This window comes from Oncorhynchus nerka, linkage group LG7 (genome assembly GCF_034236695.1).
Source record: "Oncorhynchus nerka isolate Pitt River linkage group LG7, Oner_Uvic_2.0, whole genome shotgun sequence".
In the NCBI taxonomy this organism is placed as follows: Eukaryota; Metazoa; Chordata; class Actinopteri; order Salmoniformes; family Salmonidae; genus Oncorhynchus; species Oncorhynchus nerka.
In genome coordinates, this window is record NC_088402.1 from 32,533,584 (window position 1) to 32,596,273 (window position 62,690).

Genomic DNA, 62,690 nt, shown 5'->3' on the forward strand with positions numbered 1-62,690 from the left:
TTAGGATGGAACTGGACATGAAGCTAGGGTTAGAATGGAACTGGACATGAAGGTAGGGTTAGGATGAAACTGGACTGTGGACCTGATGCTAGGGTTAGAATGGAACTGGACATGAAGCTAGGGTTAGGATGGAACTGGACTGTGTACATGAAGCTAGGGTAAGAATGGAACTGGACTGTGGACATGAAGCTAGAGTTAGAATGGAACTGGACTGTGGACATGAAGCTAGGGTTAGGATGGAACTGGACTGTAGACATGAAGCTAGGTTTAGGATGGAACTGGACTGTGGACATGAAGCTAGGGTTAGAATGGAACTGGACTGTGGACATGAAGCTAGGGTTAGGATGGAACTGGACTGTGGACATGAAGCTAGGGTTAGGATGGAACTGGACTGTGGACATGAAGCTAGGGTTAGGATGGAACTGGACTGTGGACATGAAGCTAGGGTTAGGATGGAACTGGACTGTGGACATGAAGCTAGGGTTAGAATGGAACTGGACTGTGGACATGAAGCTAGGGTTAGAATGGAACTGGACTGTGGACATGATGCTAGGGTTAGAATGGAACTGGACTGTGTACATGAAGCTAGGGTTAGGATGGAACTGGACATGAAGCTAGGGTTAGGATGGAACTGGACATGAAGCTAGGGTTAGGATGGAACTGGACATGAAGCTAGGGTTAGGATGGAACTGGACTGTGTACATGAAGCTAGGGTAAGAATGGAACTGGACTGTGGACATGAAGCTAGAGTTAGAATGGAACTGGACTGTGGACATGAAGCTAGAGTTAGAATGGAACTGGACTGTGGACATGAAGCTAGGGTTAGAATGGAACTGGACTGTGGACATGAAGCTAGGGTTAGAATGGAACTGGACTGTGGACATGATGCTAGGGTTCGAATGGAACTGGACTGTGTACATGAAGCTAGGGTTAGGATGGAACTGGACATGAAGCTAGGGTTAGGATGGAACTGGACATGAAGCTAGGGTTAGGATGGAACTGGACATGAAGCTAGGGTTAGAATGGAACTGGACATGAAGCTAGGGTTAGGATGAAACTGGACTGTGGACATGATGCTAGGGTTAGGATGGAACTGGACATGAAGCTAGGGTTAGGATGGAACTGGACTGTGTACATGAAGCTAGGGTAAGAATGGAACTGGACTGTGGACATGAAGCTAGAGTTAGAATGGAACTGGACTGTGGACATGAAGCTAGGGTTAGGATGGAACTGGACTGTAGACATGAAGCTAGGTTTAGGATGGAACTGGACTGTGGACATGAAGCTAGGGTTAGAATGGAACTGGACTGTGGACATGATGCTAGGTTTAGAATGGAACTGGACTGTGTACATGAAGCTAGGGTTAGGATGGAACTGGACATGAAGCTAGGGTTAGGATGGAACTGGACATGAAGCTAGGGTTAGGATGGAAGTGGACATGAAGCTAGGGTTAGAATGGAACTGGACATGAAGCTAGGGTTAGGATGGAACTGGACATGAATCTAGGGTTAGAATGGAACTGGACATGAAGCTAAGGTTAGAATGGAATTGGACATGAAGCTAGGGTTAGGATGGAACTGGACATGAAGCTAGGGTTAGAATGGAACTGGACATGAAGCTAGGGTTAGAATGGAACTGGACATGAAGCTAGGGTTAGAATGGAACTGGACATGAAGCTAGGGTTAGGATGGAACTGGACTGTAGACATGATGCTAGGGTTAGAATGGAACTGGACTGTGGACATGAAGCTAGGGTTAGGATGGAACTGGACTGTAGACATGAAGCTAGGGTTAGGATGGAACTGGACTGTGTACATGAAGCTAGGGTTAGAATGGAACTGGACTGTGGACATGAAGCTAGGGTTAGGATGGAACTGGACTGTGTACATGAAGCTAGGGTAAGAATGGAACTGGACTGTGGACATGAAGCTAGGGTTAGAATGGAACTGGACTGTGGACATGAAGCTAGGGTTAGGATGGAACTGGACATGAAGCTAGGGTTAGGATGGAACTGGACTGTGTACATGAAGCTAGGGTTAGGATGGAACTGGACATGAAGCTAGGGTTAGGATGGAACTGGACATGAAGCTAGGGTTAGGATGGAACTGGACATGAAGCTAGGTTTAGAATGGAACTGGACATGAAGCTAGGGTTAGGATGGAACTGGACTGTAGACATGAAGCTAGGGTTAGGATGGAACTGGACATGAAGCTAGGGTTAGGATGGAACTGGACTGTGGACATGAAGCTAGGGTTAGGATGGAACTGGACTGTAGACATGAAGCTAGGGTTAGGATGGAACTGGACTGTAGACATGAAGCTAGGGTTAGGATGGAACTGGACATGAAGCTAGGGTTAGGATGGAACTGGACTGTGTACATGAAGCTAGGGTTAGGATGGAACTGGACATGAAGCTAGGGTTAGGATGGAACTGGACATTAAGCTAGGGTTAGGATGGAACTGGACATGAAGCTAGGGTTAGAATGGAACTGGACATGAAGCTAGGGTTAGGATGGAACTGGACATGAAGCTAGGGTTAGGATGGAACTGGACATGAAGCTAGGGTTAGGATGGAACTGGACATGAATCTAGGGTTAGAATGGAACTGGACATGAAGCTAAGGTTAGAATGGAATTGGACATGAAGCTAGGGTTAGGATGGAACTGGACATGAAGCTAGGGTTAGAATGGAACTGGACATGAAGCTAGGGTTAGGATGAAACTGGACTGTGGACCTGATGCTAGGGTTAGAATGGAACTGGACATGAAGCTAGGGTTAGGATGGAACTGGACTGTGTACATGAAGCTAGGGTAAGAATGGAACTGGACTGTGGACATGAAGCTAGAGTTAGAATGGAACTGGACTGTGGACATGAAGCTAGGGTTAGGATGGAACTGGACTGTAGACATGAAGCTAGGTTTAGGATGGAACTGGACTGTGGACATGAAGCTAGGGTTAGAATGGAACTGGACTGTGGACATGAAGCTAGGGTTAGGATGGAACTGGACTGTGGACATGAAGCTAGGGTTAGGATGGAACTGGACTGTGGACATGAAGCTAGGGTTAGAATGGAACTGGACTGTGGACATGAAGCTAGGGTTAGAATGGAACTGGACTGTGGACATGATGCTAGGGTTCGAATGGAACTGGACTGTGTACATGAAGCTAGGGTTAGGATGGAACTGGACATGAAGCTAGGGTTAGGATGGAACTGGACATGAAGCTAGGGTTAGAATGGAACTGGACATGAAGCTAGGGTTAGGATGAAACTGGACTGTGGACATGATGCTAGGGTTAGGATGGAACTGGACATGAAGCTAGGGTTAGGATGGAACTGGACTGTGTACATGAAGCTAGGGTAAGAATGGAACTGGACTGTGGACATGAAGCTAGAGTTAGAATGGAACTGGACTGTGGACATGAAGCTAGAGTTAGAATGGAACTGGACTGTGGACATGAAGCTAGGGTTAGAATGGAACTGGACTGTGGACATGAAGCTAGGGTTAGAATGGAACTGGACTGTGGACATGATGCTAGGGTTAGAATGGAACTGGACTGTGTACATGAAGCTAGGGTTAGGATGGAACTGGACATGAAGCTAGGGTTAGGATGGAACTGGACATGAAGCTAGGGTTAGGATGGAACTGGACATGAAGCTAGGGTTAGAATGGAACTGGACATGAAGCTAGGGTTAGGATGGAACTGGACTGTGTACATGAAGCTAGGGTAAGAATGGAACTGGACTGTGGACATGAAGCTAGAGTTAGAATGGAACTGGACTGTGGACATGAAGCTAGGGTTAGGATGGAACTGGACTGTAGACATGAAGCTAGGTTTAGGATGGAACTGGACTGTGGACATGAAGCTAGGGTTAGAATGGAACTGGACTGTGGACATGATGCTAGGGTTAGAATGGAACTGGACTGTGTACATGAAGCTAGGGTTAGGATGGAACTGGACATGAAGCTAGGGTTAGGATGGAACTGGACATGAAGCTAGGGTTAGGATGGAACTGGACATGAAGCTAGGGTTAGAATGGAACTGGACATGAAGCTTGGGTTAGGATGGAACTGGACATGAATCTAGGGTTAGAATGGAACTGGACATGAAGCTAAGGTTAGAATGGAATTGGACATGAAGCTAGGGTTAGGATGGAACTGGACATGAAGCTAGGGTTAGAATGGAACTGGACATGAAGCTAGGGTTAGAATGGAACTGGACATGAAGCTAGGTTTAGAATGGAACTGGACATGAAGCTAGGGTTAGGATGGAACTGGACATGAAGCTAGGGTTAGAATGGAACTGGACATGAAGCTAGGGTTAGGATGGAACTGGACATGAAGCTAGGGTTAGGATGGAACTGGACATGAAGCTAGGGTTAGAATGGAACTGGACATGAAGCTAAGGTTAGAATGGAATTGGACATGAAGCTAGGGTTAGGATGGAACTGGACATGAATCTAGGGTTAGGATGGAACTGGACATGAAGCTAGGGTTAGAATGGAACTGGACTGTGGACATGATGCTAGGGTTCGAATGGAACTGGACTGTGTACATGAAGCTAGGGTTAGGATGGAACTGGACATGAAGCTAGGGTTAGGATGGAACTGGACATGAAGCTAGGGTTAGGATGGAACTGGACATGAAGCTAGGGTTAGAATGGAACTGGACATGAAGCTAGGGTTAGGATGAAACTGGACTGTGGACATGATGCTAGGGTTAGGATGGAACTGGACATGAAGCTAGGGTTAGGATGGAACTGGACTGTGTACATGAAGCTAGGGTAAGAATGGAACTGGACTGTGGACATGAAGCTAGAGTTAGAATGGAACTGGACTGTGGACATGAAGCTAGAGTTAGAATGGAACTGGACTGTGGACATGAAGCTAGGGTTAGAATGGAACTGGACTGTGGACATGAAGCTAGGGTTAGAATGGAACTGGACTGTGGACATGATGCTAGGGTTCGAATGGAACTGGACTGTGTACATGAAGCTAGGGTTAGGATGGAACTGGACATGAAGCTAGGTTTAGGATGGAACTGGACATGAAGCTAGGGTTAGGATGGAACTGGACATGAAGCTAGGGTTAGAATGGAACTGGACATGAAGCTAGGGTTAGGATGAAACTGGACTGTGGACATGATGCTAGGGTTAGGATGGAACTGGACATGAAGCTAGGGTTAGGATGGAACTGGACTGTGTACATGAAGCTAGGGTAAGAATGGAACTGGACTGTGGACATGAAGCTAGAGTTAGAATGGAACTGGACTGTGGACATGAAGCTAGGGTTAGGATGGAACTGGACTGTAGACATGAAGCTAGGTTTAGGATGGAACTGGACTGTAGACATGAAGCTAGGGTTAGAATGGAACTGGACTGTGGACATGATGCTAGGGTTAGAATGGAACTGGACTGTGTACATGAAGCTAGGGTTAGGATGGAACTGGACATGAAGCTAGGGTTAGGATGGAACTGGACATGAAGCTAGGGTTAGGATGGAACTGGACATGAAGCTAGGGTTAGAATGGAACTGGACATGAAGCTAGGGTTAGGATGGAACTGGACATGAATCTAGGGTTAGAATGGAACTGGACATGAAGCTAAGGTTAGAATGGAATTGGACATGAAGCTAGGGTTAGGATGGAACTGGACATGAAGCTAGGGTTAGAATGGAACTGGAAATGAAGCTAGGGTTAGAATGGAACTGGACATGAAGCTAGGGTTAGAATGGAACTGGACATGAAGCTAGGGTTAGGATGGAACTGGACATGAAGCTAGGGTTAGAATGGAACTGGACATGAAGCTAGGGTTAGGATGGAACTGGACATGAAGCTAGGGTTAGGATGGAACTGGACATGAAGCTAGGGTTAGAATGGAACTGGACATGAAGCTAAGGTTAGAATGGAATTGGACATGAAGCTAGGGTTAGGATGGAACTGGACATGAATCTAGGGTTAGGATGGAACTGGACATGAAGCTAGGGTTAGAATGGAACTGGACATGAAGCTAGGGTTAGGATGGAACTGGACTGTGGACATGAAGCTAGGTTTAGAATGGAACTGGACTGTGGACATGAAGCTAGGGTTAGGATTGAACTGGACTGTGGACATGAAGCTAGGGTTAGGATGGGACTGGACTGTGGACATGAAGCTAGGGTTAGGATGGAACTGGACATGAAGCTAGGGTTAGGATTGAACTGGACTGTGGACATGAAGCTAGGGTTAGAATGGAACTGGACTGTGGACATGAAGCTAGGGTTAGGATTGAACTGGACTGTGGACATGAAGCTAGGGTAAGAATGGAACTGGACTGTGGACATGAAGCTAGGTTTAGGATGGAACTGGACTGTGGACATGAAGCTAGGGTTAGGATTGAACTGGACTGTGGATATGAAGCTAGGGTTAGGATTGAACCGGACTGTAGACATGAAGCTAGGGTTAGAATTGAACTGGACTGTGGACATGAAGCTAGGGTTAGGTTTGAACTGGACTGTGGACATGAAGCTAGGGTTATAATGGAACTGGACATTAAGCTAGGGTTCGAATGGAACTGGACTGTGGACATGAAGCTAGGGTAAGAATGGAACTGGACTGTGGACATGAAGCTAGGGTTAGGATGGAACTGGACTGTGGACATGAAGCTAGGGTTAGGATGGAACTGGACTGTGGACATGAAGCTAGGGTTAGGATTGAACTGGACTGTGGACATGAAGCTAGGGTTAGGCTTGAACTGGACTGTGGACATGAAGCTAGGGTTAGGCATGAACTGGACTGTGGACATGAAGCTAGGGTTAGGATGGAACTGGACTGTAGACATGAAGCTAGGGTTAGGGTGGAACTGGACTGTGGACATGAAGCTAGGGTTAGAATGGAACTGGGCTGTGGACATGAAGCTAGGGTTAGAATGGAACTGAACTGTGGACATGAAGCTATGGTTAGGCTTGAACTGGACTGTAGACATGAAGCTAGGGTTAGGATGGAACTGGACTGTGTACATGAAGCTAGGGTTAGGCTTGAACTGGACTGTGTACATGAAGCTAGCGTTAGGATTGAACTGGACTGTGGACATGAAGCTAGGGTTAGGCTTGAACTGGACTGTGGACATGAAGCTAGGGTTATGATTGAACTGGACTGTGGACATGAAGCTAGGGTTAGGCTTGAACTGGACTGTGGACATGAAGCTATGGTTAGGCTTGAACTGGACTGTAGACATGAAGCTAGGGTTAGGATGGAACTGGACTGTGTACATGAAGCTAGGGTTAGGCTTGAACTGGACTGTGTACATGAAGCTAGCGTTAGGATTGAACTGGACTGTGGACATGAAGCTAGGGTTAGGCTTGAACTGGACTGTGGACATGAAGCTAGGGTTAGGCTTGAACTGGACTGTGGACATGAAGCTAGGGTTATGATTGAACTGGACTGTGGACATGAAGCTAGGGTTAGGCTTGAACTGGACTGTGGACATGAAGCTAGGGTTAGGCTTGAACTGGACTGTGGACATGAAGCTAGGGTTAGAATGGAACTGGACTGTGGACATGAAGCTAGGGTTAGGATGGAACTGGACTGTGGACATGAAGCTAGGGTTATGATTGAACTGGACTGTGGACATGAAGCTAGGGTTAGGATGGAACTGGACATGAAGCTAGGGTTAGGATGGGACTGGACTGTGGACATGAAGCTAGGGTTAGAATGGAACTGGACTGTGGACATGAAGAAAGGGTTAGGATGGAACTGGACTGTGGACATGAAGCTAGGGTTAGGTTTTGGTTGAGGCTAGTGTTAGGGTTGAACCCATATTGACTCCAATGCTTCCCACAGTTGTGTCAAGTTGGCTGGATGTCCTTCGGTGGTGAACCATTCTTGATACACACAGGAATCTGTTGAGCATGAAAACCCCAGCAGGGTAGCAGTTCTTGATAGAAACCAGTGTGCCTGGTACCTTTTGTTGTCTCTATCTTCCTGCCCTTCGTGCTGTATGTGCCCAATAATGTTTCTACCATGTTTTGTGCTGCTGCCATGTTGTATTGCTTCCATGCTGTGTTTTCATGTGTTGCTGCCATGCTATTTTGTTGTCTTAGGTCACTATTTAGGTAGTGTTGTGGTGTCTCGCTGTGATGTGTGTTTTGTCCTATATTATTATTATTTTTTGAAATCCCAGCCCCCGTCCCCACAGGAGGCCTTTTGCCTTTTGGTAGGCTGTCATTGTAAATAAGAATTTGTTCTCAACTGATTTGCCTAGTTAAATAAAGTTTAAATAAAATATAAATAAAACTACCATACCCCGTTCAAAGGCACTTAAATCTTTTGTCTTGCCCATTCACCCGCTGAATGGCACACATACACAATTCATGTCTCAATTGTCTTCAGGCTTAAAAATCCTTCTTTAACCTGACTCCTCCCCTTCACCTACACTGATTGAAGTGGATTTCATACGTGACATCAATAAGGGATCATAGCTTTCACCTGGATTCCCTTGGTCAGTCTATGTCATAAAAAGAGCACGTGTTCTTAATGTTTTGTACACTCAGTGTATATAATGGTGTGTATAGTCAGTATGGGCAGTATGTGAATAGAAAATGTTTGTATTGCAGTATTTATATAGGATGAGCCATGACTAGAATAGTTTATATACATATAAAGTGAGTAAAACATGTAAACATTATTAAAGTGACCAGTGTTCAATGACTATGTACATAGGGCAGCGGTCTCTAAGGTGTAGGATAGAGTACCGGGTGGTAGCCTGCTAGTAACACCGACTTAGGTTCAGTGCAGGGTACTGGACTGAGGCCGGCTAGTGGTGACTGTTTAACAGTCTGATGGACTGGAGATAGAAGCTGTTTATCATTCTCTCGGTCCCAGCTTTGATGCGCCTGTACTTCTAGATGGTAGCAGGGTGAACAGGCCGTGGCTCGAGTGCCTAAGGTCCTTGATGATCTTCTCGGCCTTCCTGTGACACCGGGTGCTCTAGATGTCCTGGAGGGCGGGCATTGTGCCCCCTGTGATGCATTGGGCTGACCGCTACACTCTATGGAGAGCCCTGCGGTTCCCGAATGGTGCAATTGCTGTACCCGGTTGTGATACAGCCCGACAGGAGGCTCTCAATGGTGCATCTGTAGAAGTTTGTGAGGGCCAAGACCAATTTCTTCAGCCTCCTGAGGTTGAAGAGACGCTGATGCTCCTTCTTCACCACACTGTCTGCGTGAAAGGACCATTTCAGGTTGTCAGTGATGCGCAGGCTGAGGAACTTGATGCTTTTGACCCTCTCCCCTGCAGCCCTGAAAAGGTGGATGGGGGCGTGCTCTCTCTGCTGTCTCCTATAGTCCATGATCAGCTCCTTCTGTGCTACCCATCAGTAACTTACAATAGAAAGCACTCTGGGCTAATTACACTGTAAAGGGAACTTCACTTAATAAACTTGGAGATACTCATTGATCGTTTTCATGCCAGCAAGTCTCAAACGATGGTAGAAATAAACCAGGGGGTGGCCAGTCACTCTCTTCCTGGGGAGCTATGTGTTGGAGAAGGGCTAGATCAAACCCCTGCACACCCAGTATCTCTCCAGGAGGAGGGTTGGCCAACTGGTATAGACTAATAGCCAGTATGACCCTTCTCAGAGAGGACAAAAGGTTTTGTTTTCCGATTAGGCATGGTTAAAATGAGCTAATGTGAGCCTTCCTTAGGGATGCGTTTTCCCTATGAACCCTTTGGGTCACCATAGTTACCCTAGTTGGCATAGACCAATGGCCCAAAGGGTTTAAAGGTCAAACGGGGAAATGAGGATGGAGTGTCTTAAATACCAGCTGTGAAGAGGAGGCCTTTGGGGTTATGACATCGTATCTGTGGTGGGGGAAGTAGAAGGCAGAGAACTGACAGTTGAGCATATTCAAGTATGCTATTGTAAAGTTCAAGGGGATTTTAAGTTCACACTTCCCTCGAGAGTCAAAAGACTAAATTATAGAGTCAGAGTCTATTGAAGGATTGGCACGACATGCCCTTGATTAGAGTGAGCGGTTGGGTGTGTGCTGAGTTATGTCCTCCATACAAGTAAAACTGACATCAGACCAGAGTATAGCAACAACGACAAAAATATGCCAAAATATTGACCCTGAGAATATGTAAAAACTGTGATCCTGTGTAGACCCTGAAGATCATTAATATTGAAAAGATTTCCAAAGTTTTAAATCATATACAGGTTTAGTCATCTATTTTGTTGGATAAAGAGGAGTTTGTGAGAGGCATGGGTCGATGGGCAATTAATTCATGCAGAATTCTGCAATGTTACAATATTTGTGTTGTTCATTACACAATCGTGGCAATATAGACATTTATCATATTGAATTACATTAAAGAACTGGAGGAATTGACACCTGAGGAATAGTATCCTCAGATACGGTTCCTTTGAACACCCATCTCAATAGTCAGATGCATTCTCTTAAAAAAGAGAAGCCGTGCAAAGTTATTAAACAGAGGTGCCTAGTTATTCTTCTTTTGTTGATATCAGGTAACGTGCAACCTAACCCTGATTTTAAATCAAGATCTGGTTTTGGTATTTTTCAATTAAATGTATGCAGCCTGTTGTTAAAAATTGATGGCGTTAGGATTTGGGCTAAATCAACTGATGCTGATGTAATTGTGTTTTCTGAAACCTGGCTCAGCAAGTCTGTTTTTGATAAGGATATTTGTATAAGTGGTTACAATGTTTATCGCACTGATCGGGTTAAGAAAGGTTCGGGTGTGGCTATATATGTGTATATATATATATATATATATATATATATATATATGTGTGTGTGTAAAATCTAAATTCCATGTAAGTGTGGCAAAGTCTGAAACTATTTGTAAGCAGTTGGAATTTCTTGCTTTGAATATTACGGTTTCAAAGGGCCTCTCTATAACTGTGATTGGCTGTTATAGACCCCCCTCTGCTCTCTATAACTGTGATTGGCTGTTATAGACCCCCCTCTGCTCTCTATAACTGTGATTGGCTGTTATAGACCCCCCTCTGCTCTCTATGACTGTGATTGGCTGTTATAGACCCCCCTCTGCTCTCTATAACTGTGATTGGCTGTTATAGACCCCCCTCTGCTCTCTATAACTGTGATTGGCTGTTATAGACCCCCTCTGCTCTCTATGACTGTGATTGGCTGTTATAGACCCCCTCTGCTCTCTATAACTGTGATTGGCTGTTATAGACCCCCTCTGCTCTCTATAACTGTGATTGGCTGTTATAGACCCCCTCTGCTCTCTATAACTGTGATTGACTGTTATAGACCCCCTCTGCTCTCTATGACTGTGATTGGCTGTTATAGACCCCCTCTGCTCTCTATGACTGTGATTGGCTGTTATAGACCCCCCTCTGCTCTCTATAACTGTGATTGGCTGTTATAGACCCCCCTCTGCTCTCTATAACTGTGATTGGCTGTTATAGACCCCCTCTGCTCTCTATGACTGTGATTGGCTGTTATAGACCCCCCTCTGCTCTCTATGACTGTGATTGGCTGTTATAGACCCCCCTCTGCTCTCGGTGATGCATTTTCTTCTTTGACGCACCTCATGTCTAAACTTCTTTACAGTGAAATGATCTTGATTGGTGATCTCAACTGGTGTTGGTTAAAGCCGGTGTCTGATGATTTAAAAATGTTTTGGAATTCTATGAATCTTACCCAGTTGATTAACTCAACCACACCCAAATCTTAAATGCCCAGATAAATCTACCCTGATTGATTTGATATTGACAAATGTTCCACATAAATATTCTGCGGTTGGTGTTTTTTGTAATAATTTAAGTGACCATTGTGCTGCTGTTGCTGTTAGAAATACTAAGGTTCCAAAGACAAACCCACGTTTTGTTCGTAAGAGAAATTTGAAGTGTTTTAATGAGCAGGTTGGGATGTTTAAAGCTTGGGAAATCTTTTTGTATCCAAATCCGGCTTTAAACTTCTTCACAACAGTATCTCGGACCTGCCGGGTGTGTTCCTTGTTCTTCATGATGCTCTCTGCGCTTTTAACGGACCTCTGAGACTATCACAGTGCAGGTGCATTTATACGGAGACTTGATTACACACAGGTGGATTGTATTTATCATCATTAGTCATTTAGGTCAACATTGGATCATTCAGAGATCCTCACTGAACTTCTGGAGAGAGTTTGCTGCACTGAAAGTAAAGGGGCTGAATAATTTTGCACGCCCAATTTTTCAGTTTTTGATTTGTTAAAAAAGTTTGAAATATCCAATAAATGTCGTTCCACATCATGATTGTGTCCCACTTGTTGTTGATTCTTCACAAAAAAAGACAGTTGTATATCTTTATGTTTGAAGCCTGAAATGTGGCAAAAGGTCGCAAAGTTCAAGGGGGCCGAATACTTTCGCAAGGCACTGTATATGACAAAACTGAAATGCTGAATTGTTTCAATGAGCACTTTGTATCATCTGGTAGGCTGTTTGATTCAGTGTCCTCTGTCTCTGTACAACCCTGTGTGGATGAACCAGGGAGAGCTTTTTGCTCAAAGCTGTCACCCCTGGTGAAAATACTTGAAACCCTTGTAAGTGAACAGCTTAAAGAGTTTTTATTTACTAGCTCTATTTTATCAATGTACCAATCGGGCTTCAGGAAGAAGCATAGCACAATTACAGCAGCCATGAAGGTTTTAAATTATGTCACTGAAGCCATTGGCAAAAACAGCACGCTGTCTCACTTTCTATTGATCTCTTTCAGGCTTTTAATACAGTTGATCATGCTATACTAAGGCAGAGATTGTCGAGTGTAGGTCTTTCGGAGCATGCAGTTGCATGGTTTGCTAACTATCTGTCTGATAGAACTCAGCTCACTCAATTTGATGGGCTTATGTCTGTTAAATTGTCTATCTTGAATGGTGTGCCCCAAGGCTCTGTACTTGGTCCTCTCTTACTCACTATTTATATAAATGATTTAGACAAAAATGTCCAAAATGCACAACTTCATTTTTATGCTGATGATACTGTTATTTACTGTTGTGCCTCGTCTCTTACAAAAGCTTTCCAGAACATGCAAAATGCTTTTTATACTGTTCAACATACCTTGTGTCAATTGAAGCTTATCCTCAATACTGACAAAACTAAACTAATGGTGTTTTCTAATGCAAGAAATAGTCCTCTGAACCTTTCACCTATTACTACCTGGCAGGGCAAGGAGATTGAGGTTGTAACCCCTTTTAAATTGCATATTCAACAACTTACAAAAAAATGGAAGCCTGTTTTTCTTTTGAAGCCAGAAGGAGGCTAGTGTCAGCTACATTGATGCCTTTACGAGAGTATGGGGATATTTTATATATGAATGCTTCCGCTGAGTGTTTGAGATCAATTGACACTCTTTACCATGGCACTTTGAGGTATATTTTAAACTGCAAAACCCTTATGCACCACTGCACTTTGTATACCAGGGTTGGCTGGCCTTCTCTAGTCACTCGTAGGCTCAGTCACTGGTATACTTTTATTTACAAAGCCATTTTGGGTTTACTACCTTTTTATTTGTGCATTTTTATTGTTCAGAAATGTGGTAGGTACTCTCTTCGTTCGCTGGACTTTATCCTGCTAACTGTTCCAAATGTCCGAACTGAATTTGGTAAAAGGGCTGTTATGTACTCTGCGCCATCGTCTTAGAACACCTTACAAAATACTTTTAAACTGGAAGGATTTTGAGGCTGATTCCCTGACCTGTCAATGTTTTTAATTTGCTGTTTTATACTTTTGTGAATTCAATGGTTTTTACTAGATTACTTGTAGTTTTTCATGTTGTCTGTCTGTAATTATTTTGTGATGACTTGGTGCTGCCTATCTTGGCCAGGGCGCTCTTGAAAAAGAGATTTTAATCTCAATGAGCCCTTCCTGGTTAAATAAAGGTTAAATAAAGAATAAATAACATTCTTTTACTGCGTGCGACACAGTCCCACGACCCCAGTCCTTCCAGTGCACATGCATGCGAGCCTGTAAACTAGCACCATGGACAGCAGCTACTGGATACAGTGATTTAGCGTTTCATTGGTGTTGGGCTAGCCTGGCTAGCAGACTAATCATTCAGTGCATTCGGAAACTATTCAGACCCCTTGACTTTTTCCACATTTTGTTACGTTACAGCCTTATTCTAAAATGTATTAAATTACTTTTTCCCCTCATCAATCTACACCAATACCACATAATGACAACGCAAAAACAGTTCTGACATTAGTGCACATTTATTAAAAAGAAAAAACTGAAATATGTCATTTACATAAGTATTCAGACCCTTTACTCAATACTTTGTTGAAGCATCTTTGGCAGTGATTACAGCCTCTAGTCTTCTTGATTATGACGCTACAAGCTTGGCACACTTGTATTAGGGGAGTTTCTCTCATTCTTCTCTGCAGATCCTCTCAAGCTCTGTCCGGTTGGATGGCTATATGCTTAGGGTCATTGTCCTGTTGGAAGGTGAACTTTCGCCCAAGTCTGAGGTCCTGAGCCCTCCGGAGCAGATTTTCATCGAGGATCTCTCTGTACTTTGTTCCGTTAATCTTTCTCTCGATCCTGACTAGTCTCCCAGTCCCTGCCACTGAAAAACATCCCCACTGCATGATGCTGCCACCTCCATGCTTCACCGTAGGGGTGGTGCCAGGTTTCCTCCAGACGTGACGCTTGGCATTCAGGCCAAAGAGTTCAATCTTGGTTTCATCAGACCAGAGAATCTTGTTTCTCATGGTCTGCGAGTCCTTTAGGTGCCTATTGACAAAATCCAAGTGGGCTGTCACGTGCCTTTTACTGAGGAGTGGCTTCCGTCTGTCCACTCAACCCATAAAAATGCCTGATTGGTGGAGTGCTGCAGAGCTGGTTGTCTTTCTGGAAGGTTCTCCCATCTCACAGAGGAACTCTGGAGCTCTATCAGAGTGACCATTGGGTTCTTGGTCACCTCCCTGACCAAGGCCCTTCTTCTCCGTATGCTCAGTTTGGCCAGGTGGCCAGCTCTAGGATGAGTCTTTGTGGTTCCAAACTTCTTCCATTTAAGAATGATGGAGGCCATTGTGTTCTTGGGGACCTTCAATGCTGCATCAAAGTTTTGGTACCCTTCCCCAGATCTGTGCCTCGACACAATCCTGTCTCAGAGTTCTACGGACAATTCCTTCGACCTCATGGCTTGGTTTTTGCTTTGACATGTACTGTCAACTGTGGGACCTTATATAGACAGGTGTGCCTTTCCAAATCATGTCCAAATAATTGAATTTACCACAGGTGGACTCCAATCAAGTTGTAGAAACATCTCAAGGTTGATCAATGGAAACAGGATGCCACCTGAGCTCAATTTCGAGTCTCATAGCAATGGGTCTGAATACTTATGTAAATAAGCTGTTTTGTTTTTTATTGAAATAAATTTGATAACATTTCTAAAAACCTATTTTCGCTTTGTCATTATGTGGCATTGTGTGTAGATTGACGAGAGAAAAAAGTATAAGGCTGTAACGTAACAAAAGTCCAGGTGTCTTAATACTTTCCGAATGCACTGTATGTGAGTTGGTCATGTGTTTGGAAGTAATCTCGTGTTGATAATGAGTGGGAGTGGTCGCTGCAGGAGGGGTGTGAGGAGAAGGGGTATTAAGAGATGCCCCTCGGGAGGAAGTCGGCTTTAAGTAAACATGTTCAACAATTAGAATGTCTTAAAATAGAACGTCCTAAAATACAATAGATGGAGAATCAGATCTCAACGGTCTCTTAAATTAAATAGCCTGCCACACTTCTGACAGGAGATTCCACACACTCGGCATCCGTAGCCTGTGAGGACACGCAGTGTTCAGCTTCATCATCAAAGTGCTTCTCTTTCTCTAGCGTTAATTGATGGCCTCGAGTAACTTCTACTAACGAGGAAAACCCGAAACTTTTTCTAATTTAACTCCAGTTAATTGGAAGCCCGCGGAGAAATCAGCTCCGGCCTGGAGAGCTCTTGGTGGGCGCAGCTGAGCCGGTAGTCACCACGCGCCTAACAGGAGACATGCACCAGGCTATACCGGTATTTCGGGTTTGCCTGCTCCGGGTTTCTAGAGAAGGTTATACAGTGACAATGCACGTTTGTCCTGAGGCAGAACCCCACGGCACTATTCTAAGAAGGGAACATTTGAAATGAAACCGGTAGTTAATGTAGATTTATTGATGACGAGTGTCCCTTCCAGTCACCGTTTTGGGATAGTTTTATCTTTACCATAATTCATGGCAATATGATCCGATATGAGGAAAGGAATCGGTAGTGAATAATTCCGCAATGGACAGGAATTACGTTGTGCACAGTGTTAGATCTTTGTTGAGTTTTGCCTGGGTTTAGATCCCCAGAGCGCGAATCAAGTGAGTGAGTATACTTTTTTTCTCCCGGATCCTGCGCTGTGTGTTCCTCTCCTCGTGTATTTTATCGAGGACTCAGCACAACACATTGTGAATCAAATGGAAATGACTTCTGGCGATGTCTTATATTTCTGAGCTGTATTTCTCGATTCCACACAGTCAATTGATTATGTACAAATGGGGGGATGGTTCGTTGTTAAAAATAGCCTGACACTTAAGATGAGGTAGCGAGATGAACAGGTTGGTGCTTACTGAAACTTACTGGGAGCAAATGCGAAAATAGTCTATGCTTCACCCGCATCCAACCTCTGTTGGATCGGTTAATTTCTCTTTAAATCTTCCAGGAAGATTTGGACAGAAGAGCAAATACCGCATCAAGCATTTACAGATTCACAACAAAAATAATCGAACATTATTTTTGCCATATGTGTTAAATTGAATTCGTAAAAAAAAACGTTGACTTTTCGATAAGAAGACAACAGAGGAATCTAGCAGCTGCTTGTTGATGGCACTACGCGCTTGGAGGACTTGGTTTGGGCAGGTTTTGCGCAGAGTGTCTAGGCTGCAGGGCTCGTGGTCCCGGCGATCGAGCAGTCTCCTGTGTCTCTCTGCGAACCCGGAGCAGGATTTTGGGACCTGTTACAGGGATCACACACATAGCAGTCTCCACTACTGCTCTTCTGTCCACCGCACCCACAGTCACCAACACGCGCCAGTCTGTCCCTCCTCTTTCAGCCGCTGCCAACGCTTTCCCGATTGCTGCGCAGCCTTCCCGGGGGATCGGAGGGGACATGAGCCCCTCACTCGCCGGTTCCTGGTGGTCATGAAGCGGCAGAACGTGCGGACCTTGTCCCTGATCATCTGCACGTTCACGTACCTGCTGGTCGGGGCCGCAGTGTTCGATGCCCTGGAGTCAGACTTCGAGATGCGGGAGAAAGAACAGCTGGAGGCAGAGGAGAAGCGTCTCCAAGGGAAATACAACATTAGCGAGGACGACTACCGCAAACTGGAGACCATCATTATGGAGGCCGAGCCCCACAGGGCCGGAGTTCAGTGGAAATTTGCGGGATCTTTTTACTTTGCCATCACAGTCATCACCACCATAGGTGAGTCTGCAGTCTATAGTCCATGGAGATTTAATTGCGTACCAGCATTACGCACAGCCACTGTGTCAATATAATGTCATTCATGCGGAGATTTAAAGTGTAGACTACAGCCTAATCACAGTCATGGGCCGTGGATGTTAGGTGGTTAGTAGGCTACAATTTAAATAGTTACTATATCACTTACAACACTATATAGCACAACGAATTAAAGTCAACACAGCATTATGCAGAGATGTGTTTCACTAAACTTAGTCCAGCAACAGGTAGTCTATACCCACTACCCGGTATTAACCCTTAAAACCTGTCCCTTATGCAACATCAATTGTTTTAGAAAAGTAGGTAAAATGTGGTTTTCGCTAAATAACTCCGGTATGTTAACAGGCGAAACCAAATGATGACGCAATAACAGTAAAATGCCACCTGTGTACAATGTTTCTGCACATCAACTTTATAGATCAGGGGAAAAAAAGGCATCACTACAATCAGTAGCAACAACATAATGTGTCTGTCTATCTAGATAAACTGACAATTTCCATTATAGATTTCAGCAGCTCATCAATTTAATGAGAAAAGATCAATAGCCTACACGAAAAGCAGTCCTCTAGGCTACTATGTATGCAACCATTCCCTCGAGTACCACAATGCACCATCAAAGTAGGAGTGGCCTACCACGCCACTGAGATAGGCTTGACCACATTTTTGGAAACCAAATAATGATAAGCCTACATGTACAATGATGTCAACTGCACGACTGTTGCTGCATCTGCATTGGTTACCCCTGTAGACAACATGTTTTAATCCATGATTTAATGGCAGACCATGCAAGTGGTAGGTTACAAAAGGCTGTGATTGATAACATGTCAACACTATCTAAAAAACTGTGGAGGCATCAGTATGTTTACATTCACACTAAACACTCGACATTAAACTGATTATGGCAGAAGGCCGAATATTGCATTACACTGCTTATCTTAATCAGTGTAAGGTCATAATCGAAGTAAGCGTACACCGATTAAAACACCTGGTTTTCTGAGCAATCTTTCCAATTATTATGATATGTAAACAGGTTCATCGAGGTCCCAGCGGTCAATTTGATCTGCGCATGTGCAAGCACCATTAAGTGAGTTAAGTGAGTTCGGAAAAGTATTCATCTTATAAGTAGTTTTCACATACAAACATTATATGTCTGAACTCAGAATCAAATAGTCTTTGCAAAAATAACATGGACACTGTGGTAGAACGTTTGTATTGTTTGGCGATGTTCTGCAATTATCACATGTCTCATCAGTAGCCTGCTTTCAGATGTGTCCATGTAAACAGGATTAGTTGGGAAATCGTTATTTTTGCAAAGTATGTAAACGTTTTAAACAAACTATTATATTAACCGTTACAGGCAATAAAAATGGCATTATTGTGTGCATTGACTGGGAAGTAGCGGGGGTGAGGGTGTTGCAGCACTCCTTGAAAAAAAAAAAAAAAAAAAAAATGAATACAAATTATCTTACTTAAAAAATAATAAAACAGTTATTTCACAAAAGTAGTGCGCTGGGCCTATACTAGTCCACCCCCCCCCCCCCCCAAAAAACCCCATCTTCCTATGATTGTGTGCATGTAACCTTAACTGAAGTTCGTTCCATCAGCTGTTGCTGCAGCTTGAACATGAGCTGTGCTGCACTTGGTGCTGAAAGGACAGCTCGTTCTAGCTCCTGTGAGCTGCGCTGCACCTGGTGCTGAAAGGACAGCTCCTCTAGCTCCTGTGAGCTGCGCTGCACTTGGTGCTGAAAGGACAGCTCGTTCTAGCTCCTGTGAGCTGCGCTGCACCTGGTGCTGAAAGGACAGCTCCTCTAGCTCCTGTGAGCTGCACTGCACATGGTGCTGAAAGGACAGCTCCTCTAGCTCCTGTGAGCTGCGCTGCACCTGGTGCTGAAAGGACAGCTCCTCTAGCTCCTGTGAGCTGCGCTGCCAACAACCACATCATGAGGGATGATCTGCAGTTGGCCATACACCAGCTGGCCATACATATTATTCCAAGCAGGCCGAATAAAACGCCCATAACCCTTTCTCGGCCAAACGATCAGATCCTTGTCTTCCAACGAATTGTATCCTGAGGTATATCCACTTTGATAGAAGAAAACATACAAAAACAGATGTACAGTATATATGCTATAGGATATACGTGTAGAAAATACCAACGGAGTCAACAGGCGTACTGTAGGCTATAGGCCTACAACTTTAGCACATATTCAGAGTAGCCTGGTGCCTTTAATGTTGTCCTTTGCATGGCCTTTATTTAGCTTAGGTCCTCAATGAACATGCTAGTTTCTTGATTGAAGTGGTATTGCCAACATTACAGTGAAAGGTCTAGCTGGATTTGATCTCCGCCATAATATGGAAATATCTTTAAGCAAACAATCATTTTTAAGGTGAATCAGCATTTCTATAAAACAAGACAAAATCACAATGGTCTTTGTGAAGGACCAGAAAAATACAGGCAGTAGATTAGAGAGCATTGTTTCTACACAGAGAGGAGGCACACAGCATTGTTTCTACACAGAGAGGAGGCACGCAGCATTGTTTCTACACAGAGGAGGCACACAGCATTGTTTCTACACAGAGAGGAGGCACACAGCATTGTTTCTACACAGAGAGGAGGCACACAGCATTGTTTCTACACAGAGAGGAGGCACACAGCATTGTTTCTACACAAAGAGGAGGCACACAGCATTGTTTCTACACAGAGAGGAGGCATACAGCATTGTTTCTACACAGAGAGGAGGCACACAGCATTGTTTCTACACAGAGAGGAGGCACACAGCATTGTTTCTACACAGAGAGGAGGCACACAGCATTGTTTCTACACGTAGAGGAGGCACACAGCATTGTTTCTACACAGAGAGGAGGCACACAACATTGTTTCTACACAGAGAGGAGGCACACATCATTGTTTCTACACAGAGAGGAGGCACACAGCATTGTTTCTACACAGAGAGGAGGCACACAGCATTGTTTCTACACAGAGAGGAGGCACACAGCATTGTTTCTACACAGAGAGGAGGCACACAGCATTGTTTCTACACACAGAGTTTCTACACACAGAGGAGGCACACAGCATTGTTTCTACACAGAGAGGAGGCACACAGCATTGTTTCTACACATAGAGTAGGCACACAGCATTGTTTCTACACAGAGAGGAGGCAGACAGCATTGTTTCTACACAGAGAGGAGGCACACAGCATTGTTTCTACACATAGAGGAGGCACACAGCATTGTTTCTACACATAGAGTAGGCACACAGCATTGTTTCTACACAGATAGGAGGCACACAGCATTGTTTCTACACATAGAGGAGGCACACAGCATTGTTTCTACACAGAGAGGAGGCACACAGCGTTACACACAATGTTTCTGTACTAAAGGTTCACATTTAGTACACTGGTAGGCCTACATGACTTCATGGACGTACAGAGACATTTATGTTAGAATAGACATATTTAACCTGTCGATCAGACCTGGGTAACATAGGACCCGTAACAAGTTTAATAACACGAAGACATTAACCCTTTTTAGGCCTACATTACTCGAAAATTAAGAGTGAATGTTTTATTATTTGTTTTTGAAATATGTTGCTGTCTGATGTAAACCTCGCAAATACATTTTCTAAAAACATTTATTGAAAGGAGTAACTCCCCTCAATGTACTCGGAACATTTCATGACTCTACGACCAAGAACATCTTTTCAAAATAGCATCTGAAGTTTCAGAATTGTATTTTCGTTAATGGGGATATATATACATTGTTTTCCAATTCCTGAAACGTTTCTGGTTTGGAGACAACAACCAATATTCATTTCCCCCAAGCAACTTCTGATTAAACTGCATCAAAGACCAGAGTGGGTGGGCTTTAGACCTACATTAAGGAAAGGGGCATTTAACCCATCCCCTCTGAAGCAGAGAGGTGGGGGGGGGGACACCTTCTACATTATGGACACCATCTACACATGATATTATTCAACACGGGCACATAACGGTGCAAAGGAAACTAAGGCACTAGGCATGTCTTCAGATGTGCCTAGCAACACTTAAATGACTACTGGAGAGTGAACATGACCATAGTATGCTTCCATTGTATTGTGTATGTTACAGCAGCTAACAACACTAAAAGAGCATGCATTTGAATGTGCTTTTAGAGTTGTAGCTACATGTATGATGGACTGTTCAGGTCTATTGGTTTATTTGTCCATTTGAATGTGAAACGATCCCTTTAGAGTTTGGCCATATTTCCGTTGTTTGTTTGTCAGCTTATATCATTTAGGATACATGTTCAAAATCACAATTGAATTACAGCCTACAGTAGTGGATTTAATACCACTGTTTTCAGCAGTGACATATTGAGACTGTGCTTTCCCATGAGCTATAAGTGCTGTAGCCCTGAAAGAACAGCTCCTGGCATTATCACCTGGTTAACATGGTTTATGTTTGGCTGTAGATTGTCTCTGCTTGAGTTATAATGAGTTTACCTGCCCTGGCTCATATGTGCTTTCCTGGTTTCAACAGATGGTGAAGGGGTTTAGGTGCCTGTTATGTTTGAATAATGCAGACATGTTTAAACATACATTCTCCCATCAATCAGATATTATTCCAATCTTGCTATAGCCTACACTGTATAACCATCATATCAAATTGTATTTTTCATATAGATTGTAAACAACAGGTGTAGATTAACATTGGAATGTTTAATTACGGGCCCTTCCCAGCAATGGAGACGGAAAAAGAAATAGAAATAATAGAAAAATAGATAAATATGAACACAAGGAATAAATACACAATGAGTAACCATTGGCTATATTCACGGGGTACCAGTACCGAGTCCATGTGCAGGGGTGCAAGGTGATTGAGGTAGATATGTACATATAGGTAGGGATAAAGTGACAGGATAGATAATAAACAGTAACAGCAGCAGATGTGATGAGTCAAAAGAGTGCAAAAAGGGTCAGTGTAGATATTCCGGGTAGCTATTGGTTAACTATTTAACTACCTATTTAGCAGTCTTATGGCTTGGGGGTAGAAGCTGTTCAGGCTCCTGTTGTTTCCAGACTTGGTGCATCGGTACCGCTTGCTGTGTGGTAGCAGAGAGTTGGGTGGCTGGAGTTGTAGAACATGTGGGTCCTGGGTGTCAGGGAGCTCGGCCCAAGTGATGTACTGGGCCGTACGCACTACCCTCTGTAGCACCTTGGTGTCGGATGCCGAGCATTTGCCATACCATGTGTTGATGCAGTCAGTCGTGATGCTCTCAATGGTGCAGCTATATAACTTTTTTTTAATCATGTGTGGACCATGATAATTCCTTAATGATGTGGACACATGAAACATGTGACACATTTATAACCTAAACGTCAGTGTTTAAATTTAATTTGTTCTCATCTTAACACAGGAATTTACAATGCGAGATGAAATATGACAGTCAACCTTTTCCAGTCAACTTCCAACCAGGAGAACCCCTAAATCTCCTAAGTGTTCAGATTTTAAACACTAGTGTGTACTTTCCCATAGTCCTGTTTAGAGTGCATTTGGTCATTATAAATAGATGCCTTTTATTCAGATCAGTGTGTCACATTTCAGCACAACTGAACAGGACATTTGATTCAAGAAATCTTTCAATCGCATGGTATTGTTGTTACTCGACTGTGCTGACTTCAAAGATGTGGGAGGGGTCCATTATCATATTTCCCAGCATGCTTTGTTGCAGATTGATATTTAGAACAGTTTATTTTAATACTGCATCTGTGTCCTCATGCACATTGATTGATTCATTGATCGTATACTATACAAAGATAAATCACTTACATTTTTCTAAACTAATCAAATCTTTTTATTTATTTTTTATTTTACCCCGTTTCTCCCCAATTTCGTGGTATCCAATTTTGTGGTATCCAATTTTGTGGTATCCAATTGCTACTATCTTGTCTCATCGCTACAACTCTCGTGCGGGCTCGGGAGAGATGAAGGTTGAAAGTCATGCTTCCTCCGATACACAACCCAACCAAGCCGCACCGCTTCTTAACACAGCACGCATCCAACCCGGAAGCCAGCCGCACCAATGTGTCGGAGGAAACACTGTGCACCTGGCGACCTTGGTTAGCGTGCACTGCGCCCGGCCCGCCACAGGAGTCGCTGGTGCGCGATGAGATAAGGATATCCCTACCAGCCAACCCCTCCCTAACCCGGACGAGGTCTGATGTGGCCCATGAGCCAGTATTTGTAGACCATAATGTCGAGGATAACTAGGCCATAACTAAAGGCCTCATTAAATATATAATATGTGGTCATTAAAGGGTTTATTTTTAATTTAAATAAATTCAATTAGGCAGTCACTTGAAGAAGGCTTCAGAAATATAATTTATTGAATGCAACAATCATGTCTGTGTCACTAATAAACACAGTCATGGGTGGGTCTCGCACATCTCGCACATTCCACACAAAAGACATGCTGGGAAATATGTAAATACTGCTTTACACCCTGTTAAAACAACACAGTGTTAAGTGTTGTATAAAGGTGTGCATGTGTTTAAAAAGTGTTACAACGAATAAACATGTTCTGGTGTTTCCAATCTAAACGCTGCGACGCGTTTTCGTTGACATTCTAAATGTGCGTTTAAAAAGTGTTACAGAAAAGTGTTCAGATTCTTAACACTTGGTTTTACAGTGTATCTAGATAGGTAGGTATGGAAACTAATTATATACAATTGCTTTTAAATGGTACTTACACTGTAAGAGATGCGTTCCATAAAGAAAGAGTTTATATGGACAATGTAGCCGTTTTGACTTAACTATTTTTATTTTCTCCATCAAAACGTTCTAAGCATCTGTTCCATCACGTTAAAGGTCCAGTGGAACCTGTTCAACACAGCTTTACAGAGGCTACAGAAAGCAGCTCCACTTACCCATGCATTATAAAGTATGTCATAACCCCATGAGCCTTTCAGAAAGTACCGTATGTTCTCCTACAATCCAGAAGAAGTAGAAAATATTCCTGGGGATGCATTCCACCTTGTGGAGGCGTGGAGAATGAAGGTGACATAGCCTACAAACACTCACATGCGCACAAGCAAGGCATGCAATTACATAGGCCTAGGTCATGATAATGATAATGATTGTGCATAGATAACGGTTTTAGTCATTATAAAGCATGTTGAGTTTGTTTATTTTGTTTCTACTCTAACCACCCTCGGGCCTGATTGGAACCCCGCATGGGCTGGATCCGGCCCGCAGGCTGTTTGTTTGACACCCCTGCCTTAGGTGCAGACTGAGACATCCCAAGGAAAGTAAATGGTACGGGGAGGACTGTGCCTCATGAAAACAGAGGTCAACAGTATGAACACAACATCCTTTTCTTTTGTAAAACTTTTTTTTGAACTGTCTGTAATGTAGTAAAGGACCCGGGCCAGTACAGTGAGATTACATGTACAGTCTATACATTTATTATTGTACTAAGTGTTTCATCAGTGGATCAGCCCATGGCTATGTATGGCTGTAAAGTGTATTGATGACTTGAGTCATAATGAGTCCACCTGACCTGGCTCATACTCAGCCCATGGCTATGTATGGCTGTAGAGTGTATTGATGACTTGAGTCATAATGAGTCCACCTGACCTGGCTCATACTCAGCCCATGGCTATGTATGGCTGTAGAGTGTATTGATGACTTGAGTCATAATGAGTCCACCTGACCTGGCTCATACTCAGCCCATGGCTATGTATGGCTGTAGAGTGTATTGATGACTTGAGTCATAATGAGTCCACCTGACCTGGCTCATACTCAGCCCATGGCTATGTATGGCTGTAGAGTGTATTGATGACTTGAGTCATAATGAGTCCACCTGACCTGGCTCATACTCAGCCCATGGCTATGTATGGCTGTAGAGTGTATTGATGACTTGAGTCATAATGAGTCCACCTGACCTGGCTCATACTCAGCCCATGGCTATGTATGGCTGTAAAGTGTATTGATGACTTGAGTCATAATGAGTCCACCTGACCTGGCTCATACTCAGCCCATGGCTATGTATGGCTGTAAAGTGTATTGATGACTTGAGTCATAATGAGTCCACCCATGACCTGGCTCACCTGACTCAGCCCATGGCTATGTATGGTTGTAAAGTGTATTGATGACTTGAGTCATAATGAGTCCACCTGACCTGGCTCATACTCAGCCCATGGCTATGTATGGCTGTAAAGTGTATTGATGACTTGAGTCATAATGAGTCCACCTGACCTGGCTCATACTCAGCCCATGGCTATGTATGGCTGTAGAGTGTATTGATGACTTGAGTCATAATGAGTCCACCTGACCTGGCTCATACTCAGCCCATGGCTATGTATGGCTGTAGAGTGTATTGATGACTTGAGTCATAATGAGTCCACCTGACCTGGCTCATACTCAGCCCATGGCTATGTATGGCTGTAGAGTGTATTGATGACTTGAGTCATAATGAGTCCACCTGACCTGGCTCATACTCAGCCCATGGCTCATGCTTTTCTGGTTTCAACAGATGGGGAAGGGGTTAGTTGCCTGTTATGTTTGAATAACACTGACATGTTACAAATATTCTCCAATGAATACATCTTGCTATAGCCTATCTACATAATAGTTATGGAAATTCAATTATACAGAGGTTATTGCACTGTAAGAGACACGTTCCAAATTCAGATAAAGAAACAAACTATTTGTTTTTCCATCAACACATTCAGCAGTAGGATGAGTCACATGACTTGACACTAACGGCTTGCCATGTGAGGGGTTAAAAAAACAACCTAAACACAAATGGTGAATGTTATGTACACAAGGCTGATAATGTTGTCTGTAGGTGTTAGTGCCGGCTGGATAGACATCAGAAGGGCAGAATGAACCTCTCAGTGTGTGTGTGTGTGTGTGTGTGTGTGTGTGTGTGTGTGTGTGTGTGTGTGTGTGTGTGTGTGTGTGTGTGTGTGTGTGTGTGTGTGTGTGTGTGTGTGTGTGTGTGTGTGCGTGCACAACATAGGTGAACAAAGTAAGTTGATACCCACAACTCTGGATACAGAACTGTCATATTGTCAAATTGATGTTGAGAAGTCATTCGAGTGAGAACAACAAAGGCTTTACTGTAGGAATCTGGCTCTGCTCATTGTGTGTAATAAAAACAAATCAGAAACTGTAGAATTATTCTCTGAACTTGACAACTTTAACTACAGTTGATATTCAAACAAAGTCATCATCACCATCATCACCATCATCATCATCATCATCATCATCATCACCATGGCCACCAACACTGCTAACTGCTAGTAATCTATAAATAGCTTGTGATCGTCCAGATTTAGAAGCTGAGGTGAGATGAGCGCATATGAGAACAGCTGTAGCCGAGTTAGAACCCTGGTTGTTGCCGTGGAGACGCTGCGTGCCATGTCGTCGTGGTGATTCTGCTTCTGTTTGCAGGTCTAATTCACATTTCCACTCTGTCCACATTGGCTTGGGGGTTGATTCCACTAATTCCTCTGACTAATTGCTCGGAAAGTGAAGACTTTTCTTGGCTCTGTACATCAGCGTGTGAAGAAAGACTGCATAGGCAAAGGGTGCTTTTGTAATGGATGTGGTTCCGATGGTGAACCACACTCTTATGACTAGTTCACCAGAGACCTAAGGCCTTGCATTAGCTGCACAGAATACGTTTTAGTTTTACAGGCTAACACAGTCCTGTGGTGGGCAGAAAGTAGACCCAGACGTCTTGCAGAACTGGGGTCTGACTTGCTGAGTCTGTCATGTACAGTCCAGGGAATGCAGTACAGTGATGGAATTAAGCGCAGGTTACTAAAGAGGCTGTGATGTGTACGTTATTACAGGCTTCATCCCAAATGACAGCCTATTCTCTAGTTACTGCGCTACGTCCACCAGGGCCCGTATGTATCCTGGGGTGGGAAAACACTTCTAGAGCTTTTCTCTGTAGTGATTTCGGGCCTGCGATTAAATCATGCCTTTGAATTGGTAATGGGGTACACTGGTGAAACGTGACATGGACACAGAGCATTAGTCACAAAGCACTATCTTCAAAAGGCACTAAATGCATTAGTCTAATAGGCCTTTTACATTTCTTTCCCACTAATTCAGAGCAAGAAACATGGCACTGCTCAATCAAAATTGAAAAAGCTGTTGATGTCTTACTGGATTTACAGCTAAGTGTGAAAACGGTGTGTATAGATTGACATCATTCAAGGCAACAATATCTTTAAAGCTCTAATGACGCTGTGTGAGATGAAAAGCTCCCATTGCCTTGTGTGTGTGTGTGATGTGTGTGTGTGTGTGTGCGTCTGTGTGTGTGTGTGTGTGTGTCTGTGTGTGTCTGTGTGTGTGTGTGTGTGTGTGTGTGTCTGTGTGCGTCTGTGTGATGTGTGTGTGTGTGTGTGTGTGTGTGTGTGTGTGCGTGCGTGCGTGTGTGTGTGCGTGTGTGTGTGTGCGTGTGTCTGTGTCTGTGTGTGCGTGTGTGTGCGTCTGTGTGTGTGTGTGTGTGTGTCTGTGTGTGTGTGTGTACACCTGAGCGTAGGACAGGTGCACTGACATTCTTATTGCTCTCAGAACAATAGCTTTCATGGGAGCCAGGAATAAGCTCTTTGAAGCGCTGTGTTGCTGTTGTGTGTCACGACTAGTTAGATTCTCCAATACAAACACTGCCCACGTCTTTCTACCATAACAACAACTACTGGACCTAGAAAGGTCTGTTCTGGGTACAGTTGCTGCAATAGACATGGGTTAAGCACTGTCAACATTATCAGCACAGTCTGATTCACTGTCAATTAACTACACTCTTAGAAAAAAGGGTTCCAAAAGGGTGCTTTTGCTGTTCCCATAGGAGAAGGCTTTTTGGTTCCAGGTAGAATGCTTTTTGGTTCCAAGTAGAACATGGAACCCACATGGTTCTACCTGGAACTGAAAGGGTTCTACCTGCAAACCAAAGGGGCTCTATCTGGAACAAAAAAAGGGTTCTACCTGGAACCGAAAGGGGTTCACCTATGTGGACAGCTAAAGCACCCTTTTGGAACCCTTTTTTCTAATTAGTGTAGTTGAATGACAGTGACTCAGACTGTGTTGATTTTCTTTAAAGGGTTCTCTTCTGGGGACAGATGAAGAACCCTTTAAGGTTCTAGATAGCACCTTTGTTTCTAAGAGCTATGTGGAGTTGACCTCCGCATAGCTGCGGGAAGTAGGGGTGCTGAGGGTGCTCCAGGAAAAGTAGTGCACTGGGCCTTTACTAGTCCTGTATTAGCGGACAGATATAGCTGTCTGTAGCACAGGGAAAATATAAATCATTACTTGTTTACCTTGGCCATATCTCTATAGACCCTATGCTGCTAATTTGTGCAGGAGAGAGGTGATGTGCCATATGTATGACTGATGGAGCTACACAGCACCAGCTGATTCTCTGGCTGCATCTGAAATGGCACCCTATTCCCTACATTGTATTGTGTAATACACCCTATTCCCTACATTGCATTGTGTAATACACCCTATTCCCTACATTGTATTGTGTAATACACCCTATTCCCTATCGGCCCTGGTTTAAAGTAGTGCACAATATAGGGAGCCGGGTGCCATTTCGGCCTCTATGTCTCATCTGTCTGCCAGCGTGATGGTAGCATCTAGTGTGGAGAATGATGACAGTGGACACTCACTTCTCTGTCTGCTGCCAGCGGGATTGACAGCTCTCGGTAGCCAAAGGCACTCCACAGCTGGACTCTGTCCCTCCTTCCCTACTTAGCTGTCATTTCCTACAGCCACATCAGCCGGACCATAACGTTGACAGTGATTGTTTGGGATGTGTGTACTTTGTGTGTACGGTGTGTGTGTTTGTGTGTATATGGAAGGGTGTGTGTGCCTCAGGGGCTGTCATCTCCAACCACTGTTGACAAAGATCGTTTGGTGAAGAGTTCTGTCAATGGGGTAGTGTGGTCTTGACAGTGATTGTTGTTTGGTACTGTGTGTGTGTGTGTGTGTGTGTGTGTGTGTGTGTGTGTGTGTGTGTGTGTGTGTGTGTGTGTGTGTGTGTGTGTGTGTTGTGTGTGCGCGTGTGTGTGTGTGGTTCTGCAAATGGGGTTGTGGCAGCACATTTTTGGTGGGGTGAGGTGTGTGTTTGTGTGTGGTCTTGACAGCAAATGTTTGGAGATTTTGTTTAGACGATATTGGTTACTTTGAGGAGTAGAAAGATCCCAGAGACTCCTGGGCCCGTATCCACAAAGCACCTCAGAAAAGGTCTCAGGAATCCTGTTAAAACCTGAGTGTACAAAACATTAGGAACACCTGCTCTTTCCATGACTTAGACTGACCAGGTGAATCTAGGTGAAAGCTATGATCCCCTATTGTTGTCACTTGTTAAATCCACTTCAATCAGTGTAGATGAAGGGGAGGAGTCAGGTTAAAGAAGGATTTTTAAGTTTTGAGACAATTGAGTCATAGATTGTGTATGTGTGCCATTCAGAGGGTGAATGGGCAAGACAAAACATTGAAGTGCCTTTGAATGGGGTATGGTAGTAGGTGCCAGGCACACTGGTTTGTGTCAAGAACTGCAAAGCTGCTGGGTTTACATTCTCAACAGTTTCCCGTGTGTATCAAGAACGGTCCACCACCCAAAGGACATCCAGCCAACTTGAACACAACTGTGGGAAGCATTGGAGTCAACATGGGCCAGCATCCCTGTGGAACACTTTCGACACCTTGTAGAGTCGATGCCTCAATGAATTTAGGCTGTTCTGAGGGAAAAAAGGGTGCAACTCACATCTTTGAGATGGCATTTCTGACCAAAAACACATTTTGCTAATTTTTACGTTCAAACGGCTCTCCTGTGAAGTCGTGACTTGCGACATACGCTTAGTTTCCTGAAACGGGTCACAAGTAGAGTCCATGCCCCAACAAACTGAGTCTGTTTTGAGGGTTAAAGGGGGGGTGAAACTCAATATTAGGACGGTGTTCTTAATGTGTTGTCCATTCAGTATATCAACACATTCACCATTCCCGTTTAACAACTTTAAATCGCTCTGACACAGTTGGCATCAAATCACTCGCTGATAATGTTGCATAAAATGTTTGAAAGGTCTATCATCTTATCGACTAAAGTCAATGTTATCATAGTCCCTAGATGTCTTTACTTCAGGCATTTTTTAAAGTGTTGTTGCCCTCCAAAAGGATAACTTGAAATAACATGATGTAGGTTAATTATATAATCCAAAGAAAAATATGTGATTATTTATTGGCCTATGTGGTTATAAGCATGATCATGTAGGCATATCATGTGGAATGGGGCTCATGCGTAATCCTTTTTAGATTATATATGGATTGATCATATAGACATTTCTAAAACATTCTTTCAACAACTCCAAAGCAATTGCATGTAGAGGGTGAACCACTGACTGCTTTCTCTATTATCAAGATACCTGCTGGTAACTCAGCTCATGAGGTGTCCTAAATATCTGTCGACTAGGTGGGACTCTTATGACTAAAGAGGCTTCATGCATAGCCTTTATTTTTTACATGTAAGAGTAGGAGTAAAATGTCTCTATTCTCAGCACTTAACACACATTTTCTAGTCTGAGATGCATTGTGGATATGTCCCCTGGTCTTCAGAGCCTTCAGTGTAATGTTCACATGGTGAGGATGCTCTTGAAACTCGCAGTGGGCTGCACAGCGTGTTGCGTGTTTCATCAAACTCATTTTTCATGTTCTATTCATTTAAGTATCAGCCCCATTTTCAAAGAGCAGCTTGCATGCGAACATCTATTACCAAAGGAGAGCTCCTCCTGTGTTTCACTTTGTGCTGAGTTTACAGCAGATATAGTTCTCTTCATCACTGTCTGCGAAATAGAGGTTGTGAAGAAAGTGTAGCAAAATGGCTACTGCCTGTGCAGACATTTTCTTCTGAAAACAGGAGGTATCTAGAGTACCTGTGTGGGGAGTTTCTTGTACTTTTTTACATGTAATATTCTCCAATGTATTTTCAATCACATACTTTCAGTATGCGCTAGTGTTGGGCTAGTTAATGGCATTACTTTTTGGTGAGGGGTTAGCTTTTAGGCTTTGTTCTATCCAATCCAAACAGTGACTTTGTTGCAACAAGCCCCAAAACACCTTGTCATTCTGCATACTGTGGTGTGATAGGGGTGATTGGGCTCTTATACAGCTTATTTTGCATTATATTTCTAATTTCTATAAAAAGCCTATATTGTTTAGGCTACAAAATAGTTAAATGGACAAAGTATGGATTTTTTTTTTTTTTACAGCTGTTCTTCAAAACACACTTCGAATCACTAGAAGTACTTTTGCCGATTCAAATGGACATTTATCATTGCACATTTGTTAATATGTATATATTATTATTTATATTAGTATTTGTATTATTATACATTTTTATTGTTTGTTTTGTTTTATTACACTTTGCATATTTCTGGTCTGCTGTAATTCTTTGTCATTCTGCATCATTAATTAATGTCAGATGAGAGGGATTACGTTCATTAGGTTCTCCAGCCCTAGTTTTAGACTGTGAAAGTCACACTATCATTTGATAACAACTTATTTCCTGGTTCTCATATTCATACAGTGCCTTGCAGAAATATTCAAACCCCTAAGATCTTTTCACATTATTGTGCTACAAAGTGGGATTCCAATGGATTTAATTATCTTCTTTTTTTTTGTCAATAATCTACAAAGAACACTTTGTAATGTCAAAGTGAAAGATTTTTGTTGTTCTGTGTTGGATAAATCATAACTAGGCAAGCCTAAATGAGTTCAGGAGTAAATGACATAATATGTTACATGGACCCACACTGTGTAATAGGCGTTGGCATGATTTCTTTATAACTAACCCTTCCCCTGTCCCCCATACATAAAACATCTGTTAAGGTCCCTCAGTCAAGAATTGAATTTCAAGCACAGATTCAACTACAAAGACCTGAGAGCTTTTCAAACGATTCATAAAGAAGGGAAGTGATTGGTAGATGGGTAACAATAACACATCCGACGTTGAGTATCTCTTTAAGTTATGGTCAAGTTAATAAGTATGCTGTGGATTATGTATTAAACCACCCGTACACATCTAAAATACAGTCGTCCTTCTGAACTGAGCTGACAGGAATGAAAGAAAAGGAAATGGCAAGGGGGAGACCTAGTCAGTTGTCCAACTGAACGTATTCAACTGAAATGTGTCTCCCGCATTTAACCCAACCCCTCTGAATCAGAGAGGTGCGGGGGGGCTGCTTAACCGACATCCACGTCTTCGTGCCCGGGGAACAGTGGGAAACTGCTCAGGGATGTTACCATGAGGCCATTGGTGATTTTAAAACAGCTACAGATCCAACAACATTGCATTGACTCCACAATAATGACCTAAACGACAGAGTGAAAAGAAGACTTGTCACGGCCGTCACAGGAAGTAGACCAAAGCGCAGCGTGGTTAGCGTACATATTCCTTTTATTTTGAATGACTCCGACAAAACCATACAGTAACGACTGTGAAGCTTAAGTGCTATGTGCCACAAACAAAGTTAACTTCCCACACTGAAAGGAGGGAAAGGGCTACCTAAGTATGGTTCCCAATCAGAGACAACGATAGACAGCTGTCCCTGATTGAGAACCATACCCGGCCAAAACATAAAAATACAAAATGATAGAAAAGAAAAACATAGAATGCCCACCCCAAATCACACCCTGACCAAACCAAATAGAGACATAAAAAGGCTCTCTAAGGTCAGGGCGTGACAAGACCACAAATATACAGAATACAAATATTCCAAAACATGATTGTTGTATGCAACAAGACAATAAAGTAATACTGCAACAACAACAAAAAACACAGCAAAGGAATACACTTTTTTGCCTAAATGCAAAGCCTTATGTTTGGGGAGAATCCAACAACACACTGAGTAATTGCCTCCTTATTTTCAAGCATGGTGGTGGCTGCATCATGTTTTGGGTATGCTTGACTTCTGAGATTTTCAGAATAAAAATAAATGGGATGGAACTAAGCACAGGCAAAATCCTAGAGGAAAACCTTCAGTCTGCTTTACACCAGAGACTGGGAGAGGAATTCACCTTTCAGCAGGAGAATAACCTACAACACAAGGTCAAATGTACACTGAAGTTGGACAGGGTAGCCTAGTGGTTAGAGCGTTGGACTAGTAACCGAAAGGTTGCAAGTTCGAATCCCCGAGCTGACAAGGTACAAATCTGTCGTTCTGCCCCTGAACAGGCAGTTAACCCACTGTTAGGCCGTCATTGAAAATAAGAATTTGTTCTTAATTAACTGACTTGCCTAGTAAAATAAAGGTAAAATAAAAAAAAAAAAATACCAAGAAGACAGTTGCTGAGTGGCCAAGTTACAGTTGACTTAAATCTGCTTGAAAATCTATGGCAAGAGCTTGAAAATAATAATGGGAAAATATTTCACAATCCACATGTGCAAAGCTCTTAGTGACTTACCTAAGAAGACTCACAGCTGTAATCAATGCCATGTGTTTCTAACATGTATTGACTCAGGGAGCTGAATACTTACACAATTACTTTATTTTAGTCATTTAAAAAAAATTATTCATCTTTAAAAAAAAAAATGTTTGAATTTTTCTTCCACTTTGACATTGCAGAGTATTCTGTGTAGATTGTTGACAAAAAAATGGCAATTAAATGAATTTTAATCCCACTTTGTAACACAATAAAATGTGAAGAAATGCAAGGGGTGTGAATACTTTTGCAAGGCACTGTATATCAAACGTTATGTTTTAAGGCATAATGCAATATTTAAAGTGCATAAATCAATATATTAAACATGACGACTTATTTTTTATGCATTATTAATATCAGTTCCCCTTTAACGCCAGTTATGCAACAGGTTTGAAATATTCCTGCTGATTTGAATGTATTTTTTAGAAGTATGGTTGGATAAGAACAAGTCCATGTATTTAATGGCATTTGATGTGTTATTGTAACATGAAGGTTTCAAGACTAGGGTTGTTAGGAAATAAGATTCATTCAATGTTGTTCCTACTTGTTGCTCATACATCTCAGTACTGGTCCAGATGCTTTAAAGTGTTGGTTTACGTGTCAGGAGATAACACCTAACACAAGCCAAAAGGTACACTTGTTTTCCCCAACACTTGAGTTCAAGTGTTTAATCACTGTCTTTAACCAGAGAGAAACCAGAGACATCAGGGGGTGATTGGATGGAGAGGAATCCTGCAATACTCTACCTTCTATTCATTATCAACATCGTTACTGACCAAACATGTTCCCACAGAACTTTCTCTGAACTGGAATATTACAGATCTTTACATAGCAGTCTGATCTGTGGGTTGGGGTAGCCTGGCCCCTGGGTGTGGCTGCATTAAGAGCTGTGACATTTAGCCCATTAGGTCCAGTCCTGAGCCTCCAGTCCTCCCGTGCTCTGTGCCCCCGACCCACCTCAGCATTGCTCCTCTTCTGGTTCAGAGTAGACTATTGAGCCATGAAGTTAATTCCCCTGGTCCATTCTGACCACCCCACCTCATCGGGTGAGCCAGCAGCAGACCACAACAATGCCTAACAGCTAGGTCTCAGCTCACTACCTTCTGCTTCTCAAGCATTCCTCTCCTAAAATGTGTATGTGGTGTGTCATGTCCATGTTGTTTACCCAACATGTGTTGATGTTGTCACTACTTTTGCTCTGTGTTGCCTCCTATATGGTTTATCTATGTGATAGGATCCATGCCTTATCTCTGGAGCGGCAGGTAGCCTAGTGGTTAGGTGTGGGCCAGTAACCAAATGGTTGCCGGTTCAAATCCCCGAGCTGACTAGGTGAAAAATCTGTCAATGTGCCCTTGAGCAAGGCACTTAACCCTAATTGCTCCTGGGCTGCCATCAATAATGGCTGATTCCTGGCTCTGACCCAGCTTTCCAAGGGTGTCTCAGGGGAGTGGGATATGTAAAACAAAACAAATGTCCAATTCACATGTGTGAAATAGGACGAATGTAAGCACTCACTTAATGACCTTTTCTGTTCATTAAGAGGCAGTAGTTTGGTACAGCAGTTTGCCTTGTAAAAGCAGACTGGCCTACCACAACCACAGTAGACGTTCTCCCCAGAGACATGGTGGTGGGAACCGTGAAATCAGTTCTACCAGTCGCCACAGAAGGAACTGCTCTGGTGGTTTAAAGCATGCTGTGCTCTACAAGTGGTGTCTGTGATTCTAAACGGTGTGTCCCGAGAGGCTGGAAAACAATAGAGCCACAGTAGTAGAAGAGAGCACACACACACACACACACACACACGGAAGGGCTGCAGTACAGTGGATTTTCATGGCTTGTATAGCCTAATAAACCCCAGAGTTGATCAACACTGTGCTCACAGCTCCCCCTGCAGTTCACAGCAGGGAATGGCATTGCTTGTGTGTGTGAGTGTGTGTGAGTGTGAGTGTGTGTTTGTATGTCACTGTGCAAAAAGCTGAACTATAAATAGCCCTATGTGAACAGTGATAGTCACAACATCCAGAAGTGTGAGGTAACGGGCAGTAGCGTAGAATGTGAGCAGTAGCTTAGAATTAGACCGTGTGTGTGCAGCGTGAGCACGAATACCTACTATAAAAAGCGTCTGTATGCGAAAGATGTTCCCTGTTATACGTTCCAGCTTCTTGAAAAATGTACGACTTATTACTTACAATTAAGTTTAACCAAATTCTCAGCTTCTCTCTCAGGCTGATACAGACAGAATCATCCATGCTTTTATTGCAAACAGGCTTGACCACTGTAATGCTCTCCTGTCTGGTCGACCCCAGAAAGCCAACTGCAAAACATTCAGAATGCTGCAGCACCGGTACTGACCAAGACCCGACACATTACACCGGTTTTAAAGTCTCTGCCTGTGAGTTTTAGATGACATTTTAAGATTCTTCTGTTGGTTTTTAAATCAGTCCACAATTATGCACCCCGATACATGTCAGACATGCTTTGAAGTGATGTACCCAGTAGGTCCATCAGGTCCTCTGGCCTTTTAACTATCCCAAAGCCCAGGACCAAGAGGCATGGAGAGACAGCCTTTTAACTATCCCAAAGCCCAGGACCAAGAGGCACGGAGCGACAGCCTTTTAACTATCCCAAAGCCCAGGACCAAGAGGCATGGAGAGACAGCCTTTTAACTATCCCAAAGCCCAGGACCAAGAGGCACGGAGAGACAGCCTTTTAACTATCCCAAAGCCCAGGACCAAGAGGCACGGAGAGACAGCCTTTTAACTATCCCAAAGCCCAGGACCAAGAGGCACGGAGAGACAGCCTTTTAACTATCCCAAAGCCCAGGACCAAGAGGCACGGAGAGACAGCCTTTAACTATCCCAAAGCCCAGGACCAAGAGGCACGGAGAGACAGCCTTTTAACTATCCCAAAGCCCAGGACCAAGAGGCACGGAGAGACAGCCTTTTAACTATCCCAAAGCCCAGGACCAAGAGGCACGGAGAGACAGCCTTTTAACTATCCCAAAGCCCAGGACCAAGAGGCACGGAGAGACAGCCTTTTAACTATCCCAAAGCCCAGGACCAAGAGGCACGGAGAGACAGCCTTTTAACTATCCCAAAGCCTAGGACCAAGAGGCATGGAGAGACAGCCTTTAGTTATTATGCCATCAGCCTTTGGAATAGCCTGCCAGGGAACCTGAGGGAGGGCCAAAACGGTGGACATATTTATAAGTGGTCTTAAAACACACATTGTTAGCTCAGCTTTTCTTTGGGGTGCTTTTTAATCTTTTAATTTGTATTGTCATTATTTAGCTTTTTTATCCTCTGATGTTGTGTGTAGTAAATATCGTTTTTTTAAATTTAAATTTAATTTACGTTTTTTCCTGTGAAGCGAATTATGTTGCATCCAGGTCTGAAATGTGCTATATAAATAAAGCTTGATTTGATATTCTGGCAAATGTTCAGCATGTGAATGCTTATGTACTGTGATTATCATTCATGCAGATAGGAGAAATAGAGAGAAAGAGAGCCGTACTATGACCCTTTCCACTGCAGTTCCCTCCCTTCTGTGCAGATACTGTTCTGCAGTATCTGTCTGGTTTGCGGAGCTCCCTCCCAGCAGAACAGCCCTCCAACTGGAGAAGACAGGGGTAAGTCAGGGGCCAGGCAGAGACTAATGATCCGGGCCCCAAGAGTCAAAAGGGGGCCACAGACCACTAGAAAAAGCTGGTTTTCCACGACAATTGGTCAAGGAGGGCCTGTTGGGTAAAGTGTGGAGATTTATCATACCAATACCTTTATAACACTACAACCTGTCAACATCAGACTAGTTACCAACAGGAGATTTATCATACCATTACCTTTATAACACTATTCAACATCAGACTAGTTACAACAGGAGATTTATCATACCAATATCTTTATAACACTACAACCTGTCAACATCAGACTAGTTACCAACAGGAGATTTATCATACCAATACCTTTATAACACTACAACCTGTCAACATCAGACTAGTTACCAACAGGGGATTTATCATACCATTACCTTTATAACACTACAACCTGTCAACATCAGACTAGTTACCAACAGGAGATTTATCATACCAATACCTTTATAACACTACAACCTGTCAACATCAGACTAGTTACCAACAGGAGATTTATCATACCATTACCTTTATAACACTACAACCTGTCAACATCAGACTAGTTACCAACAGGAGATTTATCATACCAATACCTGTATAACACTACAACCTGTCAACATCAGACTAGTTACCAACAGGAGATTTATCATACCAATACCTTTATAACACTACAACCTGTCAACATCAGACTAGTTACCAACAGGAGATTTATCATACCAATACCTTTATAACACTACAACCTGTCAACATCAGACTAGTTACCAACAGGAGATTTATCATACCATTACCTTTATAACACTAACAACATCAGACTAGTCAACAGGAGATTTATCATACCAGAACATCAGACTAGTTACCAACAGGAGATTTATCATACCATTACCTTTATAACACTACAACCTGTCAACATCAGACTAGTTACCAACAGGAGATTTATCATACCAATATCTTTATAACACTACAACCTGTCAACATCAGACTAGTTACCAACAGGAGATTTATCATACCAATACCTTTATAACACTACAACCTGTCAACATCAGACTAGTTACCAACAGGAGATTTATCATACCAATACCTTTATAACACTACAACCTGTCAACATCAGACTAGTTACCAACAGGAGATTTATCATACCAATACCTTTATAACACTACAACCTGTCAACATCAGACTAGTTACCAACAGGAGATTTATCATACCATTACCTTTATAACACTACAACCTGTCAACATCAGACTAGTTACCAACAGGAGATTTATCATACCATTACCTTTATAACACTTTCATAACACCAACAACCTTACCTCAACAACCTCAACATCAGACTAGTTACCAACAGGAGATTTATCATACCATTACCTTTATAACACTACAACCTGTCAACATCAGACTAGTTACCAACAGGAGATTTATCATACCAATACCTTTATAACAGTTACCAACAGGAGATTTACAACCTGTCAACATCAGACTAGTTACCAACAGGAGATTTATCATACCATTACCTTTATAACACTACAACCTGTCAACATCAGACTAGTTACCAACAGGAGATTTATCATACCAATACCTTTATAACACTACAACCTGTCAACATCAGACTAGTTACCAACAGGAGATTTATCATACCATTACCTTTATAACACTACAACCTGTCAACATCAGACTAGTTACCAACAGGAGATTTATCATACACTACAACCTGTCAACATCAGACTAGTTACCAACAGGAGATTTATCATACCATTACCTTTATAACACTACAACCTGTCAACATCAGACTAGTTACCAACAGGAGATTTATCATACAACATAACACTACAACCTGTCAACATCAGACTAGATTTATCATACCAATACCTTTATAACACTACAACCTGTCAACATCAGACTAGTTACCAACAGGAGATTTATCATACCATTACCTTTATAACACTACAACCTGTCAACATCAGACTAGTTACCAACAGGAGATTTATCATACCATTACCTTTATAACACTACAACCTGTCAACATCAGACTAGTTACCAACAGGAGATTTATCATACCAATACCTGTATAACACTACAACCTGTCAACATCAGACTAGTTACCAACAGGAGATTTATCATACCAATACCTTTATAACACTACAACCTGTCAACATCAGACTAGTTACCAACAGGAGATTTATCATACCAATACCTTTATAACACATTCAACATCAGACTAGTTACCAACAGGAGATTTATCATACCATTACCTTTATAACACTACAACCTGTCAACATCAGACTAGTTACCAACAGGAGATTTATCATACCATTACCTTTATAACACTACAACCTGTCAACATCAGACTAGTTACCAACAGGAGATTTATCATACCAAGAGAGTACTTTGTGTAAATCAGGGGAGGCTGCTGAGGGGAGGACGGCTCATAATAATGGCTGGAACGGAGCAAATGGAATGTCATCAGACACATGGAAACCACGAGTTTGATGTATTTGATACCATTCCACTGATTCCGCTCCAGCCATTACCACAAGCTCGTTCTCCCCAATTAAGGTGCCACCAACCTCCTGTTGCTTAGCAGCACTTAACAACCTGAGTGTGGTGCTGGGCACTGAGCATCAATAGACCTGTAGACCTTCCACAGTGACAACTGGGACTGGGAGGCAGGCTAGGTACAGAGATAGAGAGGGGGGAGAGAGAAAAGAGAGCACACTCACACACACACACACACACACACACACACACACACACACACACACACACACACACACACACACAGGAAGAGCTCTGATAAATTGGTAATATTCCACAGAGCAGAGCTCTACTCATTCCCCTTGTCTCTGGCTCCATGTCTGTTAATCAGAGCTGAATATGGCACAGTAGGAGACATGGTGGCTCTATATGCAACCAATCAGCTGAGCAGCAGAGTAGAGGCACTAGGGAGTCAGAGGAGGGCACTATGTCACAGACTGGTCCACTACGTCATATACATTACTAACTCAGTGGAGGCTGGAAGGGATGAGGAAGTACACAATAATTCACAGTGTTCCAGTCTGGCCTGACACGTTTCTAGGAAAGGTGGTGTACAACCCTGGAGGAGGTACCACCCTGGCTTCTGAGATCACTGTTTTAAATGACAGCATCAGTGAGTGTGTGTTTATGAGTGAGTGTGTGTTTATGAGTGAGTGAGTGAGTGAGTGAGTGAGTGAGTGAGTGAGTGAGTGAGTGAGTGAGTGAGTGAGTGAGTGAGTGAGTGAGTGAGTGAGTGAGTGAGTGAGTGAGTGAGTGAGTGTGTGAGTGAAGGAGTGATGGAGTAAAGGAGAGAGTGAGTGAGTATGTGTTTGTGAGTGAGATAGTGAGTGAGTGAATGAGTGAGTGAGAGTGAGAGAGAAAGAGAGAGAGAGAGTGAGTGAGTGAGTGAGTGAGTGAGAGAGTGAGTGTCTGTGTGTGTGTGAATGAGAATGTGATAGACAGAGGAAGAGAGAGAGAGTATTCTCACTCAAATGCTTCTCATCGGATTCTGAAATCCATTATCGAATTCGCCTCGAATAATACTGAAATCTATAATGTTATTTTGGCTCATTTAAAAAAAACTAATAACGTATTCGCCACTGTGTCTGCCACACTGCCACAAATTACTGACCTTGATACGATTGACATCCACATCAATACTCAACCTCTATAAAATCAATACTCAACCACACTGGTTAAATAGCATCAATACTTAACCACACTGGTTAAATAGCATCAATACTTAACCACACTGGTTAAATAGCATCAATACTTAACCACACCAACTCTGTTATTGCTGAACATTCTAATTGTCTGTGTAGCTGTTTCTGTAAATAGCTTCAGTATCGGTTTATTTGATAGTTTCTTATAATTTAGAGGCATTTTCACAGTTTTGTCCACTCACTCACCTTGAGAAGGGTAAGGGGGCGGTACCCTTGGCAGATGTAAGCAGTAATGGCAGTAGCTCCACCTTGGTCGTTGATCGGTAAACGTTGAAACAAGCACTACTGTTTGTAGAAGTGAATTACTGGTCCCCTTGCACACATCTTTCAACGATAACTTTGAAGGTGTTGGGGTATATTTGCATGAAAAGACAACAATGATAACGCCTCATGAACAGAGCTCCAGTATATGCTGAATATACGTAAAACAGAGATATACACTACATCATTGCCCTGCTCCTTCCCCTGTCCTCCTTTATCCTAATACCTCTTCTCTGCAATATCCCTCTGTGAACGTTGTATTAGTGCTGAGTTGGCTTGCAAGCGTCCGAAGACGTTCAATAAATTCCATGGTTATCCCGGTTGGAAGATTCCAGGAGGGAATAAGCAGGAAATTCGGGATCCTCCAACCAGAATTTCTGGAAAACCAGGGAATTTATTGAAAGTTCCCGGAATTTGGCTATCCTAGTACCGAGTAGTGTGCTGAACCATCTACGACACCTCCCACCCCAACGTGTTCGTTTGTGTGTTTCTTTAGTAACTCAGGGTGGCCCTTTTGGCATCAGTCTAGGAGCACCAGACACCCAGCAAGAGAAAGACAAACAAATCATGCCTCAGACCAAACACTTCAAAGCCTGATGCTCCCAGCATGTGTTCAGACGGTGGAAATGAGTAAAACATCATTATAAGTCTTTCTTCCCTTTGTTGTTGTTAAAGGACGAATGAGTCACCTGTGCTTTAATGCTGTAATATAATAACCTACCCAACCCCTGTGTTTTCAATGAGACAATTGTGTGTGTGTGTGTGTGTGTGTGTGTGTGTGTGTGTGTGTGTGTGTGTGTGTGTGTGTGTGTGTGTGTGCCTCACAGGAGATGTAGGGCAGAAAGGTAGAGTGGGTGAGTGGGTGTAGACAAGAAGGTTATCTAATAAGATTTTATCAAATTTGATATTTGAACGGCAGGTAAGACTGTATATATCTTAACAGCCTGGTGTGTGTGTGAGTGTGTTTGTGTGCGCACTCGACTGTGTGTGTACGTCCCTGCATATTGGTTTGTGTTTGAGAGTGTGTGTGGGAAGTTTTCTGTAAACTGAGATGAAAGATATTGTTTTTGTACTTTCATCGTAGAGAAACTATATCTATTAAACAAATACTGCCAAGCATGGGCTTCATCCTTCACAAAGCATTAGTCTACTATAGACTACACATACTGAACTTTCCATATCAAGCAACAGCAATTGCAATGAGGGGCTATTGATATTATTTTGCCATTGAGATATTTCATGTCATTCAGTTAATCTCCATTGGCTTTCCTCTCTACCTCTCTCTCAGGTTCTCCAGAACTACAAACAAACAGAAATTAAAGTTTCCTATTGTGGATTTTAAGGATACTTAATTCTGGGCCGTTGTGTCAACGTAGAGCCAGCCAGAGTTATGGAGGGAGTGTTTGAGTGTCTTCTCTGCACATGCTGTTCTGGAGTGCAGACAGTTAACTCATAGTTAGTTAGCTCTTGTCAGTGTGGCGACTGGTGACAGGTCCTCAGAAAGAGATCCACAAGGTGTTCGGCAGGCTAACTGCTGCGCCACCTCCTATCCTGCAGTCACACTCTCCTGTCCTGACCTTCATTATAATTCCATGGCTCACAGGCAATTAATGTCTCCGGGCCACTGGAATAATGTGAGGTGGATTAACCTCCCAGAACAGACAAGTTAAAATACATCAGTTTTATCAACTACTCAAGTAATTAACCCTTCTCCATACACCAATGAGGGGCCTCGATAGTAGGCACTTTTATTCAAAGTGACTTACAGTCATGCGTGCATACATTACAAGACATTTGATATGGTTAGGAATGACATGGAGAGCAGGTTCACCAACGTCTCAGTATGAGAGGTGTTATGAGCAGCACTGTGCTGGGTTTTGTATTCTCTAGACCCACTTCAATTTGCATACCGCCCAAATAGGTCCACAGACAAGAGGACAAGAGGAATACTTATGTTCATTGCCTAACTCTCAGCCTTTAACACCATAGTACCCTCCAAGCTCATCATTAAACTCTGGGCCCTGGGTCTGAACCCCGCCCTGTGCAACCCCTCCTGTACTCCATGTTCACCCATGACTGCGTGGCCACGCACGCCTCCAACGTAATCATCATGTTTACAAACGACACATCAGTAGTAGGTCTGATTACCAACAATGGTGAGATAGCCTTCAGGGAGGAGGTGAGGGCCCTGTCGAAATGGTGCAAGGAAAATAACCTCTCCCGCAACGTCATCAAAATGAAGGAGCTGATTATGGACAGGAGACATTATTGACAGGCCCGCAGTGGAGAAGGTGAAAAGCTTCAAGTTCCTCGCCATACACATCACTGACAATCTGAAATGGTCCACCCACACAGACAGTGTGGTGAAGAAGGCACAAGAGTGCCTCTTCAACCTCAGGAGGCTGAAGAAATTTGGCTTGGCCCCTTAAGACCCAAACAGAATTTTATAGATGCACCATTGAGAGCATCCTGTCAGGCTGTATCACCGCCTGGTACAGCAACTGCACTGCCAGCAACCGCAGGGCTATCCAGAGGATGGTGCGGTCTGCCCAACGCATCACCGGGGGCACAGTGCCTGCAAAGCAGGACACCTACAGCTCCCGATGTCACAGGAAGACCAAAAAGATAATCAAGGACGACAACCACCTGTGCCACAGCCTGTTCACCCCGCTACCATCCAGAAGGTGAGGTCAGTACAGTACAGTACAGTACAGTACAGTACAGTACAGTACAGAGACTGAAAAACAGCGTATATCTCAAGGCCATCAGACTGTTAAATAGCCATCACTAGCCAGCTACCACCCGGTTACTCAACCCTGCACCTTAGAGGCTGCCGCCCTATATACATCGACATGGAATCACTGGTCACTTTAATAATCGAACACAAGTCCCTGTAATGATGTTTACATACTGCTTTACTCATTTAATATATTCTAGTCGATGCCATCCTATTCAGCTGTTGGCGAATACTATTCTATACTACGTATTCTACAGATATACGAAATATTCTATCCACATACTATCCATAATGTCTATACCTTCCATCACATACAGTATATATATACAGTACCAGTCAAAAGTTTGGGCACACCTACTCATTCCAGGGTTTTTCTTTATTTTTACTATTGTTTTACATTGTAGAATAATAGTGAAGACATCAGAACTATGAAATAACACATATGGAAACATGTGGTAACCAAAACAGTGTTAAACAAATCATAGTATGTTTTAGATTTTAGATTCTTCAAAGTAGCCACCCTTTCTTTGATGACAGCTTTGCACACTCTTGGCATTCTCTCAACCAGCTTCACCTGGAATGATTTTCCAACAGCCTTGAAGGAGTTCACACATATGCTGAGCACTTGTTGGCTACTTTTCCTTCACTCTGCACTCCAACTCATCAGCACTTCATCACTCTCCTTCTTGGTCAAATAGCCCTTACACAGCCTGGAGGTGTGTTTTGGGTCATTGTCTTGTTGAAAAACAAATGATAGTCCCACAAAGTGCAAACCATATGGGATGGAGTATCGCTGCAGAATGCTGTGGTAGCCATGCTGGTTAAGGGTGCCTCAAATTCTAAATAAATCACAGACGGTGTCACCAGCAAAGCACCGCCACAAGTTTCTTCTTATTATTGGTGTCCTTTAGCAGTGGTTTCTTAGTGGTTGTTTCTTCTTTTCTTAGTAGTGGTTTCTTCATGATGGTCTGATTCACACAGTCTCCTCTGAACAGTTGATTTTGAGAATTGTCTGGTACTTGAACTCTGTGAAGCATTTATTTGGGCTGCAATTTGAGGTGCAATTAACTCTAATGAACTTGTCCTCTGCAGCAGAGGTAACTCTGGGTCTTCTTTTCCTGTGGCGGTCCTCATGAGAGCCAGTTTCATCACAGCACTTGATGGTTTTTGCTACTGTGCTTTAAGAAACTTTCAAAGTTCTTGACATTTTCCGGATTGACTGACCTTCATGTCTTAAAGTAATGCACCTGAAATGCATTCCAGGTGACTGCCAAGAGTGTGCAAAGCTGTCATCAAGGCAAGGGGTGGCTACTTTGAAGAATCTCAATTATACCATTTTTGGTTACTACATGATTCCATATGTGTTATTTCATAGTTCTGATGTCTTCACTATTATTATTATTATATTATTATTATTTAAAGAAAAGCTGGAATGAATAGGTGTGTCCAATCTTTTGACTGGTACTCTATATATTCTGTTGACATTGTTCATCTTAATATTTATAGATTTCTTAATTCTGTTATTTTACATTTCGATCTGTGTGTATTGTTGTGAATTGTTTGACTGTTGGAGGTAGGAACACAAGCATTACGCTACACCTGCAATAACATCTGCTAAATATATGTATGCGGCCAATACCATTTGATCTGATTTGATTATCTTGCCTTGAAATATTTGAGCAAAGATGAGGAGATACAGGATTAGCACCATGATGTTTAAATTGGATAATCCTGCTGATATCAAAGAGGTATCACACGCTTTGACTTGACCAACATAGTGTGTATGGATTTGTATAGAAGTCTTGTAAGTGTCATGTTAAATTGCTAAATATAAAGGCTCAGGGGAGTATTCAGCAATTGTATAGTCAAGTGCATCACCATTACACATCTATAAACACATACAAACACCCACGTACTCAGGCACCCACCCACACCCACCCAAACAGACACACATAGACACACAGGTCTCTGCTCAGCAGAATAAATGTGTTGGTTCCCTTGACAACAACTGGTAATGGAGTCGTTATAGCAGGACAAACAAATTAGTCCAGCAAGTCTCCAATCAGAGTCTAGCACTAATACAAAACACAAAGTATCCAATCAGAGTCTAGCACTAATACAAAACACAAAGTATCCAATCACAGAGTCCAAGTCCACAGCAACACAAAACCAAGTATCCAACATCAAACAGGCACTTTAGCAGGCCAGCTCATAGAAGACAGTATATACAGTGCCTTGCGAAAGTATTTGGCCCCCTTGAACTTTGCGACCTTTTGCCACATTTCAGGCTTCAAACATAAAGATATAAAACTGTATTTTTGTGTGAAGAATCAACAACAAGTGGGACACAATCATAAAGTGGAACGACATTTATTGGATATTTCAAAAAAATTTAACAAATCAAAAACTGAAAAATTGGGCGTGCAAAATTATTCAGCCCCTTTACTTTCAGTGCAGCAAACTCTCTCCAGAAGTTCAGTGAGGATCTCTGAATGATCCAATGTTGACCTAAATGACTAATGATGATAAATACAATCCACCTGTGTGTAATCAAGTCTCCGTATAAATGCACCTGCACTGTGATAGTCTCAGAGGTCCGTTAAAAGCGCAGAGAGCATCATGAAGAACAAGGAACACACCAGGCAGGTCCGAGATACTGTTGTGAAGAAGTTTAAAGCCGGATTTGGATACAAAAAGATTTCCCAAGCTTTAAACATCCCAAGCAGCACTGTGCAAGCGATAATATTGAAATGGAAGGAGTATCAGACCACTGCAAATCTACCAAGACCTGGCCGTCCCTCTAAACTTTCAGCTCATACAAGGAGAAGACTGATCAGAGATGCAGGCAAGAGGCCCATGATCACTCTGGATGAACTGCAGAGATCTACAGCTGAGGTGGGAGACTCTGTCCATAGGACAACAATCAGTCGTATATTGCACAAATCTGGCCTTTATGGAAGAGTGGCAAGAAGAAAGCCATTTCTTAAAGATATCTATAAAAAGTGTCGTTTAAAAAAGCCACCTGAGAGACACACCAAACATGTGGAAGAAGGTGCTCTGGTCAGATGAAACCAAAATTGAACTTTTTGGCAACAATGCAAAACGTTATGTTTGGCGTAAAAGCAACACAGCTCATCACCCTGAACACACCATCCCCACTGTCAAACATGGTGGTGGCAGCATCATGGTTTGGGCCTGCTTTTCTTCAGCAGGGACAGGGAAGATGGTTAAAATTGATGGGAAGATGGATGGAGCCAAATACAGGACCATTCTGGAAGAAAACCTGATGGAGTCTGCAAAAGACCTGAGACTGGGACGGAGATCTGTCTTCCAACAAGACAATGATCCAAAACATAAAGCAAAATCTACAATGGAATGGTTCAAAAATAAACATATCCAGGTGTTAGAATGGCCAAGTCAAAGTCCAGACTTGAATCCAATCGAGAATCTGTGGAAAGAACTGAAAACTGCTATTCACAAATGCTCTCCATCCAACCTCACTGAGCTCGAGCTGTTTTGCAAGGAGGAATGGGAAAAAATGTCAGTCTCTCGATGTGCAAAACTGATAGAGACATACCCCAAGCGACTTACAGCTGTAATCGCAGCAAACGGTGGCGCTACAAAGTATTAACTTAAGGGGGCTGAATAATTTTGCACGCCCAATTTTTCAGTTTTTGATTTGTTAAAAAAGTTTGAAATATCCAATAAATGTCGTTCCACTTCATGATTGTGTCCCACTTGTTGTTGATTCTTCACAAAAAAATACAGTTTTATATCTTTATGTTTGAAGCCTGAAATGTGGCAAAAGGTCGCAAAGTTCAAGGGGGCCGAATACTTTCGCAAGGCACTGTACTCTATGAACCAAGTCATTACTACAACAATTAGAAAACCATCCCTCTGGTCTGACAATCTTGCAAAATGAGACAATATTTTACTGTACGCTATATTTACAGATGCACTCGTTTATTAGGAAAGCATAACAGCATGGTTGTACATAACTGTTATTATGTGTGCAGGCACAGAGGGAAGGAGCATACATTGGTCTTCTTTGTTCCTCTAGTCAGTAGCAGGACTTGATGTTTTACTGTTAAAGCTCAGAGTCTAATACCGAGAGAAATGCAGAAAGGCTACATGTCCAACCTCTCCCCTATTATGGTTGAGTCTGTTCAAGGACATTGGTAACAGCAGTTCTCGGGTCAGTGGGTTTCTTAACGTCTTAATTAAAGATGCATACTGTACGTTAGAGAAGTGCATCCTGTCAGCTTACCAATGTGTCATGGCCCTTATCCCGTTCTCTTTGCGAGACTGAGTACAGATGACATGAGGTTTGATGTCAGATACTCTGGGTGGAACTGAGTGAGGGAGACAGGGGTACTTGTTTCTGAAGGAGCAAAGTGGACACACACACACACACACAGTATCTGAAGCGGTAAAGATAATTGTATTAATATCTAATACGTGCCTATGTATTAAATACGACAGCTTTGTTGATTCGGTTATGTAAGAGTACAGTATCAGACGCACTTGTTACTCAATAACCTAGTGGACGGTGTTGAGCCAATTTCAGCACAGTTACAAAGTAGTGCCACAAATCAAATATGATTTATCCATTCATCGTCATGTCTGTCTGCCAATGTAATTCAGTACCACCTGATTACTCCCCAGGAATAATTTGAGACATTAAAATCAATATTAATTAGGCTGTTGAATGTGCAAGAGGGAACGAAGACAGCTGCTTGCTGCTATTAGAAGGTGTACACGATGGTAATAGCTGGAAAGACCCATCCAGAGATGTTTCACTTTTTTTAAAAACACTATAAATAGGCTATGAATAACATTATCTAGCTAGCTCCTGTCTTTATAGTTGCAATGAAATGTTATGAAGCAATTTTATTAAGAACATCCTCACAATCCTCCTGGTAATGGCTAGGTTTCTGTACAGCACTTTGAGATATCAGCTGATGTACGAAGGGCTATATAAATACATTTGATTTGATTTGATTCAATGCCCAAACAACTTGTGTTGGTTTTGGCTCTCCGTTTGGTCTCAGAAAATCCATTTAATCACTTAGAAGGTGTTGTCTCTCCCAACTTGATTGAAAGACAGAACACGGAACTGATGAAGATGAGGGTGATAAAACCAATAACATCCATCTAAAGGTGATGAATGAACACTGGAAAGGGGAGCAGCACAGCGAGGGGGTGGAGTGTATACAGGGCATCTCTAGTAACATTAATAGCTAAGCTGCGGTAACAAAGGTGGTTCTCGTGGACTTTTGAAGCTGGAGATGTCAAAGTAAATGCTGCTGGAACTGAGTAATATGGTCGTATCAGTGTTGTGATTGGGGCCCTAGTTGTATTTTTATGAATATCGCAATTCTCCTATCAGCATCAACACACCGCCATACACTGTAACTGATCTACATCCTAGTTGGCAGGTGTTCAATGACACTTTCAGTCATCTCTCTGTCTGTGTTGAGAGACGCACAGAGCTGTGGAGGTTCACTGATGTGGTGCACAACGGAGCAAGATACATTCCTACTGACAATGTGAGATGTGCACCTTTCTGCTATCAGATGCAACTGAGCCGACCAACTCTTTCGGTGGCTGCTTGGAGAACTTTGACATACACTTTTAAGAAAATTCGAGGAGGAATATGAGAATCAGTCTGATAGAATAACTGTGTTTCATTTGTTCAGACAGAACAGTGTACCAGGCTCTGGGTTAATAATGCAGTTCATTCATTTTATGAATACCGCATGTCTACTGTATCACTGAGAGGACTGGGGTAGGAACATGAATAAATAAAGATATGGATGAGGGCACAGTCATAGCTGCCGTTACACCATTTTTCAGCGTAACATTTTGGGATATCTTCATAGTGCTAAACTTTTCACCTCGTGGAACAACATACTTAATCATTTGTATATATCCCACAAGGCATTTTGTTGCAGAAGGGCTGGGTTCATGGAGCTTTAGTGCAGGAGTAGGCTTAATCTTGGTCCTGGAAACCGGAACTTCGTTTTTTTCTGTGTACATTAATTGCAAATGATCATGTTTGGTTTCTCATGTTGGGGGAAGACAGTTCAAAGTTTTGTATCTGGTGAGATACAGTGCCTTCAGAAAGTATTCATACCCCTTGACGTATTCCACATTTTATTGTGTTACAGCCTGGATTCAAAATGGATTAGGACGTTTTTTCTCACCCATCTACACACAATACCCCAAAATGACAAAGTGAAAACATGTTTTTAGAAATGTTTGAAAATGTATTGAAAATGAAATACAGAAATGTCTTATTTACATACATATTCACACCCCTGAGTCAGAACATGTTAGAATCACCATTTGCAGCGATTAGAACTGCGAGTCTTTCTGGGTAAGTCTCTAAGAACTTTGTACAATATTTGCACGTTATTCTCTTTAAAATTATTTTTTAAATGGTTGTTGATCATTGCTAGACAGCCATTTTCAAGACGATTTAAGTTAAAACTGTAACTTGGCCACTCCGGAACATTCAATGTCGTCTTGGTAAGCAACTCCAGTGTACATTAGGTTATTTTCCTGCTATAAGTTGAAGGTGCTATAAGGTGAATTTGTCTCCCAGTGTCTGTTGGAAATCAGACTGAGGCAGGTTTTCCTTTTTGTCCTAAAAACCTCCCTATTCCTTGATGATGACAAGTATACCCATAACATGATGCAGACACTACCAGGCTTAAAAATATGAGTGGTACTCAGTGATGTGTTGTGTTGGATTTGCCCCAAACATAAAACTTTGTATTCAGGACATAAAGGGAATTTCTTTTCCACATTTGTTTCAGTTTTACTATGGTGCCTAATTGCAAACCAGAGGCATGTTTTGGAATATTTTCATTCTGTACAGGCTTCCTTCTATTTCCTTTGTCATTTAGGTTAGTATTGTGGAGTAACTAAAATGTTGTTGATCCATCCTCAGTTGTCTCCTATCACAGCCATTAAACTCTGTAACTGTTTAAAGTCACCATTGGCCTGATGGTGAAATCCCAGAGCGATTTCCTTTCTCTCCAGCAAACCGAGTTAGGAAGGACACCTTTATCCTTGTGGTGACTGGATGTATTGATACACCATCCAAAGTGTAATTAATAACTTCACCTTGCTCAAAGGGATATTCAATCTCCACATGTTTTTTTTAACGATCTATCAATAGGTGCCCTTCTTTGCAAAATATCGAAAAACCTCCCTGGTCTTTGTGGTTGAATATTTATTGACGCAAGACATTTCAGCTTTTCATAAAAAAAAAAATGTGTAAACATTTCTAAAAACATAATTCCACTTTGACAGTATTGTGTGTGGATCAGTGACACAAAATCTCAATGTAATCCATTTTAAATTCAGGCTGTAACACAACAAAATGTGGAAAAGTCGAGGAATGTGAATACTTTCTGAAGGCACTGTATATTAGCGTAGATCTTTAAAACAGTTTTCCCTTCCATTTGCTTGTTAAATAAGTCTAAATGTAATGCAACACTGTGAACCGTGTGCCCTAATCTGCTACCTACTCAATCTAGTCCAGAGAAGCTGCAGGAGTAAAGCATATTGGGTCACGGGAGCACACTTTATATGCACATAAAATCCCATTCCCTGCTTGCTACAAATCAGATAGATCTTGTCCTGAGCCTATAAATATAATCATTCCTCACGTGCTTGAGTGGGTGGACGCCCATCAGGGAATGTATGAAATCAATCGTAAAGAAACACAAAGGCCAATAGACTAGTTCAGGTTACAACGGGTCTGTGAAAAATAGTAGGAGAGTAATGTATCTTGGTCAAAACAGTTGTTTCCATGGAAAAGAATGGTGGGTGTTATTTGGCAACAGCTTCGGTTGTTGTGAGTTAGACCTACATACTATGTCTGTTAGGGATACAGCAGAAATGGATTACGGAAATGGAAACATGTATTCTCAGCATTGCCTTTCATATTCATATTCAAAACCACTCATGTACTGTACTGTATAGTAAAGCATGTATAGCCTACCCTGTGTTAGATCTAATCACGTTCCATATCTGGACCATCAACAACACTATTATTATCTTTTTAGTTATGAGCACAGGTTGGGGTTATGTGTGTGTGTGTGTGTGTTTGTGCGTGCGTGCGTGTGTGTGTGTGTGTGTGTGTGTGTGTGTGTGTGTGTGTGTGTGTGTGTGTGTGTGTGTGTGTGTGTGTGTGTGTGTGTGTGTGTGTGTGTTTCTTTGAGTCAGCAACTGCAGGCGTAAAGATAAAGTTGAATTATCCTAAAAGCCTTATTGGCTCCTGTACGACTCCTTCCTCATCCAATAACTCCTACATTTCCCACACTTCCCTCACAGGACTGGGAGAGGAAAGTTCCCACTAATTGGACAACCTTATAATCATTGTGCCGTACTCAGATGAATGACTGGACCCATTTCTGTGCTGCCCTCTTATTCAATACCGGCCCTGTCTGTGGGGCTCAGCTCTTATTCAAAAGCCATCTTGGCAAAGGAACATCAAGATGCTTTGGGGATTTTTCGCTGGGTATTATCTGTAAACAAATCTAAAAGCCAACTGGGACAGTTGAGTTGATGATAAGTGGCTTGGGTGGGGCTGAGTTCTATTTTTATTTCAATCAATTGAGGAAATGAATGAGCTATTTGACTTGCTGAATGAACTGAATTGAAAAGTGAATTGAGCCCAACCCTGGCAGTTATCCAGCCATCGCTGTAACATACTGGTCCCGGTTTCTGGTTTGTTGTCTCCCTTTCAGGTTATTGCCATACTACTGTACCATAGATGTTAGGTCCTGATCACTGTCTGTGTCTTCTCTCCCCTGCAGGGTATGACCATGCTGCTCTACCATGCTGCTGTACCATTACATCCTGGTAACTGTGGTCTGTTGTCTCCCTGCAGGTTATGGCCATGCAGCTCCCGGCACAGACGCGGGGAAGGCCTTCTGCATGTTCTATGCCGTCCTGGGGATACCCCTGACCCTGGTCATGTTCCAGAGCCTGGGCGAGAGGATGAACACCTTCGTCAAGTCCCTCCTGAAGCGCATCAAGAAGTGCTGTGGCATGCGCATCACCGATGTTTCCATGGAGAACATGGTGACGGTGGGGTTCTTCTCCTGCATCGGGACGCTGTGCATCGGGGCGGCCGCCTTCTCCCACTACGAGGACTGGAGCTTCTTCCAGAGCTACTACTACTGCTTCATCACACTGACTACCATCGGTTTCGGGGACTTTGTGGCCCTGCAGAAGAACCGGGCCCTGCAGCGGAGGCCCCTGTACGTGGCCTTCAGCTTCATGTACATCCTGGTGGGCCTGACTGTCATAGGAGCCTTCCTCAACCTGGTGGTGCTGAGGTTCCTGACCATGAACAGTGAAGACGAGAGGCGGGACGCAGAGGAGAGGGCCTCGCTGGCGGGGAACAGAAACAGCATGATCATCCACATTCAGGAGGAGACGCTGGGGAGAGGAGGAGGTGCAGGAAGGAGGCGCAGGGAGACGCAGGGCCAGTTCTGCGCCGAGGTCAACGATGTGCCATCTGTCTGCTCCTGCATGAACTACAACTCACATGAGTTTGGTAGCTGTGGGGGAGAGATGGGAGTAGGGGGAGGGATGGGGGGAGGAGGAGGAGGGATAGAATGTGCCTTTTCCCACCAGAACTCCTTTAGTTCCCAGTTGAACCCCCACCAGTACTTTCACTCGGTGTCGTACCGCATCGAGGAGATCTCTCCCAGCACCCTAAAGAACAGCTTCTTCCCCTCGCCCATTAGCTCAGTCTCCCCAGGCCTCCACAGCTTCACAGACAATCGGCGACTCATGAAGAGAAGGAAATCTATCTGAGCCTAGTGCATCATAGTGTTTTGAACTATATGTTGCATTTCAATGCTTTTGCCTAAATGGTAAAACGTTGAATTGGAACAGATCATCAGACTGGGTTGGCTCATCTACACAGACAACTCCTAGCTTTCCTTTTTTTTATATACAAGTACAATGCATCTCCAATGTTGCTCCTAACCAAATCTTATTTTATAACTTTTGTTTTGTTTCTTTTGGTTGGTATAAAGATATAATATATTGAAGTGATTCATAGGGATTGATAGAAGAGAGGAAGGAGCTTCGGAAAGAAATGGAAAACCTTTTGGACATGAATTGTGTGTTTTTTTTTTCTTGTGAGGGATTCAAGGCATGAAGCATGGATACTTATTTTCCCAGGAAACTGGCCCACCTGAGAAATACAAATCAGAACCATCAGATGTTATCACAACTTTCCTTATTGCCAGCTCATTCATATAGTATAGGATCTTGGTAACAATGTACCAAATGATGCACACTTAGCATTGTAATGGAGATATGCTATTTTTTTTTAAAGTGAGTATGCCTGTTTCACCTTAACTTAAAATGATTGCAGTTAAGTGCTTTTGAAATGACTTAAAAAGCATCAGGTATTGTTTTCTATAAGCAATTCTATCTAGGAAAAAAAGTAAAATGATTTATTGACAGAACATCATGCCAAAATATTGTTGCCAATCTTAGCATGTGCATTAGAAGTCATCAAATGAGTGTTTCATTTTTGTTTCTTTTTTTTAAATAGCAGATTTTGGTTTGTGTCTGTAGATGTTTCCTTTCTGGATTTCAGATTGTGTCAAATATGAGGATGGGAAAAGGAGTAACAAGGTTTTTAAGGCTTTCCAGTTTGAAAAAGTTGCTATGTGCATGTACTTTGTGAAACTGGTATGCATATAGATGTATGGGGGAAAATAATTATAACCTTGCAATTTGATTGAATTTTGATAGCAAATAATCATAATAATGATTTAAAAATATACTTCATTGATTTAGCCACTTAAAAGTAATGATGTATACTGTAGGCTAAACAGCTTTTTGTTTTTCCATTTTTTTCCATTCTGAAAAATTGTACAATAACCTTTGGTCTCAGGTTTTGAATGGATAGCCTCTTTAGGTTCTGGTCCCCGAATCAAATCATCCCGGAAATCCAAATGCACCTGCCAAACAAAACAATACATATCAATTTATTTTTTAAATAGTACAAATTTTCCAGGAAAAGGATATTGAGATGCATCATCTTACTAAGCAAAGCTTCCTGTACTATAGACCAGCGTGGGTTCAGAGCGTGCGCACACACATACAGCTCTTCACTATATCGAGCCATAGAGGAGCAGGCCAGGATACTGTACCACTGCTATTCTATAACAATGTTAATGTTGATGACAGGTGTAATCCAAGAGTCCAAACTTCAATTGTGTCACTAAGAAAATATACACGCCTTCAGCCTACGAACACAATGCCAGGCATTTGAGATGTATAAAATGATGTTATCCTTGGGTTTAAATCAAAACATTGAAATTCAATGACAGTCAAATGGCAATCAATGGGTGAAAAATGACGAGATGAAGGAGCAATGCAATACTGGGCATTGATTCGTTAAGCACAAAATGTGCCAATTGAGTCGGCAACAGGGCAAAGGGCTAAATGCCATGGATACCATTAGGTAGATTTCCATTGACACAGGTTCATTCAACAAAATAAATGGTGTAAAAAAAAATGTTGCAATGTGTAATGAAAACGGCAGATATTGGAGACATTTTTGTAAAGATCAACAAAAATTGTATCCGTTTTACAGGATATTTATTTTGTCTAACTTTCTTTGTTGCGGCAAATGATGATGGAAAGCACGTTTTTTTAATAAACGATGATTGCCGAATAATTTTGAAGGTACGGGGGGAAAGTGTTGTCATCACGTAGGTTGACTATGAAGGTCCACTTCACAATTCTAAATGCATACTGCTTGCAACATCTATTTTATAAAAATCTATAAAAAATTATGTTTCTTTGCAAGACAAGGATTGTTCTGACTTTCAAGAATGCCTGAATTGCTTCACCTTGCTTTTATGGTTGGCTGGCAAGTTTCACCATCCAATTATTTCAGATCTACAGGAGTGCACAGACCTAGGCGACATGTTGGTACATGAGAATTAGTATGGAAAATATTAGTCAATTATTGCATTCTAGTATCCATGCTGACTTTTGCAGGCTACCTGAGACATGAAAGAGATAGGTGAGAGGGCATACAGGCTGTTGCCAATTTATTCATGCGGAAATTGCCTAAATGGGTAATGGAAACAATTCAACCAATACATTTTTATTCAAGCCAACGTAAACTCACCCCATTCCGTACAAATGTGCGCAACCACAACATTCAAACGAGGCTACAAAGAAAACTAATGGGACTGTAGTGACTGTGTTGACATCAAAATCTGGGGTGTGAACTAGGTTTCTATTCAAGTGTTGATCGACATGGTTATGGCTCTATAGTAGTGGAGAAAAGTTAAAAAAACTGACCCTCTGATGTTACATCTTGACGTGTCATGTCGTAACGTACAGCACGCATAAAGCAACTATTTCTGTCTTACAATCTCTCTCCACCAGGTGTAGCACTTGTCTCATCCTTTAAAAATAAGAAATGGACAGTGACGGGGGTAAGGGGGGGAAAACTAGTCATTTTTTTGCGTCATCACTGCATGCGATCATCATTCTCAAAGCCGCTGTTAACTTCTAAGATCACTTTAGCACCGCCCTAAAAACCCCATTCAAATTCAACACAAACCTTCAAATAGGTACGTAATGACACATTATATAAACTCTTTATAGTGTTTTATTTACATTTTTAGAGGCGATAAGGTGATAAGTTGGACAGATCGAGTGAAAAAAAGCAATTTTCCCACCCCAACATCTCTCCTTCTCACTATCACGCATTAGTTTCGCTTCCCCACCCGCCATTTTTAAAACGACCCGACGGGGCTCATTGTCTGCTTGAATTATGCAGAAACGGGCAGCGTTTAGGTCATGTAATGGATTCTGTTGGAAAGAGGAGAAATTGTGCTTTACAATGGTATTGACATTACAGTTGAAAGGAAGTATGGAAGTATTACGTTTTTAGTGAGCTAAAATAAGGGCAATTGTACGGACCAAGGCGATGTACGAGTTTACGTGAGTTTACGTTAGGTTTTTCCAAAAACGTTTTGGGGTTTAGCTGTGACGTCATTACGTCCAGCCGTTTTTATCGACACAAGATAGTTAAATGGAAACGCACCCTAGCAGACAAAACAATACATATCAATCGCATCTAACTTCTATGTCGACAAAAAAATCCCTGGACAAGTTAATGGAAACATACCTAGTGTCTGTCTTAAATGAAAATAACAAAACATGAACATCCAAGGTTCTAGAATGTTCAGATGACCCTAGAAATGCATATGTAAATATACAGACTACTTTATATCTACTGTACAGTACATATATTGTACGTATTCATCCTTTGGAATAAAACGGCCTTTCCACAGCTCAGATGCGTTAGCATTTTTACAAATTTTAGCATATGTGCCTTTAAAAAACTATATTTCAATGTTTCTATACCTATAGGCACATTTTAGGTCTGTGAAATAAATCAAACACTTATAAAATATGTATCCATCTCTAAGGATTCATGTACACTTCATACAAATGCAAACCAAAGCAGAAATGGACTTATTTTCGGCAAACCACACAGACACAAGCCAGCTGATTTACAACTTCAAAAAAGTACTTATTTAGGCAGAACTGCCACAGGTTCTACGCTTGTCGAATTTTGAGGTGAATGATTGGGTACAGGTGGAGAAATCACTCTTACATTTAGCTAAACTACTACATGTGTAATTTATTGGCGTAGATGGTGGACATGCACATGGATATTAAGGGTTGAGAGTCAATGTTAAAGTCATTTTGATTGATTATGAGTCAATATTGGCAATATCCAATACATCTCTATTTATTCAATTTTATTTTAAAGTGCATACCAGCATTTTAATGACTGATCATACCATAGTGAGGTGATGCCAACATGATAATGCTTTACAATGATTTACAAGAGAGTAAAACAATAATTGTTACTGGGGTTTGCTTGCCAGGAAATGTACCATATTACCATGCATGGATTAAATGCTGAGTGAGTCAACAGATAACAGATGTTTGTTAACACATATATAAAACACATTGTACGAAAGACATTGATATTGACTTGTGGTATTTATATTAGTTGTTGCATTATCCCTGCTCTTTCAAAATGATACATTTGGCTTTTTACCTCCACGTGTGCAGCCAGAAACAAAACGTACTCTGGATTCAGATGGTTATTGGCTGATCTTTCTGCATTCTGCATGTCCTCCTAATGCCTGAGGCTTAATGTGGCAGATATCGCCATGTGCCGGCCAGCGTTCTATCTGCCCAGAAGTCCAAAGTGCCAAGTTCTCCTATTATAGGGACAAAGAGACACATATTGCACAACTATATGTGTCGTGATGAACTCAAGAAGGCTGTTGGGTTACTTGTATAATTCCATGTTACTGTTTATTAATTTCTCTAATTTCATGAGTTAAAAAAATAATCCTTTGCAATAGAATATTTTTTTTTTTAGGTCTATTGAACAAATGCCATGTACCATGTTAATTTTAACATTACAAAAATGCATACCATCTCCACATGACACGTTTTATCAATTTGGTTAAACAAATGACCAAATTGACCCAATGGACATTTTTGTTTCACAGTTTTGGAAAACTCCTGATGTCAATACATGCAGCGGTATGGGCTTTCTCTTTTCAATAAATGGGAAAGAGCAACTTGTTGAGTAAACAACCATTTATGTTTATGTTTTCATTTTTGTGTGTGCATGATTTGGTGTGGTGACTTCCTGGTCAGGTGACCTGGGTGAAGCCATGACACCACTTGAATAAAAACTATGAGCCTCCTTCTCACACGGCCCAAACCCTCTGACTTCTGACTCTGGTCTTTGGTCTTACACTACTGTAAATCTACTACAACACTACTACTGTCACACTACTGTAAATGTCAGCTACACTGACTATAACACCTAAAACTCTTTCTTCTGACTGTGGTCTGTGTTTGGTCACACACTAATGTAACCCCACTATAACACGACTGTAACACTGCTGTATTGGTCACATTAATGTAACCCCACTATAACACGACTGTAACACTACTGTATTGGTCACACTAATGTAACCCCACTATAACACGACTGTAACACTGCTGTATTGGTCACATTAATGTAACCACACTATAACACGAATGTAACACTACTGTATTGGTCACACTAATGTAACCCCACTATAACACGACTGTAACACTACTGTATTGGTCACACTAATGTAACCCCACTATAACACGACTGTAACACTACTGTATTGGTCACACTAATGTAACCCCACTATAACACGACTGTAACACTACTGTATTGGTCACACTAATGTAACCCCACTATAACACGACTGTAACACTACTGTATTGGTCACACTAATGTAACCCCACTATAACACGACTGTAATACTACTGTATTGGACACACTAATGTAACCCCACTATAACACGACTGTAACACTGCTGTATTGGTCACACTAATGTAACCCCACTATAACACGACTGTATTGGTCACACTAATGTAACCCCACTATAACACGACTGTATTGGTCACACTAATGTAACCCCACTATAACACGACTGTAACACTACTGTATTGGTCACACTAATGTAACCCCACTATAACATGACTGTAACACTACTGTATTGGTCACACTAATGTAACCCCAATATAACACGACTGTAACACTGCTGTATTGGTCACACTAATGTAACCCCACTATAACACGACTGTAACACTACTGTATTGGTCACATTAATGTAACCCCACTATAACACGACTGTAACACTACTGTATTGGTCACACTAATGTAACCCCACTATAACACCACTGTAACACTACTGTATTGGTCACACTAATGTAACCCCACTATAACACGACTGTAACACTAGTGTATTGGTCACACTAATGTAACCCCAATATAACACGACTGTAACACTACTGTATTGGTCACACTAATGTAACCCCACTATAACACGACTGTAACACTACTGTATTGGTCACATTAATGTAACCCCACTATAACACGACTGTAACACTACTGTATTGGTCACACTGATGTAACCCCACTATAACACCACTGTAACACTACTGTATTGGTCACACTAATGTAACCCCACTATAACACGACTGTAACACTAGTGTATTGGTCACACTAATGTAACCCCAATATAACACGACTGTAACACTACTGTATTGGTCACACTAATGTAACCCCACTATAACACGACTGTAACACTACTGTATTGGTCACATTAATGTAACCCCACTATAACACGACTGTAACACTACTGTATTGGTCACACTAATGTAACCCCACTATAACACGACTGTAACACTACTGTATTGGTCACACTAATGTAACCCCACTATAACACGACTGTAACACTACTGTATTGGTCACACTAATATAACCCCACTATAACACGACTGTAACACTACTGTATTGGTCACACTAATGTAACCCCACTATAACACGACTGTAACAATACTGTATTGGTCACACTAATGTAACCCCACTATAACACGACTGTAACACTACTGTATTGGTCACACTAATGTAACCCCACTATAACACAACTGTAACACTGCTGTATTGGTCACACTAATGTAACCCCACTATAACACGACTGTAACACTACTGTATTGGTCACACGAATGTAACCCCACTATAACACGACTGTAACACTACTGTATTGGTCACACTAATGTAACCCCACTATAACACCACTGTAACACTACTGTATTGGTCACACTAATGTAACCCCACTATAACACGACTGTAACACTAGTGTATTGGTCACACTAATGTAACCCCACTATAACACGACTGTAACACTACTGTATTGGTCACACTAATGTAACCCCACTATAACACGACTGTATTGGTCACACTAATGTAACCCCACTATAACACGACTGTAACACTACTGTATTGGTCACACTAATGTAACCCCACTATAACACGACTGTAACACTGCTGTATTGGTCACACTAATGTAACCCCACTATAACACGACTGTAACACTGCTGTATTGGTCACACTAATGTAACCCCACTATAACACGACTGTAACACTACTGTATTGGTCACACTAATGTAACCCCCCTATAACACGACTGTAACACTGCTGTATTGGTCACACTAATGTAACCCCACTATAACACGACTGTAACACTACTGTATTGGTCACACTAATGTAACCCCACTATAACACGACTGTAACACTACTGTATTGGTCACACTAATGTAACCCCACTATAACACGACTGTAACACTACTGTATTGGTCACACTAATGTAACCCCACTATAACACGACTGTAACACTACTGTATTGGTCACACTAATGTAACCCCACTATAACACAACTGTAACACTGCTGTATTGGTCACATTAATGTAACCCCACTATAACACGACTGTAACACTACTGTATTGGTCACACTAATGTAACACGACTGTAACACTACTGTTTTGGTCACACTAATGTAACCCCACTATAACACGACTGTAACACTGCTGTATTGGTCACACTAATGTAACCCCACTATAACACGACTGTAACACTACTGTATTGGTCACACTAATGTAACCCCACTATAACACGACTGTAACACTACTGTATTGGTCACACTAATGTAACCCCACTATAACACGACTGTAACACTACTGTATTGGTCACCCTAATGTAACCCCACTATAACACGACTGTAACACTACTGTATTGGTCACACTAATGTAACTCCACTATAACACGACTGTAACACTACTGTATTGGTCACACTAATGTAACCCCACTATAACACGACTGTAACACTACTGTATTGGTCACACTGATGTAACCCCACTATAACACGACTGTAACACTACTGTATTGGTCACACTAATGTAACCCCACTATAACACGACTGTAACACTACTGTATTGGTCACACTAATGTAACCCCACTATAACACGACTGTAACACTACTGTATTGGTCACACTAATGTAACCCCACTATAACACGACTGTAACACTACTGTATTGGTCACACTAATGTAACCCCACTATAACACGACTGTAACACTACTGTATTGGTCACACTAATGTAACCCCACTATAACACGACTGTAACACTACTGTATTGGTCACACTAATGTAACCCCACTATAACACGACTGTAACACTACTGTATTGGTCACACTAATGTAACCCCACTATAACACGACTGTAACACTACTGTATTGGTCACACTAATGTAACCCCACTATAACACGACTGTGACACTACTGTATTGGTCACACTAATGTAACCCCAATATAACACGACTGTAACACTACTGTATTGGTCACATTAATGTAACCCCACTATAACACGACTGTAACACTGCTGTATTGGTCACATTAATGTAACC

At 42.2% G+C, this 62,690-nt stretch overlaps 1 protein-coding gene across 1 annotated transcript; it reads left to right on the forward strand.

Moving 5' to 3' along the window:
- Positions 1-16,838: 16,838 nt before the first annotated feature.
- LOC115132342 (potassium channel, subfamily K, member 9) lies at positions 16,839-54,144 on the forward strand. Its single transcript, XM_029664910.2, has 2 exons — positions 16,839-17,439; positions 53,210-54,144. Exons 1-2 carry the CDS (start codon positions 16,839-16,841, stop codon positions 54,142-54,144), a joined length of 1,536 nt encoding a protein of 511 aa, XP_029520770.2.
- The last annotated feature ends 8,546 nt before the right edge of the window (positions 54,145-62,690 follow it).

Excerpts from the sequence above, each read along its gene's own strand:
- LOC115132342 (XM_029664910.2), top strand. The coding sequence starts at position 16,839 with ATGGCACTACGCGCTTGGAGGACTTGGTTTGGGCAGGTTTTGCGCAGA. Across the intron at positions 17,440-53,209 it reads CACAGTCATCACCACCATAG|GTTATGGCCATGCAGCTCCC; the intron begins GTGAGTCTGCAG and ends GTCTCCCTGCAG.